The 70863-nt window shown below is 51.7% G+C and overlaps 1 protein-coding gene across 1 annotated transcript; it reads left to right on the top strand.

The window, feature by feature from the left end:
* The first annotated feature begins 45479 nt into the window (after positions 1-45479).
* Laptm5 (lysosomal protein transmembrane 5) lies at positions 45480-68084 on the top strand. Its single transcript, XM_021160248.2, has 8 exons — positions 45480-45627; positions 58759-58852; positions 59425-59501; positions 61307-61432; positions 61708-61830; positions 63127-63222; positions 64374-64466; positions 66379-68084. The coding sequence occupies exons 1-8, from the start codon at positions 45535-45537 to the stop codon at positions 66466-66468; spliced, it is 792 nt and encodes a 263-aa protein (XP_021015907.1). The 5' UTR covers positions 45480-45534; the 3' UTR covers positions 66469-68084.
* Positions 68085-70863: the final 2779 nt, after the last annotated feature.

Here is a 70863-nt window from a genome sequence, read left to right as displayed (position 1 = left end):
AGCTCATCGTCTCTCCCACACCCGGTGCTCATTTTGTCTCCAGGGCAGCTAAGAGACTGCTTTAGTAGTGAGGTGTGGGGACCTTGAACATGCCACCCACCCTTCCTGAGCCACAGGCTCACTCATTCTCTCTCCTCCTCCTCCTTTGCCTCTAAGACAAGATCTTTTCATGGAGCCCAGACTGGCTTCAAATTGGAGATCCTCCTGGCTTAGTCTTCCGAGCGCTGGGACTACAGGCGTGTGCCACCATGCTAGGTCCTGTATATCGGAAGCATCTCTTGCAGGGCTGCTGCTTATCCAGTGTACGTGAGCTAGGCAATCGCTGCCTTTAATGAACACTTATTGATGTCCTTGCATCTGGTGCATTCTTTGTGCTATACACTGCTCTTACACCATCTTATGCTCATTATGCTGCTATGAGACAGAGTTCTCACTCATGCTGGGCATGTGCCCTACCACCAGCTACACATGTTTACGCACATGCCACAACCCACAAATGGAGGTCAGAGGACAGTTGGCAGGAGGTGGCTCTCCTTTCACCAGGTGGGACCTTGGGATCAAACTCAGGTTGTCAGGCCTGGCTGCGGGTGCCTTTACCTGCCGATGAGCCATCTGGAGCCCGAGACAATTTTCACCCTGCTTGTCTTTGCACTGGGGTGTGGAAGGAGGTTGGTTCTGTCACAAAGCCACCAGGGAAGCAAAAGAAGGACATTGCCAGTCTGATGGCTGAGAGTCACTCTTAAACACTTCATTTCGTGGTCTGTCAGCTTTTATTGAGCACCAACTACGCCCTGACCTCCTAGCTTCTGCCTTGCCGGAGCTGCCTCTTGGGGGAATGGAGCTGCTGCAGGGCATGAGACAGGACGGTGGATGCAGGCAATGCTTGTTTCAGTTTTATTCCCTTTTTGGTTGATACACACTAATCATTGCAGGTTCGTGGGTTACAGTGTGAGGTGCTGACGTGTGTACACATCGCATGATGAAAGTTTGAGGTAATTAGCATATCCCTCACTTCAAATAGTTATCATTTTGTTGCAGAGAAGTGCCAGACCTCTCCTGGCAACATCGGAGTCAATGCCACTCCATTGCTGACTGAGGAGTCGGTTCGTAAGGAGGATGATGACGGCATCTCGAAGGAGCCGACATGCAAGGATGAGATCTGAAGGATAACAAGAGCCAGTCCCAGAGAAAGAGATCCAGGCAGGGCCAGCATGGGTGGGTCTTGACAGGAGTGGGGCCTGGTGTGTTCTCAAGTAGGAAGGGACAAGGAGCTTGGAGGTCTGAATGTGTGTGTGTGTGTGGGGGGGAGAGTTGGGGAAAGTGGGACACTCAATCTTATAAGTGCTAGAGACGCGGGTGTGTGCTGTGGTTGGTTCTGCAAGCAGTAGAAGCCATTAGATGGTTCAGTATGGAAACAGGTAGGAGATTGGGCCAGGAGGCCAGGAGGCTTCTGAGGGCGGAGGTTTAGAGTGTGTACTGGGTTTGGAGAAGGGCATCTGGGGAGATGTTGAGGACTGAGGTTTGGGGTGAGTCTTGGGTGGCAGAGGAAAACTTGGGAAATGTGGGTGCTCTAGACTGCTATTTGAAGTCATGGGCTTGAGAGAAAAGACAAGAGAAAGAGACAGAGGGATAAGAGGGGACAAAGAGGACAGAGACAGAAATGAGAGGAGAGGTGACAGAGAGGTAGAGAGGAAAGGGAGGACAGGAAGAGGGGAGAGGGACGGGACACACTTGCTCATCACGTGACGGGCATGTGTCCATGAGCCCTGTCCTGGTGTGCACCGTGTGCCTGGCACCAACGAGCAGAGGGAGGATTCCACAGGTGTGGCGAGTCGCAGACAGGCTCTGAGTCCAGAGGCTCAGCCTGGGCTTGTCCACTGTGGTTTGGAACATTCTGTGTAATGCTGGGTTTCAAGGGGAGCACGTTGCAGCAAGGGGAGAGCAAAAGTGGAGGCAGGCAGATGTTTGCTAAGGGAGGGGGGTGGGAAGGTAGCCAGGTAGAGGCAGCAGGAGTGACCGACCTGTGGAGACCTGCAGGCACTCACGGTTGCTGGAGTAGAGGAGCTCCTAGCGGTTCCTTTCCCATCCTCATCCCGAGGAGGGCACCAGCTTCCTGGATTTCCATGTTTTGGTGTCTGCCTGACCTATTAACACACATACCCCTGAGGCAGACAGCACATGTTGATGCATATGTGTGCATCAGAGAGCACATGTCAGGTTGCAGAATCTGACTGAGACAGCTTGGAGTCTTAACATTTCTGAACCTGGGAACAGCTATGAGCCGTGAGTTTTGGACGAGGGATGCCCAGCAGCTGCTAGACTAGGGTGTCACCCTGAAGAGTGAGCCATGGATGGCCTGGGATAGTGGTCTGCCTGCTCCACTACTCTGTCAGAATGTGACTGATGCTCACAGCTGCCTGACTGTGAAACCCTGCAGGAGGGTCATTCCAAGAGAGGGACAGAGACAGTGACAATTGGGACAGAGGGCGAGAGAATGAGCATGGGATTACAGGTGTGAGAACCGAAGAGACAGCTTAGAGGTTGAAGTGTTGGCTGCTCCCAGCACGCATAAGACAGCTCACACCATCTGTAACTCTAGTTGGATCTGATGCCCTCTCCTGGTCTCTGTGGACACCAGGCACACATGTGTTACATAGATGTACATGCAGACAAAACACCATACGTGTAAAAAAAAAAAAGGACGATAAGTGTTCATGAGAACTCAATAGAGACATGGAGATTGAAAGTAGTGAGACAAAGAGACAAAGTCAGAAAGAGATAGATAGGAGAAAGATTTTCTCTCCCCCTCTCTCCCCTCTCTCTGTCTCTCTCTGTCTCTTACTCACTGTGTGTGTGTGTTTGTTAAGCAAGGGTGGAGGTTATGGAAGTCAAGGGAAGAAAGAGAAAGAGAGGAGTGGAAGAAGGAGAGAGAGAGAGGAAGGGAGGGAGGGAGGGAGGGAGGGAGGGAGGGAGAAAGGGAGGGAGGGATACTGATTTGTATCTTAGCTGTGTGTGACTTTGATTTTACACTTCTGTTCATATTAGTTTCTGGGTTTTCCTTATGTATACCTAAAAAATGACCTTTTTGAGAGAAACGAAGGCTGGTGAATGGCTGAGCAGGTGAAGTTGCCTGCCATGCCCTGAGCCAAATCCCTAGCTCCATTTGGCGGAAGGAGAGACCGGACTTCCAGAAGCTGTCTGCCCTAACCTCCATGTTGCAGTAAGGCTCCAACCCCCTTAAGCCCGTGCAAAAACCCCACACAACTCAGTTATAATGTTTATAAGCTGCATGCCTAGATTGAGGAGATCCACATTACACGACCCTATTCCCCAGCTATGAGACCCCTTGCTACTTGCGGCTTCTCCAGGCCATGTGCTTCTGCTCCACCTTCCTCCCACCTCTTCTTTCTTCATCTTCCTCTCTCTCCTCATCTCCTCCTCCCTCTCCCTTTCTTCCCCCACTCTCTAAAACCTCCAGCCCCATCTTTCCCTTCCACTGCTCAATCACAGGCTCTCGCCTTTATTTGGCCAGTTAAAACGGGGAGAAGTTTCATGAAATCACTTAGTACGTGATCCACTCCTGGGGAGGGCAGCCCCTCTTCAGGAAGCAGAATTAACATCAGAATACAAACAGTACCAGGGCAACCCACAACACCTCCATATACTGAACTGTGGTATACATGCATACACACACATGCACTCATGTACACACACATGCATACATACCCATGCACTCATGTACACACACATGCATACATACATATGCACTCATGCATAACACACATGCATGCATACCCATGCACTCATATATACACACATGCATACATACACATGCATACATACATATGCACTCATGCATAACACACATGCATGCATACCCATGCACTCATATATACACACATGCATACATACACATGCATACATACACATGCACTCATGCACACACATGCAACACACTCATGCATAACACACATGCATGCATACCCATGCACTCATGTACACACACATGAATACATACATATGCACTCATGCATAACACACATGCATACATACCCATGCACTCATATATACACACATGCATACATACACATGCATACATACACATGCACTCATGCACACACATGCAACACACTCATGCATAACACACATGCATGCATACCAATGCATTCATGTACACACAAATGATACTACACATGCACATATATACTTTAATGCTCACACATGTACTCATGTACACACATGCATATATACATGTGCACACATACATGCACTTATGCACACATGCACACATACACACACCTACTCATAGATGCATGCAAACACATCATGCACATATACACTTAAATACCTACATGTGCACTCATGTACACACATGCATATATACACACAATAAATAAATTTGCAATAAAAGTATAAAAAATGGTTTCTAGATGTTTAAGTTGGGTCTTTTAACTTTCTGCAATTTGGAAATATCTGAGGAAGGCTTAGCGATTTGCATGCAAATTGACCTGGAAATTTAACTTCATAGAATTTATTCAAAGGAGATAATCACGGACATGCTGATGATTTAATTGCAAGGATGGTTTTGAAGTGTCAGTTGGTAATAGCAAAAACTTCCCAAGAAACAAGAAAAGAAATAAAAACTCACGATCTGAATGTACAAAAATGGGCAAATGGGCAAAGAAGAGATGGACCCGTTTGCAGAATGGAGCTTTTTCTTACGTTTTATCCGTACGGGGAATCTCCAAGTGGCCTTTAAAACAATGGAGAAGGCCAGATGCAGAAGGGTGCGCTACACTCCAATCTTACCAAAAATGAAAACAAAAGCAAAAACAAAACCAAAAAACATTTGCCTGTAGAATGACCTGGAATTTAAAAACTTAAACATTTTTGTCTATTTTTATTATGTGTATGGTCTGCGTGCACACACACACACACACAGAGCGGATTTCTGTCATGTGGAAGTCAAAGGCCAGCTCTGTGACGTTGGTGCTCTTCATCCATCTCTCCGTAGGTTCTCGGGATCCAACCCAGGTTGTTAGGCCCTGTGGCAAGCGCTTTGCTGGCTGTGCCCTCTTGCCAGACCAACTGTCAGGAAGTTTTATCAACCAGGTAATAACTTCATTGTGCAGCAGTTAGGAACACTAGAAGTGGGTTACATCACTGCCCTGTGGTAAATGCTCCACACTGGGCTGCTATGGGCTGCCCTCCTGTCTCGGTGAGTCCTCGGCCGGGGCACAGAGATGGCGGCTATTGTCCAAGTGTGATCTCGATGGTCACCATTAAATCCCACCTCATCCATGACAATTCACACAGATATATGCCACCTCTCCTCTGTTAACTGTCCCACAGGGGCTGAAGCCAGCTGCTACCCATTCCGAAAAACAATCGCTTGCATCCTAATAGGCACCGAGGCAGTCTGCTCCCCTGACAGTTGCAAATGTCTGTCTTTTAAGGTGGGCGCTTTGGCGGTCTGCTTGCTTCATGGAAGTGAACCTAACTCAGGTGGGTGGAGAAAGCTCACACACACTTCAGGGCTTTGTCCCTTCCTCTCCTTCCCTTCCCTGAGGAAATAAAAAGAAAACGAACAGGGGCTGGAGAGTTAGTTCAGTGGTTAAGAGAAATGGCTGCTCTTCCAGAGGACCCAGATTTAATTCCCAGCACCCACATAGCAGCTCACAACTATCTGTTAACTCCAGTTCAGAGGAAGCCCTCTTCTGGCTGCAGAGGGTACACACACACACACACACACACACACACACACACACACAAAACGCCCATATACATAAAATAAATTGGAAAAAAAAGATAAGTGGTGAAGTTAGAAACACTTCAAGGAACTGAGAGACTTGCTAACAAAGATACTGGGTTTGCCTTCATCTTCCTCCTCAGCCACTCCCAGTTGTGTTGAGGATTTAACCCAGGGTCTCACATTCATCAGACTACTGGATGCAGAGTCTATCTCCCTGACATCTGCTTTCTGCATTCAACCTGACCTGGAGCAAAGGTAGAGAAACATAAAGCCTAAACCCCCATTTGACTTCTCTCCAGAGCTCCAATATCATCTGTGTCTATGCAAATAAGGTGTTTCTTCTTCCTCGTCATGGGAGAAGGATTCTTCCTCCCGCATCCATGCTTTCCAGCCAGGAGAGAGCTGATGGCCTGTCCAGGGGCCACAGCAGGTTTCTCTCTGGCTTTCAGCATAGATGAATCCACAGAGAGGGTGCCCAGCCTCGAGCTCAGTGGCTTCCTGTCTGACTGGCCCCCCTTCTGCAGCCCCTGGCCATAGTTTGATGTTCAGACTCTTGATCCTCAGACAGGAGTCATTCCGTCACATCCCCAGTCCCTGCGCTGATCCCGGGTGTGCCCACTGGGGTGATGATTAGATTTCAAGTGAGATGTTACCTTGGCAACCAAGTTACCGGCTCACTCAATTAACCTGCTTTCCCCTTGTAATCAATACTCATTAGCTTCCAATCGCTTCTTTTTTGTGTCTTGCAGCTCTAACTGCATTCAGGCCCAGCCCGTTTCTTACAGGTAACAGCCAGCTCACTCTCAAAATCAAGGAAATGTTTGAATCCTGCAGAAGGCCTCTCCTGGACACCTCGAGGCTGTGGCCTTCATTCAGGCTCCTTGGAGAACTTGCTAGCTGGTCGTCTAGGTAGCACTCCAAGGGAGCCTCCATCTTGCTTCTGGCATTCCATCAGACCGCCGGGAAGGCGGCTAGGAGGATGATGGCATGTTGGCCTTCAGAACTGGAAAGAGGGGTTTTATTTTGTCCCCTTGGAGATTCTTGGATATTCCAAGTGAGAACCACTACGTTGTGGGTATGGTAGGCAACCCAGGTTGAAGATAGAGAGAAAAACGTAGGTGCTCAGAAATCTTTTCCCTCCTCACTCTGCTTCTAAAGGATGGCGGTGGCATTCATGGGGAGAGAAGGTTCTATCTTCCTTCATTGCACAGAGGTGGGACTGTGACAACGGACATTCCAGAGCTTCTGTCCCATCTCAGAGCTGGTGCCTTACAGGGACCCGGCCTAGCCTTATTTGTGGAAGAAGGATGTCACTGGGGCTGGTCAGAGGGGACAGTGGGATTGTTCTAATAAATCCAGAGTCATGGACATCTAACTACTGCATTTGAGCATAGTACATGTGAATACCACCTCCCATGTGTACACATGCATGCAGAATAAACAAAAATATAATGAAAATTAAAAGGAAAAAAGAAAAGGGCTACTTCTGCCTTAAGCAACGTGTTGCTGGCAGAGTGTCCTGTTGGGTGGTCAGCTGACCAAGTCAAGCGCTCTCTCTCTCTCTCTAATCCCTCCCCTCCTTCCTCTTTTTTCTTACTATTTCTTTTTTTTAGAAAATTCTTTAAAATTATTAAAATTATATGTAGGTGTTCTGCCTTCATGATTGTCTATGCAGCATGCAGTACCCTGGGAGGCCAAAAGGGGGCGCCAGATCCATTGGAACTGGAGTTACTGAAGGACACAATGTGCGCCTCTGTGTGGTTGCTGGGAATTGAACCTGGGTCCTCTGGAAGAGCATCAGGCTCTTAACCACTGAGACATCCTCCAGCCCTTGTTTGTTTGTTTATAAATAAGGAGTTTCCATGTAGCCCGAGCTGGCTTCAAACTCACTCTGTAGCCAAGGATGGCTTTGATCCTGCTTCTGCCTGCCCAGTGCTGGGACTGCAGTGTACTCACCCTGGTTTGCTCATTTCAGTACGCAGCAGAGGAGGACCTTGGGCTCCCATCCTCCTGCTTCCATGCTTAAGGGCCAGGCTAATAGATGTATGTAAACAATGCTGTTTATTTGACCCTGGGGACTGAGCTCAGTCCCATCCACTCAGCAGAGTCCCATCCACTCAGCAGGTATTGAGCCCCCTGCCTCCCCCAGAGACAGGCTACCATGCAGTTTTGAATCTCACTCGGTCCTCACAAGCTCAGGACTCCTGATCCCATTTTACAGATGAAGAAACCAAGGCACAGAGATAAACTTGGAAGGACTCACCTGCAATTGAGAGGGACAATCAGAACTTGTCCTTTGTGTTCCTGATTTTTGCACATGCTATTGTCCTTTTCCCTCAACTCTTTGAACTTCTATTCACCCTTCAAGACCCAACTTAAACATAACCCAATACTACCTCTTCCAAGGAGCCTCTCCTATACTCTGGGCTGAGCACAGACTTCTAGGGAGTCACACACTGAGACGAGGATGGGGCACTGGTAACCATCTCAGCTCTGGATTTGAAGCCCAGCTCCCTGACCCCCAGGAAGGGTGGGCAACCTCCCACCTCCACACACACTGGGAGGTAGGCAGGCAAGAGGGATTTGACTTGTGTTGTTCCCAAGTGAGTGCTCCGAGGTTTAAAATGGAATAGGTGCATCTGCTTCCTTTCTCATGGAAGACTCTGGAACTGTCCACTGCCTCAGTTTCCCTGCCTGTCAAGTGGGGACACAGTAGTGCTCCCTCCAAAGGCTGGGGGAGGGCAGGATGACTGAAATCTGTGAAGCGTCCCCGCAGGTGACTGCTGGAGGCCAGCTCCACTCGCTCAGAACTATTATTTTCATTAATCTCATTACCGAAGGGCGCGTGGTAGCGGGCTGCTCGCCAGAGCCTCCTCCCCGGGCTGGGCTGTGTCTTCAGGCCAGGCAGGGCCTGGCTCTGTGCCCAGCTCCAGGGAGCAGCTTTTCAAGGGAAGGAGAAGTGAGCCTGTGGCTCAGGGAGGGTTCACTGGAGAGAGAGGATGAGTGTGGGGCAGGGTCAGCCTTCTTGGGGGTGGCCCACCTCTGTGGGAGCAGATCCAGGGCAGGAGCCAGCAGGAAAGTCACCACCCTGACCTCACCATCCACTTGATAGTTACCTGTAACTGGATCTCATTCCCGGCCTCAGCTAAGACACTGGATCCACACTCAGCCTGGACCCTGGGGAGGGAGGGTTCTTACAGTCTTTGTACCTCAGCTGTCCCCTCTGGGGACTGGGACCCACCCCACTGGGCTGGGCTATTTGGCCCTTGGGAGAGGCTTGTGGGAAGGTCCTGGGTTTGCTCTGGGCAGTGGTTTGAGCTCTGGCCTGTCACCATCACCACCTGTGTGATCTCAGGTCTCAGTTCATCTGAGGGAGTCGTGGGGTCTTTGTCTATAAATACGTGTAATGTCTATCTCAGGCTACGACAATCCAGTCAGACATTGACTTCCACTTGACACCATTTTGATGGGGAAGGAGAGAGAGGGGAGGGAGGAAGGGAATGAGGGAGGAGGAGCAGAGGAGGAGGAGAGGAGAAGAGCCATCTTGCCAGCTCTTCTGGTTGGGGTGTGTGTGTCAAAGATGAGGCTGAGGGGTGAGGTCGGACTCTGGATTGGTACTTAGCTCCACTCCCAACACTCACTGTCAAGTTCATCTCCCCAGGGAACTTGTGTCAGGCTGCGCACTAGATACGCTTTATTTAATAACCCACAACATCACTCTGTCTCAGGGCTCCATGTAAGGCTCAGAGAAGGCAAGGAGGTACCTCCAGACCACACAGCTCCTTGGCCAGTTCTATCAACTACCTCCAACCCCCCAGACCTCCCCTTTGTGGTCAGCCCTGAGCCCCAGCCCTTCCAGAGCTGGCCCTGAGAATTCTCAGGGCCACTGGGCTGTCCCTGCCATGGTCTTTCAGATCATGTATAATACCTGGGCTCTCAGACAGCTCAGCTCTGAAGAGTGGCCTTGGCTGCCGAGGGCATGGGGGAGGGGCGCGACTTCTCAGAAATCCAATAAGTCAAGTGACTCAGTGTGTGGACATCCCCTCCCCACCCCAGCCTCACTCTAGTCCCAGCTGACCGACCGACTCACCGTGGTCACAGTCACCTCCACCACTGCCCTGCCTCAGCCCCTCTTCCCCGGGGACAGAAGTGTTTGCAATTAATCCCTCTCTGCTCCCTCCTCCATCCTGGCTCCCATCTCAGGCACAGCCTCTTCAGTCTCCACCTCTGGTCCATCCACTGCACAGTTTCTCGAGACTCTGTCCCAGCCCCTGTCTTTCTAAACTTTGCCCACGCAGTGTTTTCTCACAGGCAGATTGGATTCTGTCCCTCTTCTGCCCGTGGCTTCACAATAGTAAAACTTGCCTTCCCACCTGTGTGTCCTCAAACTGACGCAGACACAGCCCAGGGCATCATCGAGTGTGCCCAGAGGCCCCTGAGGTTCTGAACTCCTTTGCCAGGAGTGACTCCCACCTCTAAACTCATGTCCCTTCCCATTTAGCCTCCCCTTGGCACCATTTCTGGGAATTTCCCCCCGATTCCCATGGAGGGTTGATGGTCCTTCCCCGAATCAGCAAGAGTCTCCTTGGGTGACAGTTACTTAAATAACTCTCTTCTTCGCATCTTCCTTGAGAACCTGTAATGATACCCAGATGGGCTCTGTTCTGTGCTGGGGGCTGCCGCGGGCTTTACCTGCCTGATCTCCATTTTCCATACAATCCCTGATCCCATTTACACAATGAACAGGAGTGCAGACAGGCTTGGTCCAGCAGGCTAGCAGTCTGGAAGTCTCCTAAATGGATGGATGAGCAGGAGAATGAACGAATACATGAGGGATCTCCCTTGGCTAAATGACAGCCTTAGGAGATTGACGGGAGAGAAACCTATAGTTGATCTGTGACCCCAGCACTATCATCCCACTTTACAGATGTTAACACTGAGGTTTGACTCTATGAAGCCCAGAGAAAGGTGGTGGCAAGGACAGGGTTTCTGTTAGTCAGGGCTTGTTTTAAGACAAAGATCTGGGCTGGTGAGATGGCTCAGTGGGTAAGAGCACCCGACTGCTCCTCCAAAGGTCCAGAGTTCAAATCCCAGCAACCACATGGTGGCTCACAACCATCCGCAATGAGACCTGGTGCCCTCTTCTGGAGTGTCTGAAGACAGCTACAGTGTACTTACATATAATAAATAAATCTTTAAAAAAAAAAAAGACAAAGATCTGAGGATCAGTTATTTCTGGGGTGAAGAGGAATCCCTTTTACTCAGCAAAGCTGCCTTCTGGTGCCTGGAGCTGTGGCCTTGACTCTGTTGGGAGCCTGTCAGGTCAGCAGCTTTTGGGGGTGAACCTAGCTGAGGTTCAGCCCAGAGAGCCTCTTCAGAACATACTAAATTGGTGGTCCTTACCCTTCCCAATGCTGCTACCCTTTAAAACAGTTCTTCCTGTTGTGGACTCCCAACCATAAAATTATTTCATTGCTCTTCCATGACTGTAATCTTGCTGGTGTTATGAATAGTAATGTACACATGGCTGGAATCTCAGCCTTTGCAAATGTGTGCTTCTGGGTTTGAATTCTGCTTCTGCGGCCTGCTGGCTGAGTGGCACTGGGCAGCAGTTTGATTTCTTAGGACCTCCTGCAAGTGGGAACAGGGGGCTTCTTAGCAGGTCTGTGGGAGGGTCTCTCTCTCTCTGTCTCTGTCACACACACACACACACACACACACACACACACACATGAGTGTCTTACCAGCATTCACGTATGGGACTTGGGTTAGGTTAAGAATTAGGCCAGAACTTGTGAGTAACTAGGAGGACACTCCCAGCCAAGCACCAGAACTTTGCCACATTTCTCCACTTCTTGGGGTCACCCAGAGACTCACCGGTGGGGCCTGGTGCATAGCTAAATGAAGGGGGAAGGCGACTGGATTTGGAACCCTGCTGCACCTACCCATAGCCTCCAACCTTGGGCCCCCTTAAAATCCTAGTGTCCCCTTCTGTACTTTGGGTAATACTACCAAGCCCAACAGACCTAAAAGAGTCAAGTCTGATCATGAGGCGGCCGGTCCTTAGACTCAACGAGTGCTTTATATTTTTCAAATTGCACTGAACTTGCTGGCTAAGCCTATTTTTCCAACTACTAGGGTGGCCAAGCTGGGATGATCCTAAGTTCAAAGCTTGCCTGAACTTTAAGTAAGACCCTGTCTCAAAATAAAACAATGTAAAAAAGGGAGGCCTGAGGCTATAACTCGGTGTTAGAATGCTTGCCTGGCCATTAAAAAAAAAATTGTCTTCTCCTGGGATGTCTGCATTGAATTATTTGTTTCTGAACGGTGTGGGTGGCTGGTAGCTGGGTTTCTCTACCCATCAGTCACTCATCCACCCAGGCATTTCTCCCTGTAGAGGAGCAGGCTGGCTTTGAAAAGGCATGGAGTTCTGGGTAAGGCAGCTAGTGAAGAATGTGCAGGAGAGGCCCGACCAGAAGTGAGCCGGTTCGCTCCGTTTGCAGCCTGACAGGGCTCCAGTGTATGCGAAGGTGCAGAAGCCTGGTCTGTGCGTGGCGGAGACGGGGCGGGGAGGGGGGGCGGGGGGAGCGGGGGGGGGGGCGGGAGGGGCGGGAGCTGTGTCTTAAAGGGAGGCTGCTGGAGGAAGGGTTGTTTCCAGCCGCCTCCTGAACCCACCGCTAGCTCTCTGGCAAATGAAGCATGCCCGCCCCCTGCTGGACATCAGGCTAACCGCACGTTTGCCTTCAAAGACGCCAAGCCGCTAGGTCTGGGAAATGACATATCCGGAAAGGTGGATTTAACAATGGCTATAGGAAGCTCTGTGTGGGTCTGGGGACTTGTACAGGGCAGGAATTTGCAGCTGTGACTCCACGACTGAGCCCTGGCAGTGCCTGGGGAGGGGGAACCTCTTCCTCTGGGAGAATCCTGGCAGCTAGCCCCAGCTTGCAGGAGGCAGGGTCGGGTAGGAGGCTGTAGAGAGCAGAAGGGGTTTCAAATTCCCAGCCCCTTGCCTCATCTGGCAGGCTTGGTTCTGGGATTTCCTGTTTTGTCCCAGATCAGCCCCAGGGGGTAACCTGATAGCCATGAAAAAGAACTCAAAAATATATTCACCAGTCAGTGTGTGTGTGTGTGTGTGTGTACTGTATGTAACCATGTGTGTGTGTGTCTGTCTTGACATCCATCAGCAGCTGCCCTGGGCTGGTGACATCACCTAGCTAACACTTTGCTGTTTCTTTAAAGCAGTGTCCCTGCCCCCACATCCCCAGGATTGCCACTGTGAACTTGTTCTGCGTTCCCCGGCATCAGGTTGTGGTAGTGGTGGAGTGGGGCCACAAAACGCAGGTCAATGGGTGGAAGGAGAGGTGGGTGGATTCTGACAGAGTTCCGTAAGGCTGGAGCAGGACGGTGGAAAAGCTGTTTGGTGAGGGGGGTACCTGAGCCTTTAGCTAAGGGGGGTGGCACCCCTCAGTGCCCGGAGGATCCTGGGAGACCACAGCTGTGTGATGCTGGGCACTTGTGGCTCTTGTCAGTCTGACCTCCTCTTTCCCTCTGTCTTTCTTCCTGGCTGAGCTGCAGTGTGCAGGCATGTGCACATGTGTGCATAGCCACCCAGCTCCACGTGCTCTGCATGTTCATGCCTGCGAGCTTGAAGCCAGGATTGCTAGAGAGAGGGACCCTGTTGGCTTGTCTCTCCCAGAAAGGGGTTTATCAGCACTGGGAATTGACATGGGGGCTTTGCTCTTCTTGTATCCTCTTCTCGCTCTGGCCATGCTGGCCTTAGGTGGCCTTCCATGTTCAAAGGTCACCAGACTTCTCCCTGTGGTGGAGGCTCCTTCCTGTGACGGTGCCTTCTCTGCTTGGAATATCTCGTCCAGGTGCTGACAGGTGGGACCCTGCTGTGTGATGTCATCTTCCAGGGGCTCCTCCCCTGGTTACTTCCACCAATGCCTCCAGGTCCTGGCTAACTCGCAATGTAGCCCTCTTCCTGGGCCTGCTCCTTTTAGAGTCCTACCTCTCTCTCAGACTAAGCTCTGGAGTGGAGACTTCATCTCTTGTATTCCCTACTGTGCCTCTGGGACTACAACAGTAGTTGTAGTGCACACAGTAGGCTGTCAATAGCTACGTGTGGGCTTGGCAGAGGCTTCTGCTATGGGACAGTTTGAGGTTAGACCATTCTGACTTGAACTTGGGTTGGAATCCCAAATCCCAGCTATATCACTCATGGCTCCCCATTTTTGAGTCTCTGTTTGATGCACCTGCCCTGGGGGGTGGGGCTGGGGGTGGGGTTTGGGGGCTGGGACCTGGGGGCTAAGTAGATTGATACCCAGCTGACTTGGAGGGCTAAGTGAGGTCCTGCATATGCATGGGCATGTGGGAGGTAGCATCTGGCATCCCCAAGTGGTAACAGAAGGGCAGGCCATGTGTTCGGATCCTCACTTCTTTAAGCTAATTTTACCATTACTACCATCAAGGCATGGTACAGGTGGGGTAGGGATTGGGGGTAGGGCTGGGATTATCGTCCCACTTGACAGATGGAAACACTGAGAAATAAGACAAATGTCCAGTATTACCCTCATCTTTCCAGCCAGGGTTGTAGGGTCAAGAGACTTGGGTTCTGGCCAGCTTCCTGGGCACTGCTCAGGATGATGAGCTGAGAGCCCTAGGTCCCAGCTCTATCCTGGCTCACTGTGGTCCTGAAGATCCATGACCCCTGAGAAGCTCATTTTTCAAGGATGTCCAAGTGCAGGCCCCAGGGAGATAAAACAGCACCACATGGACCAGACATGGTGGCACAAGCTTGCAATCCCAGTAGTATGTGGGCCAAGGCAGGAAGATATGAAGTTCAAGATTGTCCTTGGTTAATAGTAAGTTTAAGGTCAGCCTAGGCTGCAAGAGACTGTATCTCAAAATCAACCAACCAACCAGCCAAACAGCCAACCAACCAACCAGCCAGTCAACCAACCAGCCAACCAACCAATCAACCAACCAACCAACCAACCAACCAACCAACCAGCCAGTCAACCAAACAGCCAACCAACCAACCAACCAACCAACCAGCCAGCCAGGCACCCAAGCAGCCAGCCAGCCAGCCAGCCAGCCAGCCAACCAACCAACCAACCAACTAATCAACCAACCAATTAGCCAGCCAACCTACCAACCAACCAACCAACCAACCAACCAATTAGCCAGCCAACCAACCAACCAACCAACCAACCAGCCAGCCAGCCAGCCAGCCAGCCAGCATGAGGTCCAGGTGCAGGGAGGGCTGGTAGGAGGACCAGATGTGTCTGGAAGGAACCATGAGCTATGGACACTGAGTCTTCAGGGCCTTGGCTACTCAGCTCTGGCTGGAAGTTGCCAGGCCAGAAGGTAGCCTGGTCCTGCCAAATCTTTGAACTTTTCAAAGAGAAGCAGATAATTTGGATTTTGATGTGAAATCTGATTTTTAAAGTGTTGGCAACAATTTAAAAAGAAAAAAGAAACAAAGAAGTCAGTGTGGGCAAACAGAGGCCATTTGTGGCCTCGTGGGCAGTAGCTTTGCAGTCCATGGCATGCTCAGTTGCTACAGACCCCTTCCTGTCCAAAATGCTTCTTAGAAATAACTCTCATAGCTGAGTGATTGCTCTGTGTGTGAAGTCATTTAACCTCCCTGCGCTCCTTCCCCCCAAGCCCTCCTACTGTGTCATAGCCCAGTACGACATGCCATCTCCTCTGGGCAGCTGAGTAAGGAGAGACTCAGAGAGGTGACTTAACTTCTCCAGCGTCACACAGCACATAAATAGTAGACTAGGTAAAAGGGGGACTCCCTGCTTTGAAGGTCATCTGTAGCAACATTTTACCAAGCTGCTACAAGACACATTTTGTTCAGTTTTCTGTCCTTCAGAACCCTGATCCTGGCTTTCTGGGGGAATTCATGCATTCCCTGGCTGACTCATGACCATCTTTTTAAAAATATGAAAGATTTATTTTTAATCGTGTGTAGGTGTGTGTGTGTTTTGGGAATATGCACCCAGATGCCCCTTTCTTGGGGGCTGGAGTTACAGGTGGTTGGGAGCCACCTAATGTGGGTGCTGGGAACCGAACTCCTATCTTTTGCACGAGCAGTACTATTCTCTCAACCTCAGAGCTCTCTCTCCAGCCCTGGGCACAGTCTTGACCTGGAAGGATGAGGAGTCAGGCTAGCCACCACCCCTGCTCCTCCCAGCAGCCCTCGGGGCTCCAGGCTGTGTGGAAACCTGGGGTCTGATGAGCAGTGGCTTGAGGAGGAGCCCATCATGGCTGGAAGAGGATGCCCCTCCCCTCTGAGCTTCTGCTGACTGATTGGTCATGAGTGGTCATGAGGTCTGGAGCCTGCTTGAGGTCATGAGTGTTCAGAGAGACCCCAGGTTAGCAGAGCCGCTGTCAACCTGTTATTTCCAGCGATGTGGAGAATTTCTCCAAAATGCGTGTCTCTGAGGGCACCCCTGCCTGGCTCAGGTGTCTTACTCCATGTGTCTGCCCAGTCCCCTGCATCTGAGTCCAGGAAGCTGCAATGTGCACATCCTCTTGCTGGTTCAGGTGTCTGCCATGTGCACCACTGATGGGGTAGGTAAGCCAGAGACCACACGGGGATGCGTGTGTTTGGTGCTTGGACATTGAAAAAGCTTAAGGGTTAGTTTACTCACAGAAATCGTGGATGCTTCAGATGCAGTGTGATAAGATTCTAGATTTGTAACAATGTGACTATTACCAGGTTCAGGGGCTCCCCCTGTCCCCGCAGCTGATATCTCCAGGCTGGCTTCTATTCCAGCCTCTATCACTGTGGGGCTTCAGTTTTCCTTGGTTCTGACCTTGATCCTGCACCGGGTGTTTATTTCGTGTTCAAGCAGCAGTCGCAGCAGGGAGATATTTGGAAGGACTTCCAGGTGGATGTTAGGAGAGTCTGGGACTCACGCCCTCGGGGAAGCTGCAATGACATTGCTTTTGATGGGGAAGGCAGCACACAGTAATTAAAGCGGCCACTGCTTTTGTTGTCCTGAGAAGCGACTTTATCGAAGTGCCACCCATCCGTGTACAGATGACACACTGGTCCCCATCTTGTGGATAAATAGACTGAGACTCAGAGAAGGCAAGAAAGTCTCCAGGCTCACAGAGTGGTCAGGGTTTGAACCCGGGTCTACCATCTTCTTCCCATCTCTCCACTGTCCCTTTGCATCCACGGATACCTCTTGCTGGGGCTGGGACCCCACTCCTGGAAGCTGTCCTTGAGTCACTCTTCTCTGTCCCTTTAGGGACTCTAGTCTACCTGCAGGTGAGTGTCACTGGTACCCCAGGCATTCTCCAAGTGGAGGAACGAAGGTGACCTCTCCTGAATGCGCCCCTGGAACCTACCTGACCCACCCCTAAGCTGAGGCTCTCAATTAATGCACACTCACTGACCTGATGCTTCAGCCCTACTGGCTGAAGCCCGGTCAATCTCAGGGATGTGGCCATGGTACTATTGTCTGTGCCATCCACGGTTTCAAAATGGTGGACCCAGTGTCTAAAGAGGGGACATTGGGCATGCTGTTCTATCTTAGAGACCCCAGTACACCTGTCACTGTGGCCCAGTAGGGAGGTACTACGGTGCTGCAGGGACAGGTTTTCAGGCACACAGAAGTGTCAGGTCAGATCCATCTCTGACATACGTTTGCTGTGTGATCTCAGGCAAGCCATTCTGCCTCTTGCAGCCTCAGTTTCTGCATCTGTGAAATAAGAACATGGGCCGTATTAAATAACCAAATCGTGGGAACTCAGAGAATAAAGACACCAAGAGCTGTGACCAGGTCAGAAGCGATGGCATTGGCCAGGGGCTTCAGAAGATTATGGAGGGTGGGGCACTGTGCACCCCCATTTTATAGAAGAGAAGACTGAGGCTCAGAGGGACTCAGCATCCTGCTCAGGGGCTTTCCTTAGTGCCCGGTCTCTCCCAACCTGTGACTCCACATCTAGAATGCTCGACCAGGTGGGTTGTCTACCTGCTTAAGGATCAGCCTGGCCTGGGCCCCACGCCAGCAAGCTAGATGCCAGTCGGAAATAAACTAGCCAAGTGCTCTCCTAGGCCTGCATATCTGTTACACACTTGACTGTGTTAAATGGGATTAGTTCAGGAAATGAGATTACAGATGTCAGGCATCTCGGGGAACCATGGAATACTCTGGAAGCCTCGAGTTTTAGATCACTTCCACACAGTGGGGAAGGAGAACTGACCCGTGAGTCAGGAGATCAGGGCTTGAATCCTGCCTCCGTCAGGAGCCTCTGCCAACTCTTCCCAGAGCCTCTAGTGATGAGACCCACTCAAGCCCGCTGAGCAGCTGGTGTCCATTAGCACCCGTCAGGTTGTGTCCTAATTACAAACGGCTGGGCTTGGAGGCCTTCAGTGTGGCTACTGTTTGCTCTGTCCCTCAATGAAGGGATTCTGCACTCTTCATCCAGAGAGCCCTATAGACATTCCCTCCTAGAAGGAAGGGGTGGGAGGGGCCTCAGACCCTCACCTGACACTCTGGCCACACCCCTGCTCCGCCCAGCCAGCTGTCTATGATTCAGACTAAACTGTAGAGGCTCAGTTTGCAATGCAGGAGGGTTTTGGACATATCTGCACCTCAGGAGTGCCCACTGTGAAGAGGATAAGCCAGCATGGCTGCCTCCCCTAAAGGTTTCCGGATCCTTTCAGACTCCAGACTTTTTTTTTTTTTTTAATTTTGTCCGCTGGCAAACCCTGATCTGTGTTCTGCCATGCTAGATCATTCTCTTTTCCTAGGTGTGTAATAAATGAAGCCACACAACACATAGGCTGTGTCCCCTTTCCTTCCTGCAGCGTGCGTGGCGTTTGAGGTGAACCCCACTGTGTATATTCTTTCTGTTGTGAATGTCTGTTGCAGGGATCAGTGACCCTTTTCCATCCGTCACGGAGGGATGGATGTGTGCGTTGTTCTCTGTTCTGGCTGTAAGGCAGTTAGCCGCTGTGGGCAGAGGGGTAGCTCTCGTGATGGTTCTGTAAAATGCTTGCCATCCAGACCTGGAGGCCTATGTTTGATCCTCATGTAAAAAGGCTGGGTGTGGTGGTGCACAGCTCTAAGCCCAGTACTGGGGATGAGACAGTGGGCTCTCTGGGGCTTACTGGATGGACGATGGCCTGGCTGAATCAATAAACTCCAGGTCCTGGTGAGAGACTTGGTCTCAAAAATCAAGAGGACTGGCTCCAGAGGAAGGCCGACTGAAGTGGACTTCTGGCCTTCACGTGCCACCTGCATGTAAGTGTGTCCCTGACCCCACGTGACCACCCCCTTCCCCAAACATTAACGCTGCTGGGAACATCCCTGTGTGATATTTTGGGTGGTCAGGTGTCCCACTATTTACCAGATAATTCTGCCCACTTAGTTCTGCTCCACAGGACTTGTGCTGGGGTAGGAACTTCTGGCTCCTTTTCCCGTTTATTTATTTATTTATTTATTTACTTATTTTGGTTTTTCGAGACAGGGTTTCTCTGTATAGCCTTGGCTGTCCTGGAACTCACTTTGTAGACCAGGCTGGCCTTGAACTCAGAAATCCGCCTGCCTCTGCTTCCTGAGTGCTGGGATTAAAGGCGTGCACCACCACGCCTGGCTTCCCTTTTTTTTTTTTTTTTAATTGCTTTTTAGACAGGCTCTCAATATACAGCCCAGGTTGGCTCCAAACTCAATATCCTCATGTCTCAGCCACCCAAGTATGGTGGTCACAGGTGTGTGACATCATGCTTGACTAGACCATGTGGTTTTTCACCGTCTAAGGTGGATGGGGAAAGGCAAAGTAAGGAGAGGCTGACCACTAGGCTTCACTGCCTGCACGCTCACTGTCTTATGAGGTAGCAGAACAAGGGCCAGTCAGAGAGGCCTTCAGAGAAACAAGTTTGTTTAATGTTACAGAGAGAACTTGCTGTCAGCCAATGTAACCTAAGGGTGGGGTAGCTTTCCTCACGAAACAATCACTCCTGGTTGCTAGGGCAGTGGCGCACAGCGGTGCACCAGGCAGAGGCTTTACCGATCAATCGATTGATTCGTCGCTCTGCCTCCAAAGACCCCTGGCTGTTGCTGGGTGACGGTGGCACTTGCCTTTAATCCCAGCACTCAGGAAGCAGAGGCAGGTGGATCTCTGTGAGTTCAAGGCCAGCCTGGTCTATAGAGCAAATTCCTGAACAGCCAAGGCTACCCAGAAGAGAAACCTTGTCTCCAAAAACAATCCCAAACAAAACAAACAAACAAACAAACAAAACAAACAAACAAACAAGACTCATGGCTGTTGAATACTGGGAAATCCTTTGCATCAGAACAATTGTCCCTGCAAACATTATGTCCAGACAGATACAGGGTACCCCACAGACCATGTCTGCCCTAGTCTCTGCTCTTGTTCCCCTCTGGCTGGACATTTAGGCCATGCTTTGTTCTACGACACAAAATGTGTCAGTGAGCACCTTTGGCACTCACAGCTGCACGGTATATATCCAGTCTTTGGGGTATATATCCAGTCTTTGGGGCATATATCCAGTCTTTGGGGCATATATCCAGTCTTTGGGGTATATATCCAGTCTTTGGGGCATATATCCAGTCTTTGGGGTATATATCCAGTCTTTGGGGTATATATCCAGTCTTTGGGGTATATACCCAGTCTTTGGGGTATATATCCAGTCTTTGGGGCATATATCCAGTTGTGTGTCTACTTATAGGAGGAGAGGGGACAAAGGCTGCAGACCTCAGGTACTCAGCCCCTGCAATGTGGCTTTCTAGCACACTCATGCAGAAGCTTCCATCCCTGATGTGTGTGACTGCAGCCTCCCTCTCTGTGATGGTTTGGATATGTGTGGCCCAGGGAGTGACACTATTAGGAGGTATGGCCTTGTTGGAGTAGCTGTGTCATTGTGGGTGTAGGCTTTAAGACCCTCATCCTAGCTGCCTGGAAGCCAGTATTCTGCTAGCAGCCTTCAGATGAAGATGTAGAACTCTCAGCTCCTCCTGTACCATGCCTGCCTAGATGCTGCCATGTTCCTGCCTTGATGATAATGGACTGGACCTCTGAACCCAGCCCCAATTAAATGTTGTCCTTATAAGAGCTGCCTTGGTCATGGTGTCTGTTCACAGCAGTAAATCCTAACTAAGATTCCCTCCTCGATCTCTGGTGCTGGGTTTGCTTGCTCTGTCACATTCTCCCACCATTTGGCAGGCACCTGTGACCTTGGCTCTGTGCATACATGTGGGAACAGTACCCGGGAGTCACACTGCTGACACAGCAGCCATGTTGTACCAGGCCTCTTGGGCACTAAGCAGTCAGGAGAGAGCCATGTCGCTTTATTTAAAATGAAGTGGATTATAAACACCACTTAAAAACACATTAATAATGGTGTTGGTGTGTTATTCATCTTGGAAAAGTGACAGATGTTTCCCTCAGCAAATCGCTGATGGGGGAGTGTGAGGTAGGGAGCCAGGAGATTGATTAGCTCCTGTCAAGGGGCCCATTATGGTTGCCTGGTCACCTCCTCGCTCTGCCTGCCCCCGTCTGCCCCTGCTACCCTCTAGGGGGTGTTTATTTACACAGTCTTCCTCCAGGATTTGGGGGCTGTGTGCTGGTGTGGCTGCTGTTCCCTTATTTTGGGGTGAATACTCTGACTTTCCTTTGGGGTCACATCTGTTCCTTTCTCCAGCCCCATCCCAGTAGGCACAGGGTTAGTCTTTGAGACTTCCCCAGAGGGCCAACTGCTCCAGGCTGAGCTGGCGTTTGCAGCAGGATCTGAGGCTGATCCTTCAACATCCTGGTGACTGAAACCCAAACTCTCCCCTTAAAAAGCAAAGCAAAGCAAAACAAAACAAAACAAAAACCAAACCAAAAAAGCAAAAAAAAAAAAAACAAAAACAAAACCAAAAAACCAAAAAACCAAAAACCCAAAACAAACCCCACCAAATTCTCCCTTTAAAAAACAAAAGAAAACAAAAAACAAACCAAAACAAAAAAGCAAAAAACAAAACTTACCAAACTCTCAAGTCAGTCCATGCAAATCGCCAGCTATCAACAAGAATTACAAATGATACATAGTGTGTCTTGACTAGGTAAGTTTCTCTGTGGAGGCCTCAGTGTCCCCTCTGGGCTCTTCCTGGGAGGGCTGTAGAACCCAAACTTGGAGAGGGTCGCACAGAGACAGGCGGTGGCTCAGCAACCTTTCCCGGAGCTCCAGGGCACACCGGGTGTACCCACGACCACTCTGGTATGAGGGAAGGGACAGAGGGACACTACAGTCAGGAGGAACACACCTTCATTCTGCTCTTTGTCTCTCAGTGGCTCCCGGTCCCTCCAGGATTAAGTTTGAATGAGGAGCTAGAGGGTAGATCAGTTCGTTAGGCGGCTCACAAAGGCAGTGCGCACTAAACCCAGAGTGGGTCCCTGGCACTGCTGGAGCCAGGGCGGTTGGTTGTGCGTGCCTAGAAACCCAGCACTTGGGAGGTGGAGGCAGGGGGATTCAAGGTCGTTCTTGGCAACATAGCAGGTTTCTAAGGATACCCGAGACTCTGTCTTATAAAACAACAATGAAGGGAAGGAAGGAATGGGCGCGCTACACTGCCAACCCTGTGCTGAACTCCCCGGCCCTAAGCTCAGGGCGTGTCCCCGGGGCCTCACTTGCAGGTGAGCTCTGATCCCTCTCCCCCTCCCTTCCCATCCCACCCCACCTGCCAGGCCTCACTGCTCTGAGTCAGGACTCTGCCCAGAGCCATCCTTCACTGCTTTGTTGTTATTGTTGTTCTTTTGTTTTGTTTTGTTTTGTTTTGGCTCTGTTGTCTGCTGGGGCCTGCTCCATGAGCTAGTATTGGTCAGAGAGGGAAGGGAGGTACCAGTATCAGGGCCAGCCAGTGCCGAAGGTTGTGGAGAAAAATCAAGCTGGGAGGAGGGAGGGTGTGCTATGTATATGGATCTCTCTCTCTCTCTCTCTCTCTCTCTCTCTCTCTCTCTCTCTCATGGTTTACAGGGGAGAGGTTATGAGAAAGAGAGACTTTTAAGCCAATACCCGATAGGTGAGTGGAAACTATACATACCATTGAGAAAGGCAGGACTGCAGATGCAAAGGCCCTGTGGTGGGCGTGAGTTCAGAATGAGATATCATGGACAGAGTGCCGGGGAGAGTGGGGAGGCAGAGGAGGAGGGGAGGACACCTATACAGCCTCATGGGCTGCTCACTGGCTTTTACACCGAAGGAGATAGGTCCAGGGGATTGGATTCCAGGGGACAAGGGTTAAGGAGAGAGACTGGAGGAGACAAGAGAGGCATGACAAGATAGGTTAGAAATCCAGGGTGGGGCAGCAAGAATGGCAGAGAGATCTGCAAAAGGCAAGGTGTGGGGAGCTGCAGGTGAGGGCTTTGCCTGTGGGGTGGCAAGAGGGCAGGTAAAGCCAGAGACAGAAACCTTCCCTGGCAGAGAGTCAAAGGCCAGGGGTTGGGGTGGTGGTGGCGGGGGGGGGGGGGGAACACAGAGGCACAGCAGGTTGTCAAAGAGGGCCAGGAAGCTGGAGCAAGACCCAGGGTAACTGCGCAGTCATCAGGACAGTTGTCCCCAGTGCCACCTGCTGCCAGGCAGCCGCCCATCCCAGGTCAGGGCTTGGCTATGCACCCTGGAACAGCAGGACATGATAACTCTGACAAGAGCATCAGAGACAGGGTCTGAAGCCTCCAAACGGAGACAGAGGCCCTCTGGGCACCAGAGTCAGGGGCCAGGCTTTAGGGAGGTCTCTAGAGCAAAGGTTCAGGGAGCAAGGGAAAGTGGCAGCCATGGGTTGGGGAGTGGCATGGGTGGGGTCATGCATGCATGCATTTGTGTGTGCATGTGTGCGTGTGTGTGCACGTGTGCGTGCCTAGAGCAAACTAGAGCTGAGCCTGTCAACAGCTGACCGGAAGCTGCTGGGAACTGTGAGTACTCTTTATTTTCAAATGCCTTCTGGCTTCTGCAGAGTGGCCTTTGGGGGCCTTTGATCTGTGTACACCCCCTCCCACACCCCTTCCTGTTGCCCCTTATCTTGTCTCCTCTGGCCTCTAATAGGGTCATGGCCTCTGTCTCTGCTGTCTCTGATCTTTGCCAGGCTGTGTGGGCCCCCAGGGCTACCCCAGCAGGAGGCTGGGTCAGTGGGCACATCCCCAACCACCAAGCTTCTCTGGCCTGTGAGGCTCTTTGTTTGGGACAGTCTCTACAATTTGATCTGGCTCAAGTGGGACAGGAAGTGATCTCTGGTGCTCATCAGACAAAGGGCCTCTTGGAGGCCAGGAAGCAACCACTGGGGTTATCTGTCCATGGACTCATGGACCATCTGAGAGACAGATGGAGCCTGGGCTCCGGGGACATTATTGCTTCATGGATGTTGCTACTATTACAGAAGGCTTCTCCCCCCAACTCCTGCTGGGTCCTCCATGAGCCTTGTCAGCTCATCCCCTACCCTGCCCCCAGCAAGCCCTGGGACCCCTTTTGGAGGAGGTTTCTCTTTCTGAGCCCTTCTGCTAGTTTCTTGTGGGTGTGGGGATGGGGGTTGTGGGGTGGGGTATGTATGTGTGTGTATGCGTGTGTGTGTGTATGTGTATATGTGTGTGCACGTGTGCATGTATGTGTGTGTATGTGTGTACATGTGTGTGTATGTGTGGGTATGTATGTATGTGTGTATGTATATGCATTCATGTGTGTGTGTGTATGTGTATATGTGTATATATGTATGTGTGTGTGTGTATGTGTGTGTGCACACATGCTCATCATCATTCTTCCCCTCCCCGCTCCCAGGAGCCAGAGCTGACCACAGCTCAGGTGATGTCACCCTCCAAGACACTTAGCCATTTATGATGGCTTTAGGAGCTTCTCGGAGAGATGGCCCATTACCTGGAGAGTTTCTTCAATCCACATATAAAGGAAGGGGTCCACAATGGTGGAATGTCCATCTGTGCAGGTGGGAGGAGGGGAGACGTGAAATGTTGGGGTGTGTGTGGGTCAGCTCCCGTGTGCTCAGTAAGCCAGCTGCTGGAATCCCCAGGCTTTGCTCTCCATTAAAGGGCTGGCAGTCAGTGACTCTTAGCTTCACCTCTGTTCAGAGTCTCCATCCCATTTTCCTTTCCAGGCGGGAGGAGAGAGCCAGGTCAGGGTGTCTCCTTCCCTAAGACCAGTTGAGTAAGCCCTGTGTGTGTTCTTAGTCCTGGATGGGAACCCCGGGGTCTTCGGTACCTTCCCAGCCTCCTTCAAGGTGGGTCTGTGTTTTAATCTTTTTAATCTTCTCTACCACACTTTAGAAGCAGAGACCTGCTGCCCTCTGGTGGCCATTACTTAGTATTGCCTGGCCCCGGTGGCCAAATCCTCTCGCCTGGACAAATCCTGTTTTCTTTCCTTGCTTGGGGGAAGGTAGGTAGAAGTAAACTCCTGAAAGCCTGCTATCGCTCCTGCACCTTCCAAGCCAAGGCCCCGGTTGGGACTTCCTTTCTTGTTTGGTGGGAACCTTTGTTCCTCGGAACTCAGCATGGTCATCCCTGTACCCTGCATGAGAGCCCACACTGATGGGTGTGATCTGCTCAGCTTCCACCTGTTCTGATATTGTCAACTTGACAGAATCTGGAATTGTCTGAGAGATGGACTTCTGGGTCTCTCCGTGTGGAGAGCTATCTTGATTATGTTAATTAATGAGGTAAGACACATCTTAATTATGATGGGACCACTGGAAGGGCAGGGGACCCTGAACTGTATAAGATGGAGAAAGCAAGCTAAGATCTGGCATCCATTTTGTCTCTGTGGTGAGATGCTTCTTGGCTGAGGATGCAATGTGATGTCTTGCCTCCATGGGCTGTAAGCTGGGACTTCAAGCTAAATAACACCTTTGTCCCTCAGTTTACATTTGTCAGAGTATTTTTATCATAGCAACAGGGAAAGTGTCTAGAGACACTGCCCTTCTACAGACGTCCAAAGCCAGGTGTGGGGGCTCATGCATTTAATCTCAGAACTCAGAAGGCAGAGGCAGGCAGATCTCTGTGAGTTTGAGGCCAGCCTGGTTTACAAAGCTAGACCAGGACTCCAAGACAGCCAGGGTTGCTTTCTGAAAATCCCTGTCTGAGAAAACAAAACCAACCAACCAACCAACCAACCAACCAACCAAACAAACAAACAAACAAACAAACAAATGAAGGACTCCCAGGGTCTCTGGTTCCAAGGGAAAGTATATAACAGTTCAACTCCAAAGATCCTTTGTTTCCTTAGAAGAATGCTACTAGCCTGAGTTCAATACTTCCCCCACCCTCTTCAGTCAGGGTCTCATGTAGTCCAGGCTGCCTTTAAACTCAATATGTAGCAGAGGTTAACCTCTTGCTTTCTTCTCCTGAGTGCTGTGGACACCATGCCCAGTTAATGTAGTGCTGGGGATTGGACACTGAGCTTGGTGTGCTGTGTGTCCTGTTCCTGTGGTGAAGCCTCTACCCAAAGCAGCATGGGCAAGAAAGGGGTTATTTGGTTTACAAGTCACCGTCCATCAGTGAAGGAAGCCAAGGCAGGAGCTCAAGGGAGGACCCTGGAGGCAGGAACTGAAGCAGACCATGGAGGAGTGCAGCTCACTGGCTTGCTCTTCATGGATCACTCTGCTACTTTCCTTACACACTGCCTAGGTGTGGTGCCGCCCACGGTGGGCTAGGTTCTCCTATATCTATCAACAATCAGGAAAATGCCTCCCAGACTTGCCTGTAGGCAATTTCTCAGTTGACGGTTTCCTTTCCCCTGGTGTGTAGGTCTGTGTCAGGCTGACAAAAAATGTGACACTAGGTGGCACTCTTTCAACTGAGTCAGGCCCCTAGACCTAAATAACAGGCTCTAGATTACCAGGGTCCCAGGCCCTCAGGCCCCCAGGTCCCCAGGCCTCCAGGCCCCCAGCTCTCCAGGTCCCCAGGTCCCCAAGTCTTCAGGTCCCCAGGTGTCTAGGTCCCCAGGCTCCCAGGTCCCAAGCCCCACAGGTCCCCAGAACTGTTTTACTGATTTTTAGTTAAAAAATGTTAGTAACAAGATGTATAACCCGAGATTAACCATTTATCTGTCGTTCACGCATAGTTGAGCAGCATCCAGCACGCTCTCATCGTTGGGAGACTGTCACCAGTCTGCATCCCCAGAACACCTCACATGCCTACCCACTTCCTGGCAGCCGTCTCTTCTGCTCTGTCTCTATGAGTGTCCACTCTGGGGACTTCATGACTGGAGTCACGTAGTGCATTTAATTTGCTTAAACCTCAAGGCTTATCTGTGTTGTAAGTGGATGCCAGAATCTCCTGTATGTTTACTTGTGTGTGTGTGTGTGTATGCGTGTGTGCGTGCAGAAACCAGAGGAGAGGAGATGTTGGACACCTTTGTCTGTAGTTCTCCATCTTCTTATGTTTTATGACTTTGCAGTGCTCGTGCATTTTACCTTTTTCTTAATAAACATTTAAAATGTTTAGTTAAAATATTATTATTAATATTTATTTATTTATTCATTTTTTTTCCGAGACAGGGTTTCTCTGTGTAACCCTGGCTGTCCTGGAACTCACTCTGTAGACCAGGCTGGCCTCGAACTCAGAAATCCACCTGCCTCTGCCTCACAAGTGCTTATTTATTTATTTTATGTGAGTACACTGTCACTGTCTTCAGATACACCAGATGAGGGAGGGCATCGGATCCCATTACTGTGAGCCACCCCGTGGTTGCTGGGAATTGAACTCAGGACCTCTGGAAGAGGAGTCAGTGCTCTTAACCACTGAGCCATCTCTCCAGCCCTAGCTAAAATGTCATTACATCATTTCTCTCTTCTCTTTCCTCCCTCCAACTCCTCCTACATCCACTTGCTCCAACCTCTCCTATGGCCCCGCCCCACTCTCTCAGATTCATGGCTTTCCCCCCTTTGATGATTATTGTTACACACACACACACACACACACACACACACACACACACACACACACACATGATTTCAGGGATGAGCACCTGGGATTGTATGGTTATTGTGGGCTCGTCCTTGGGGAGGAGTGATTTCCCCATCTCAGCAACTGTTCATCATTCTTCGTCTGGGGGAGGAGCCCTGTGAGATGTCCCTTCCACGTCAGCGTGCTTGCTGGTGTTGTCATTGTTCCGGTCTTGCTTAGGCAGCCATGTTGGTAAGGTACCTTGGGTGTAACTGCCGTGCTATTTCTAGGAGACACAATCTCACAGCAGACTTCCCGGTCCTCTGGCTCTTCCAGTCTTTCTGCCATCTTCTGAGATGTCCTCTGAGCCATAGGTGCAGACATTGTGTTGTTCTCTATCATTTGGCCACTTGGTTTTCTGTTCCGGTCTCTACTTGCTCCCAAGAGTATCTTTGATGAGGGTAGAGCACAGCTGCCAGGGGAAGATGGCTCAGAGCCTCTGTCGTTGTCGTAGATTCAGAGATAGAGATGCTCGCTGCACCCAGAGCTCACTGATTGGCTAGGAGAGCTGGCCAAGGAGCCCCTGGGATCTTCTTGGTCCCACTCTTCAGAGCCAGGATTATAGGAGCCTCTATTTTGGGCTTTAATATGTGGATGCCAGGGATCCAAGCACCTTACCGACCAAGCCACCTCTCCGTTCCTGCTTTCTTGATCTTATGATCAAATAACCACCCCATGAGCATGTCTGTACCCATCCTGTTAGTTTGCCTGTTAGTTTGTCTGTCGCTCAGTGGAGACTGGGTGACTCCCATTCCTGGAACTATTGTGAATAATGCTTCTGTAAACCCCAGGCTTGAACAAAACCAGTTGAGCTCCTGTTTCTGCTTCCCCTGGGTGTGTCCTGGGAAAGGGCCTTGCTGGGTTGTTCTGTGTTAGTGTTTCTGAGGCTCACCAGCTGCTGTGCCCACTAACGTTCCTGCCAGCAACATGCACGTCACCAACTGCTCCTGTCTCCTTTTTCTTTTTCTCTCTTTTCTGCTTCTTTAAAAAAGATCACAACACAGTAGCCATTCTAATGGATGGGAAGTAGTGTCGTATTCTGGTTTTGTTCACATTTCTCAGTGATTAACGAGGGTGTGTGTTTTCTCAAGAGCATATTGATCTTTGTTACTGTTTTAGAATTAACACCTATTCTTCCCTGCTAACATCACCATCAGCACCACCACCATTATCACCACCACCATCACCATCATCACCACCATTATCACCACCACCATCATCATCATCACCACCATCATCACCAGAACCACCACTACCATCATCATCATCACCACCATCATCACCAGAACCACCAGCACCACCAGCACCACTGTCACCATCACCATAACCATAACCACCACCATCACCATGACCACCTTGCCTTTCCCTAGGATTTATCAGGTGCCTGGGTGAGGTTCTGTATATGGCCAGCAGGGGGAGAACTTGATCTAGGATCAGCATCTGAGCTGGGCTTGGAAGGCCAACATACTCTGTCCCAGGGATGTGGAGATGGAGAAGGGTCCTGTGAGGGGTGTGGGGATGGAGAGGGTCCCTGTGGGAGGCTGGGAGTGAGGGGGGCCCCTGTGAGGGTTGTGGGAATGAACCCCCCTATCCACACTGTGCTCTTGGCTGATGTTATCTTTGGAGCTGGGCTCCAGGGTTCATCTCTCAGAGCCTGAGATGGGCAGGGTCTGGGTACACAAACACCAGGCACACTCAGGCTAGGAACAAGGCTTCCCCTTAGCAGTTTCTACAAGGCTTCCAAAAACAAGAGAGTGAATTCCTGCCTCCTGCTGTAGCTGTTAATTTATGTTAATCAGATGCTTAAAACCCCAAGTTCCCTGGATACCTGGGTCTAGGGAGGATGGAGCCGGCTGGAGAGAGGATGAAGTGGCCTTGTGTTTCTGAGGTAGCTCTGCTGGCCTTTACCTGGGCCCCACGGCATGGGTTCTGTTTCCCATGAACCTTAGCTGTGTGAGGCCATGAGAAGGGGGCTCTTTCCTGGTGCCTAGATACTGAGGAAGAGTGAGGGGCTGCTCTGTTGTCTGGTAGGAAAGATGACCAACTAAAGGCCAGGTCATAAGTCATGGGCCCTCATGAGTCCACAGACTCCCCTCCCTGGCCACCTCAGGGGTACAGAAAAGAAAAGGAAGCCCTTGTGGGCAGCTTCCATGACAGGTAGCTGGGGCTCAGCGCCTGCACTCGCCTCTTAGCTGCTGGGGAACAAAGTGTCTTAACCTTTGTGCCTCAGTCCCCTCACAGGATCTGGGGACACGGAGTGCTTCCTGCCACAGGATTCGGGACACTGAAGGATGTGCCCCATGTGGGGAAGGAACACTTTGGAAGTAGCTGTAACCCATCAGCAGCCATGAGGCGCATCTAGAGTCTGGACTAGAACTTCTTCTCTGGCTCCTTCCAACCTGATGAGATTCTCCATGCCCCCTCCCTCTGCAGGTGAGACCTCAGCTCTTTCCAGACTCTTCCATCTATGTGTCTGGATTGTGTCTGTATGTCTGTGTGTGTGCATGTGTGTTTGTGTCTGTGTGTGCATGTGTGTCTGTGTGTGTGTCTGTGTGTGCATGTGTGTCTGTGTCTGTGTGTGTGTCTGTGTGTGCATGTGTGTGTGTGTCTGTGTGTGCGTGCATGGGTCTGTGTGTGTGTCTCTGTGTGTGTGTGACTCTATTTGCACAGAGGATGGCAGCCTGGTTCCTACTTCCTCAATTTGTTTGGGTGGGCTCTGTTACCAGAAGGCTCATTTCTGTTCTGCATGTTCAAAGCCCTGGGGCCCGGGCCACATTCCGGTTTCTTATCACTCAGGTTAGTCCTTGAACCTTCTTAGCAGCCTCTACTCATTCATTCAGGAACTGGCTTACTTTCTTTTCTCTTTTGAGGTCAGGAGCAATTCTCCTCCCTGTTGCCTGGAGCACTCTCCCTCATCTGGAGCACTCACCCGACTCTCCTGGAGCACTCTCCCTCATCTGGAGCATTCACCCGACTCTCCTGGAGCACTCTCCCTCATCTCCTGGATCACATTTCCTCCCTGATTCCCTAGAGCACCCTCCCTCCTCACTCCCTGGAGCACTTTCCCTTCTACATCCCCTGGAGCACTCTCGCTCCTATCCTGGAGCACTCTCGCTCCTATCCTGGAGCACTCTCACTCCTATCTCCCAGAGTACTCTTCCTTATCCCTTGGAACATTCAGTCTCTCTACTGTCCCCTTGTCCACTGTCCCTTCCTTACTCCCTGGGGTACTTTTCCTCCCCATCCTTGGAGCACTTCTTTCTCTTAACCCCACATCACTCTCTCTTCCTCATCCCCCAGGCACTGCCCCTCTGTCTGCTGCCCTCTTTACCACTGACTTGCAACCTTGCCCGGTCAGAGGCCATTCAGGTGGCCGCTGGAGAGGACAGCCTGGTGTTCTGTCATAATAGTTGCCACAGGTGTGAGTCCTTGTATAGGAAAATGACCATGGAGTCCCCTCCCTTCTCAGACAACCCAGGAGAAGGACAATAAAGACCAGCTGTGCCAGGGGCGGTCGTGGCGCATGCCTTTAATCCCAGCACTTGGGAGGCGGAGGCAGGCAGATTTCTGAGTTCGAGGCCAGCCTGGTCTACAAAGTGAGTTCCAGGACAGCTAGGGCTACACAGAGAAACCCTGTCTCGAAAAAAAAAAAAAAAAAAAACCAAACCAAAAACCAAAAACAACAACAACAAAAGCAGCTGTGAGGAACTGAGGCACTCAGAAAGGTCAAGGAACAGTGTCACCCTCCAGGGTCTGTGCCTGCCCTTATAGAACTAAAGCCTGAGGTCTGAGGTCACGATGGCCTTCCTCTTTCTGCTTGTTACAAGTACTGGCTGCATGAGAAATCCCATAAACGGGGGCCTGGCTCCCTTGGGCTTCTGGTCACATCAGAGATGGCTTTGGGACTAGATCTCACACTCAGGAAGAATTAATTTAAATTTTCCATGGAGGGTTGCTGTCAGGTCTGGTCCCTGAGTTATTTTAGGACACCCTGGCAAGGGCACTGTGCCCTCCTCTAAATAAATCAACCCCAACAAGTCATTTCAGAGTCCCCCTCCTCCTTACAGCCCCCGTGGCTGGCAGGGTCCCGGCCTAGCATAAGGCCTGCATTCCCTGGGCCCTGTGGGTGGAGCACAAGTATCTTGGCTGGCTAGTGGCACTGTGGTCTCTAGGCTGAGCTGGGGCATTTGTAGTCAACAAAAATAGTCATGTCACATTTAAGGCCTCCAGAGCAGCGCTCAACAGGACCGGTGACACAGCCTGAGACCAGGAAGAAAACCACTTTCCTGTCACCTGCTCACTCACACACAGCCCCATGTGACCTGGCAAACCAACTCTGAATTTTCCACTGAGCTGTATGTACTTCAGCCCGTGTAGACCTAGGCTGTAGGGTTGGCGGCAGGGCAGGGTCCAGGGTCCTGACCACTCTTCCTGTATCCTACCCAAGTGCTCCGTGTCTCCCTCCCATTCGGAGGCTCAAGTCCGAATGCCAGTTCCCTGGGAGTCATATTACCCGTGGCCAGCTATTCCTGTCTCCACAGCAGACTTGATCTAAGAGTGAAGCTCCCTCCTGATAAGTTCCCTGGGTTTAGGGGGTGTGTGTGTGTGTGTGTGATACACAGTGGTTCTAATGGCACACAAGGCTAAAAGCCCCCCACCGCCCCCGGCACACACAGCAAGAATTGGTCAGGAAGAGAAAGGATGTAAACTCTGTTCACATAGGTTATGTGTACCACCCCATGGGATGCTGCTTTTGGCTTCATCCCTTTTGCGGCACACCCATCAGTCAACTCCATTTGCAAACCTGCTGTGGTAGGGGAGGCTCTTTATTTTCTGTTTCCTTTCTGGGTTTGACACTACAGCTTGAACTCAGGGTCTCATGAGTGCTAAGCAAATGCTTTACCACTGAGCTATATCCTAGTCTAGCTTTTAAAAATATTATTTAATTTAATTTAATTTAATTTATTTCTCTCTCTCTCTTTCTTTCTCTCTGTGAAATTTTGGGGCTCAGTTCTTTCCTTTTACCATGGGATCTGGGCTTCACACTTGGGTCACCATGTCACCACAGCAAGTGTTTTGTCCACTGGGTTGTCCCCTGCTTCCAGCCCCTTTAATTTTGAGACAGGGTCTCAGTAAGGTGCCCAATCTTTTCCTGAGTTTGTAATGCTTGGGCCTCAGTCTCTGGAGTAGCCGGAATCACAGGCTCGAGGTCTGGCTAAGGAAGGGCTCTGTCCCCTTAGCGTGTTCTCTGCCATCTTTGTCTAGATGCCTGGTTTGATGATGTCTGGACTGGGGCCAGCAGCCAGGTGGGGAGAGAGGAGAAACCAGAAATCCAGAAGGAAGCAGCGTTGGTGAGCGTTTTACCATATTGTTTTGATAAAGAGCAGATGTAACAGAGTGGCGTGCCCGTGTTCTCCACACTGAGGCAGGGGCATCAGGGCTAAGGGTCATTCTCTGATATGCAGTGCGTTTTAGGCCAGCTGGAGCTATATAGTCAGGCCCTGTCACAAAACAGGACATAAAGCAAGTGTTAAAGGCGGTCTCAGGCAAGGTGAGCCCACCTCCAACCTCCCACACTGCAGCGCTGGAGAAAGTGAAAGCAATTATCTAGACCTTTGGGCTGGGCACAGTGGCACACACCCTTAATCTCAGCATCCAGAAGGCAGGGGCAAGAGGATCTCTGTGTGCTCAAGGCAAGCCTGGTCTACATAGTGAGTGGTAGGACAGCCAGGGCCATGTAGAGAGGCCCTGTCACAAACAAACAAACATGAATGAATGAAGGAAAATAAAGAAATAAAAATAAAAAGGCCTTTGGACTAAGCTTCTTGCCATCTTTGTTCAGGTGTGGACAGAGACCCAGAGACACAGCCTGACAGTGTGGATGCAGTGAGTCTGGGCGGAGCAAAGACTGGCAGAGCTGTGGGTTCCGTGGAGGGTGGCTGTGCAGAGCTTCTGAGGAGGGCCTCGGTGAGAGGGATTCGGGAAGGAACTGCCACCGCCTCTCTGCTTCAAGTGCTGTGTGGCTGCAGGCAGGGCTTTTCCATCTCTGGTCCTCCACTCCTCATCTTGCCAACTGGAATGCTTTGGATGCAAAGGGGCTGAAGGGTGCAGAGGAGCCTTCTGGGGGCCTCCTCCCTCCCTCCCTCCCTCCCTCCCTCCCTCCCTCCCTCCCTCCCTCCCTCCCAGCCTCAAGCTTCCAAGAGAGCAGGTAAACACAGTGGGAAATGTCCCTTGATCCTTTGGGGATGAATTGTGGGCGTATGTTCCACGCACACACTGGGAATGTAAGTGTCGATGCCAATGAAGGCATTGCTTCCTACAAGAACAGGGCAGCAGGAGCCAGCAGCTCGGTGCCTGTCCTCAGACTCTACCCAGGTCCATCTCCTTAGTCCCCTGCAGCCTGGAGCTGTCCCTCAGCCTCCTGCATGAGGGTTACACTATGGACCCTCCTAGGGTCCCTAACATGTGTTCCTTGCCTCGGGTGCAGGACCTTCAGCTGGCTCTGCTTAGCAGGCACGGATCTCTCCTAGGAGGCTCGGATCTCTGCTCTAATACCGATGGCAGTCAATTGAGCTCTTTGTGGTCGAGGCTGTCCCCAGACCCTTTCCCTTCTGAAACGATAAAGGACTCTTGGAGATAGTGACAGGTCCTCCTTCTAAACCCTTAGCCTCTTGCTTGTTCTCTCACAGAAGCTCCGACTGTGACTTCTGGCTTGTTCAGGGCACGGTCATGACCTGCTGGCAGTATTTACTCTCATCCCCCTCCCCCGAGGAGCTGGAGGGAGCCTCGCCTGGGCCTCTGGCCACAGGGCCATCTTCATGCTCTCTATCTTCTTCCTCATTTTCTAGTCCACGAAGCTGGTCTGTCTGTCTTTATCTCGTTTCCCCTAGCCAGCCCCAGATCCAGCTCTTACTCCAAATGAGGCCTGACACACAACTTACACATGCACGCTGGGTGCAAGCTACCAGAGTTGACTTAGAAAATACAGCAGTTAAGGAAGACGGAAGAGAGAGAGAGAGAGAGAGAGAGAGAGAGAGAGAGAGAGAGAGAGAGAGAGAGAGAGAGAGAGAGAGAGAGAGAACCGGAAGTTTTACGAATATGGTTGGATAGTTCTTTCTGTTTGAAAATAAAAACTAGATGCGTTCAGAGTAGTGGTGACACAGGACAGTGCGCAGACACCCTCTGTGGCTTCTGCCTCCTTCCTAACCTATGAGGCACTGTCTGCCACTGATCCTGTTACCCACTTTGGCCACACAGCCCAGGGCACACAGGCTGGGAATCCATGGAGCAAATAGCAGAGTCAATGTTAGGTCATGAGGAATCCACTCCAGGAGCTGTGGTTCACCCCAGAGCTCTGCAGGGAGAGAGCTCGGGTGTTCATAGAGTGGAGTGGATGGGGCCTGACTTGGTCATAGCTCAGAGGCTGTCTCTCTCTCTCACACACACACACACACACACACACACACACACACACACACACACACATGGAGAGAGACACACAGAGACACATACACAGAAACATACACAGACTCATTGAGACACACATAGACAGACAGACACATATAGACAGACAGACACATATAGACAGACAGATAGTCACGCTCAAGCCGTGTGACACACACACACACACACACACACACACACACACACGTTTCTTGAGTTCACTGGCTCAAGGGTACTAAACTGTGACACCGGCACAAATTGAGGGAACAATTTGCAGCAAGAACGAAGGGTGGCTTTGTGTGTTTTCATTGCTGATGACAAAATGCTTGAGGGAGTCAAATTCCAGAAGACATTTAGGCAGAGAACGTCTGGGAGATAAGGGCCGGGACAAGGGTTAGGGGCCACAGTGCCCTGCTCCCTGTAGTGAGCCCCTCCTGAGTTCCCAATACTTCTCAGGAGCCCGAAAAATTCAGAATCCAGCCTGGATGAGCCACTGATGAAGAAGATCCCTTCCCACAGCCCAGACCCCTCAGGACAGGGCCTTTGGGGACATTTAGGTCCAAACCATAAAAGATACTTAATAGTTCCTTACCTTTTAAATATTTACTTATTGATTTATGTGTGTGTGTGTGTGTGTGTGTGTGCATGTAAGCGCCCACACACGGGTACCCACATGAGTGCCACAATGATACATGGAGCTCACAGGACAATTTGTGGGAGTCAGTCGCCTTCCATCATCATGAACTCATGGGGATTGAGCTCAGGTTGTAAGACCTGGTGCCAAAGGGCTTTTACCTGCAGAGTTTTCTCTCAGGCCCAAAGTCACTTAGCCCTCACTCACCCCATGCTCTGAGCCTCTCACATGCTAGCTAAGGCTTGCTTTATTTTTCTAGGGCTGTGATAAAACACCATGACCCAAAGCAACTTGGGAAGGAGAGGGTTTATTCAGCTTACACTTCCACATCACAGTTCGTCATTGAAGGAAGTCAGGGTAGGGCCTCAAGTGGGAGGAACCTGGAAACTGAAGCAGAAGCCATGGAGGGATGCTGCTCACTGCTTACTCAGCCTGCATCCTTACAGCACACAGGACCACCAGTCCAGGGGTGATACTGCCCACAGGGATGGAGCCCTGTGGCCCTCCCACATGCCAGAGGCCAGTCTGGAGGGGGAATTTTCTGACTTGAGGATCCCTCTTCCAAAATGTCTCTGGTTCCTGTCAGAGAGAGTTCTCACAAAACTAGCCAGGAGAGTGCCTTACCGTTGGACTTACATTCCCAGATCTTTTTGCATTCTTTATCCTGAGACAGGGTCTTACTGAATTGCCTAGGCTAACCTTGAGTTCACTCTATATCTATAGTCTAGGCTAGCCTCCTGCTCCAGCTTCCTGAGGGCTTGTGCCACTAGGCCTGGCTTAGCCCCATTCTTAATGTGGTTAAATGAAGCAATGCGCCAAGTCCTATGTGTGACGCTCCCTGCCGTGTCTGATCGTGGTGTTGACGTGAACACACTTGTCCATAGAACTCTCTAGAAAGAAGCGCAAGAGCTCACTCCAGGGTGTTGCCCCAGAGAAGAATATCATCACCAAGGGGCCAGAGTGGGACACTACCTTTGTGGTGCTTGAATAACCTGTTCTCACATTCATAACTCACATATATTTCTTCTACAATTCTGTCTGTCACTGTCTGTGATGTAAAGACAGCAGCCATCTCACAGGGGGACTGTAGGTGACAGATGTGAAAGGCCAGCTGTCCCAGAGGCTCTTTGGTGTGGTCTCTCCCCATGGCCAGGCAGCACAGGCATGGCTCTCCCTGTATAGAGACACTATTTAGTGCAGGACCTGTGCCCTCCACCCCCTTTTCCTGGGCGGAATGTCAGGCCACAAATGCCCTAAGGCAGCTAGGGAGTGTGGAAAATGGCGGCCTCAGAAAGGCTGTCAGGGAAATGGTGTGCCTCTCCAACCACAACCACCCCCACATTTCCCTCCAGCGTGAGGAGGCTTTGGGGGGGGCGGGTAGCAATACCAATGTCTTTTAAGACCTGTACCCTGGGTCCTCTGAGACAAGATACCCTTGGGGTGGAGACTTTGTCCAGGGAGAGACTTGCTCTTCTGCCTGTGCTGAATGGAGCCTGAAGGCCATTGGGAGCCACTGCACGCTCTTCAGCCAGGCAGGGCTTGTTCAGAACCAGCTTTCGGAAGCACAACTGGCTGAGGGGGGTGGTGACAGGTTGGGGGAGGAGTGGGTCCTCGGAGGCCACCTGCCCAGTCCAATTTCCCCAGCGTTCTCTTATCTTCGTCCTCACAGTAATTCTGTAAGCAGGATGGGCTATTGTTACCTCCTTTCTTACCACTGAGAAAACAGGCCCCAGGGAGGTGGTGACATCAGCCTTTGTCACCCAGCTTGCCACAGCAGAGTGAGGATGGGAAGCCAGGCTGTGCCCTCCCCAGGATCTGCACCTGATTCTTCTCCAGGGAGGTATTTTTAGCCGGCTGACGTCATTTTGATGGCACCTTTTACTAAGTGGGGGTCTTAGGAATGGTGACTAATGTGGAGACTGCGGTCCCCACCTGCCCCTGCAGAGGTTCTGCTGGGTCCTAGGGTCTGAAACCTGGGCCTTGCTGAAGCCCTGCTTGACTTCTGGGGGGTGGGGATGGGAGATGGGATCTTCGGGAAGCCTCCCAACAGAACCTTGTGCGAGTCACTGTCATGTCTCTGGAGCCCAGCCCTGGGCACAGAGTAGGTGCTCAGTAATGAACCAGTGAGCATCCAGCCATCCAGTGATGGCAACACAGACTGGGATAGCACATTCATGATGCTATCCTGGGTGAGGGTGAGATCCAGGACCAAGTTCCCTGTTAGGATCTAGGTAGATGCTTGTGGGTGGGGCAAGGCTGATCTGGGGTGGGGGTGGGGTGGCCCTCCAGTAGGACAAGGGTTCCTGGTCTGTTTGTTATAAGCTCCTAATTGATCATTTATATGGTTGTGACATGGTGGCCCAGTTACTTGCTCTTTAGATACAGTGGTCCCCGGGTCTAAGAATAAATCCAGCCCCTTACCTCCCTGTGCCTGGCTCCTTCCTGGTCTAGAAAGCTGTATGTGGTGGCCAGGAGGCTGCCCAGGGTGGGGTCTTTTCTCCATCAGCCCTCAGCTTCACTTCCTATTGAGGTACAGGGATATTTGGTGTGGCACGTGAGAGACTGAAGCCCCGGGGCTGGGGTGAATCGAGAGAGGAAGTTGGAGTTGAAGACAGAGAAGGCCAAGTCTGCCACCTTAACCTGGCCAGCAATAGAAGCAATAGGCTGTCACCCCTAAAAGGGTCAGTGTGAGATGTACCAAGTGCGTTACGGTTACAAGGCAGTATATACGTGTGCACACATGTGTGTATGAACAAACATCCTGTAGAGAGGCAGAGGCCCAGCCACGGCCTAGCAGGAGCTTGCTGTATATGAGTACGCAGACTAGAGCTGGCTCCCTCACAGAGTGGCCTTACAACCTGTCCAGAGGCTGAGCCAGGCCCTGCCAGAAGGAGGCCTAGCCACAATGGGGCTCTTTAGCCCGTGGCTTGCTGGCAGGAGCCGGCTCTTTTCATCACCTGCTGAGATTTATTGGCAACTCCAGAAGTTGCGGGCCAGAGGCCTGGCAGGCAGCAGAGCCTCCTGGCTCTTTATCCAAAGTCAAGAAATCAGAGAACAGCCTTAGCTCCGTCCTGCTGGAGGGTGGCCAGCTGCTGGGCACAGACCTCAGAGTGTGCGGTGTTGGGCACGCTTGGACCTTCCCAGATGTTACAGATGTGGAAACAGAGGCTGGAGTGGGGAATTGAATATCCCACAGTCACACATCTCTTCAGGGCCTGGCTTGGGGACGGTGCACTCAGACTACTAAGGCCTCTTTGATGGACATCTTCTTTGCTGGCTGTCTCATTGAGAGTAGCGACCTTGTGAATTACTTTTTTCATGGCTTAGGCAAAAGCAAACACCCTGCAAAGCAACTTATGGGAAGAGGGGTTCCTGGCTTGAGGGTACTGTCTGTCATGACAGGGAAGTTGTGGGGGCAGGCAACAGGCTGTGGGACCTCTGGTCACACTGTGTCTGCGGTCCAGAAGCGGAGAGAGCGGAATGGTCAGTGCTCAGCTAGTGCACTGTCCTTTGTATCTGGTCCAGGACTCCAGCCCACACCCCACCCTGATTAACTGAGTGTAGCTAGCCCCTCACACCAGTGCATATCCAGGAGCGTATCTCTAAGCTCCTAGGTGGTTCTAGGTTCCGTCAAGCTAACGAACCTAGCCATACACCGTGTGTCTTGTGGATGGCTCTGATCCAAGCTGCTAAAGTAGGCTTTGGTGTGCATGTGGCAGTCAGAGGACAACTGGCCAGAGCAGTTCTCTCCCTCATTTCACGGGCCCTGGGATTGAACTCAGGTTATCAGGTTTAGCAGCAAGCGCCTTTACCCGCTGAGCCATCGCGGTGGCTCTAGAACAAGCCATTAGTTGAACCCACACAGGAATTTAGAATACTTGGGCATGTTTCTTTTTTCTTTTTTTCCACAGTATAAAATATTCAGGGAAGGAAACTCCAGACCTGAGGCAGGCTCTGTGGTGTCACTGGGGACCTGGGCTCTTTCTGTCTCTTCCCTCCGGTTGGCATTTATAGCTTTTGTCCTCATGATTCCAAAAAGGCTGCTCCTCCATCACTGTGGCTGCCTCTCTGCGGGGTAGGGGATCAGCCAACGGTTAGTGTTTTTTAAATCAGAAAAACAGTTTAGGGTTCCTAGAAGGGCTGGACAGCAGGTAGTTCAAAGCATAAATAGCACAAATGGCTCTCTGCCTTGCTTTTTATTTTTAGCTTTTCTCAGGGGCAGGGCCTATTATTTTTGTTTGGTGGCCTGGCCGTTGTTGTTTTATTTGATGAAATAGAAATCCCCTATGTGAGGGAAAGGCCCTGTGAAGTAATTCTTCCTGTAGTGTGAGGTACAGGTGCTGCCTTAGGCACTTCCTAGGTTAACAATGTGTGTGTGTCTGTACATGTATGTGTGTCTGTGTGTGTACATGTATGTGTGTGTGCATGTATGTTTGTGTGTGTATGTACGAGTGTCTGTTTGTATGCTCATGTGTGTGTGTCCATGTGTTCGTGTGTGTGTTTGTGTGTGTGTATGCGTAAGTATGTGCATGTGTATGTGTATATGTGTGCTCGTGTGTAGGTGCTCATGTGTGTGTGTGCACTAGTAAGTGTGTGCGCACGTGTACATTGGGACACAGTGTGACAATTTCACTTCCCTCCCAAAGCACTGGTCACACCTATGCCCCTGCCCCCATCCTCCCCTGTGTTTGGTCCTGGTGGGCGCTCAGTGCTGATCTTCAACCAAGGGCACCTGCCGGGCTGTTCAGACTATTAACAACAGAGTCTCTGCCGACCATGGGGTGGTGATCCTGAGGCCTTCTGTCTGCGGGGCCCATGGAGGTCTCAATATAAGAGTGTGTGTTATACCTGAGCCTCCTGGGCAGCCATGTCCTCTACACTGCCTGCTGATGACCTGGGAGGACAGAGGGATCAGCACATGGCCTGCTGATGACCTGGGAGGACAGAGGGATCAGCACATGGCCTCAGAGTGGGATTCCCTGAAAACCTGGAGCTCACTGGAGCTTGGGATCTTCCCGGTCCAGGCCCAAGACTGTGTTTGCCAGGGTGACCCTCACAGGGTTGTGTCCTTTCAGCAGAATAGGAGAGCAATCAGGTCAGGGCCAGCACAGTGGGTGGGACCGAAAGGGACAGAATGCTGTGTGGCTTCTCACATTTCCTGTGACTCTATCCTTGGGCCTATAGGTCTCATTTTCAAGCCCCAAAAGGCAGAGGAGGGGGTGGGGTCACAGGGTCCCAAAAGCATAATACTTCTGAGCAGGCAGAAGGTCTCATAGTGGTCACCCTAGGGTTAGAAGAGGCCCCCTCTGAAGCTTCCCAAAGCTGCCCCATTCACAGCCTCCCATACCTTCGAGAAGGCTCTGCTGCTGGGTTGTTGTGTATCCTGTTTCAAGCCCAGGTCAGCTAGGTGTACAGACACCCAACTTGCTTTCCTTTCAAGCTGGAGCAGGGGTTTGTGGGGTGTGGGGGAGGGCTCGAACAAGGACAGGACAGGTAACAGCAACAATGGAGGTCAGAGGTTCCCACCCCCCCTACCCCCTTCCCCCACCCCCGCCTGGTGGAGATTCGATAGCAGCCTCTCCTAGGAAGGCATCTGGGTTGGCTGAAAGGACAGCGACTCCCACGTTCATTGTTTAACTGTGAAGCTTGGTGAAACCTGGGAGGGTTATTTTTACCTCCCAGCATGTGGGTGGAGAGGGATGTTCTGAGCCAGCTCTGGCCTCACAGAAACTGGTGAGCACTCTGAGGAGCACTGCTCAGAGGAGGAGGAGGAAGCAGAGGTCTGTTTAGATGGGAGTAGGCTGTGGCAGGCCACAGAGCCAGGCCCCCCACCAGGAGCGTGGGTCTCCTCGGGATGGCTGATGTGCTACACTCTTTGAAGTCCTACCAGACAGCTCCTTTTCAAAGATGCTTTTATGTTACTGATTTATTGTGTTTTGCAGCACCGGGCCAGGACTCAGAGCCTCACATGCTACCAACCCACACACTTGGCCACTTATCTGCACTCCCAGACCTCTCTATTTGAGACAGTGTCTCACTAAGTTGCCCAGGCTAGCCCTGAACTCACTCCTGAGCAGCTGGGATCCCAGATTTGCTCTTATCAGACACGGCACAAAGACAGTTTTGTGACGAGATTGGAGCCTTCTGTTACTCCTAACTTGGGTGACTTCGGAGGGTCTGAGCTATCTGGGGCTCTATTGGCCAGCAGGGAGAGTGCAAGTTTGGTGGGAAGGAACTCGGGCCTGCCATTTCTATCAGGAAAAGACAGAACGCTCAGGAGAAGTCTCTGTTGCCGGTCTCTGTATGTTCTTAATTCTCACCTAGGAAGTGGGGGTTGTCCTGGGCCATCTTGGTCCAACCACAGTCACCACCAGGAAGTTGAGGGCTCCATGCGTATCGATATGGAGTATGGTTCTGTGGAGCCTGTGCAGGGACTGTGGGTTCTGATATTAGCATCTGAAGAGCAAGTCACAAGAATAACAGGAGTTTGTTGTTTTACAGTCTGAAGGCTGGGAATCCAGATGGGTCCTGACAGCTAAGCTCAGAGATCAGGAGCCCCCAGGGGTGGATCTCCTCTTCTGCCTCTTCCAGCTCCCAAAAGTAGCCAACAATCCTGGGCTCCTGGACCCATCCTCGACCTTCAGAGTCAGCCCTGTGGTACCTTCCTGTCTTACTGTCTCCTGTTCCCTCCCTTCACTTACAGAGCGGAGTGTGTGTGTGTATGTGTGTGTGTGTGTGTGTGTGTGTGTGGCAACATCTAGTCTGTAGCCCAATCTCTCTAGAATTCACTTTACCATGTAAAATAATCAAGTGTGGATTTCAGGGTTACCAGGTGGGTGTTGTGGGGTGCTCTGTCCTGCCAACAATGGTGGCCTTCGGTAGAGTCTGGTGTTAAGGATAACGGTCACCTGCTCCTCAGGACAATTGCAGGGGGAAAAGAACTAGTCAGGTTCATTCCCAAGGGGATTGTGGCCTCCACAGGGAGTCACTAGCCTGTGGAGTCAGGTGACCCGGCCAGGAGCAAGGAACTCAACCTCTTGGCAGGTAGACAGTGTAAGGAGGGTGTGTGTGTGTGTGTGTGTGTGTGTGTGTCTGTGGGGTACTTGGGTTCAAATCTCACCTCTGTCTCCTCACAGCCCTCCAGCAGGGTGTAGATGAAGTGGTGGGCAGGATTGCCAGAGCGGAAGCCAACAGACACTTCCTGTGACCCCCACTTCGTCTGCCCCGCAGCCTCTGCAGTGTGGAAACAGCAGCTCAGAGAGGCCAAGTTCTGTTCTTGAGATAACGCAGCAACTGAGAGGGGCTGGGCTTTCCCAGGGGCCCAAGATTTCAAGCTGGGTTGTAGCTGCCATGTCTCTACACGCAGGCAAGACCTCCTTACTATTTCCTTTAAATCCGCCGACTGCCTTTTAATTTAATGTGTCTGTTTTAAACTGGAGCTTTATAAGGTCTTGTAAAGGAGGAATCACAGAATTCATGGGCTGGCTATCATGTATTTTTATAAGGCACATTAAAATAAATTTATCACTATAAAAGCAAAATTGTCTGTCTGCAGATTGTATAAACCGATGTCACACAGGGTAGGTATGCCTTATCCCTCTCCTCGGAACCGGCTCTGCACCTGGCTCTCCAGACCACTGTAGTATTACCTCAGGCTGTCTGTCATGATTTGTGTCTGTCCATCACCTTTCCAGCCATCAGATCCCAGGGGCCTTGGGGTCTCCCAGAAGTGCTCAGTTCTACTCCAGGGCATCCACCCTGGTCCCTCTGCTGCTCTCCTTACCCAGCTGGAAGTTGTCAGGATTCGAACCCAGGCTACGAGTCCTTTTATGTCAGGGCTCAGCAAGACTTTTGAAGAAGAAAGTGACTTTCAAATGAAGAATTGAAGGGATGACAAGGTCTGCCAGGAGTGTGTGTGTTTGTGTGTGTGTGTGTGTATGTGTGTGTATATGTGTGTGTGTAAGCCAGGTGTTGATTCTGAGTGTCTTTCTCAATGGCTCTCCATATTAGTTTTGGAGACAGGTTCTCTCACTCAACCCGGAGTTCACCTACTGGATTGCAGATGGGCCACCTTACTAAGCCAGCACACGTGTGCTGGGAACCTGAACTCAGGACCTCAGGTCCTCAAGCTTGCTTGGCAAATACTCTATCGATTAAGCTATCCCCCCACAGCTCAACCTGCTTGATTTTGTTGCCCTGACAGGACAACTCTTTTCAAGATGAGGATGCTGGGGGCCATTTCTAATCTCTCCTGGGGCAAAAAATGCTGTGGTGTCCAATCCAAACTCCACAGTGTCACAGGACACCTGCTCGGGGCTTCCCACAGGTCTGAGCAAGGGTTTCTTGTTCCTTCCTTTATTGCAGCGTGGGTCATTTATCCCCTGAGACATCAGGGAAGAGTCTCAAGTCAGGGAAGACTCTCAACCTTACTAATTCCAACGTTTCTTAGAGAGTGGGGAAGAACACACAAGCCCAGGTTTTTGTCTCAAGGGACCCTGCAAAGCGGGTTCGGCCAGGGGTCTCCCAGATCACCTCCAGGGGTTACAGACCACAAGAGAAAGAGCCTATTACAGGGGCCTGGTACACACTCATGCCTATGGCTTCTCATGGTGACAATTCTTCAGAGCCCAGAGTGAGGTGGAGATGGAGATGTGTGAGAAGCCCAGCTTCAGGGAGGGCCTCTAGGGCAGCGGTTCTCAACCTTCCCCGTGCTGTGGTCCTTTAATACAGTTAGTTCCTCACGCTGTGGTGATCCCCACCCATAAAATTATTTTTGGTTGCTACCTCATAACTGTATTTTTACTTCTGCTATGAGTTGTAATGTAAATATGTGATACCCAGGATATCTGATATGTGACTCCCTTGAAAGGGGTCGGCCGACCCCTAACAGGTTATGATCCACAGGTTGAGAATTGCTACTCTAGAGGCAGTTGGCCTCCGTTCCAGTCCCCACTCCTTTTTAGACTAACTTGGTGACTGCAAGGGAGGAATGGCTTCATCCTGTGCCTCAGGTTTTTTTCATCTGTACAATGGGGATAAGAATAGCACCTCCTCCTGGGAAGTGACAGTATATGCCTTTAATCCCAACACTTGGTAGGGAGAAGCAGGCAGATCTCTATAAGTTTGAGGCCAGCCTGCTCTACAGAGTGAGTTCTAGGACAGCCAGGGCTATACAAAGAAACCCTGCCCCCTGGCAAACCAATCAGACCAAACCAAACCAAACCAAACCAAACCAAACCAAACCAAACCAAACCAAACCAAACCAAACCAACAGTCCCTCCCTGGAACAGCCCAGGTAAGGAGCTAAGCTTCACAGGATCTCGAAGGAGCAGTTTACTGACAGCTACTGTTTTTACAACCAGACACATTTGAGTTTGAATCCTTCCATTCGAACTACTGTTTGATTTGGGACAGATTTCCATATCTGATTCTTTTTCTAGAAAAGGGCTTCTAAGGGCGGTGTTCAGCATCCAGGAAGCAGAGTGCATATAAATGCGGAGCCCAGCTCTGGTGAAGCCTTGGAGCCCCTGGGAGTGGTAGATGCCTCAGTCGGGCTCCCTGTGGCCCCCCCCTTCTCTCCCCTGCAGCTGCTACACCCCAGACTTACAGACCTGGCCCCTACCGTCTGAGGGCAAGGCGGAAGTGAGGCGGGCAGCCTGTGGCTTCCTCTTTTTTGTTCTGCTGTGGGCCCAAGACTCCTTACTCAGAGCCTGGGAAGAGGGGACTGCGCACCATGGCCTCCCGTGCAGCGCCGGTCAGACAGACACAGACATGCTGTTGTTTCAACGTCCGAGTCGCCACCATAGCCCTGGCCATTTACCACATAGTGAGTATTGGGGAGTCTGGGGTGTTTGGTATGTGTGTGTGTGTGTGTGTGTGTGTGTGTGTGTGTGTGTGAGTGTGCGTGAGGACACACTGAGACCTTCCAACTGGGGGATTGCTACCTATTACTTGTCTGTGGGACCCTGGACAATCCCTGTGCTACTCTGGGCCTTAGTAGTTCCCTGTGGAGTTGAACAGAATAGTGAGTGCCCTTTAGGTTGTGGCTGTGCAAAGAGAAAGGCAGGCTGGCAACGGGGAGGAGTGCAGGTTGGGATTGCTCCAGGATGCCAAGCTCCACACAGGCCCGGGTGTAGGGCTTTCTGGGCCCTTTCCTAGTCTGGGGTCTGGGGTTACCTTTGGACTTCTAGTGGGAACCAGGGACTGCTTCCTCTCAGCTCACAGCTCAGTCAAGCCTCCACCTTCTCCCTTCAAGGATGGCTTAAGCTTTGTGCCTGGGGAACTGCTTGGGGAGGGGGAGCCAGCATGTCACAGTGGCTGTCATTGTCACAGTGTGACCCCAGGTCCAGTCTTAGTGCCCAGGGATAAGGCTCTCCCTTTGGAGTGGCCTAAAGTTGGAGTCTCTGTTCTCTTCTGCTGGGATTTACCCCTCACCCCCTGGCCCTGGCCACACTTAGCTCTCTGAGGCCCAAACATTTCTTGGCTTCAGTGACTCAGACAGAACCTGTGGCTAACAGCTCTCCTGGGCCTGGAAGAGCTTCCTCAAAATCAACCTAAATCCGTAGGCTGCTGCGCAGAGCCTGGTGACATCTGCTTCCGGCCACAGGCAGTGTGGCACCAGGCAGTGGTACAAACCAGTTCTGTCCTTAAGCTCTTGTGTGCGCCTCCCTGCCCCCCTCCCCCATTCCCAGCCTTTGCTGTGCAGTCTCGGATGACTTGTTGAACCTCTCTGAGCCTGTTTCTTTAGATCAAAACAGAAGATGAGGATGATAAGAGCTGTGTGTTGGGTGGCTGTGTGGGTGAAGTTGATATCTATAAAGCATGAGGGACATGTGCAACATGGTCCCCCGCCTTTCCATGAGTGGTGTCCTGACCTACCTGTCCACCGAAAGCAGGGGTTCCCAACCTTCCTAACGCTGTGACTCTTAAATACAGTCCCTCACGTTGTGGTGACCCCCCCTCCCCACCCGTAACATTATTTTCATTGCTACTCCATAATCATAATTTTACTACTGTTATGAATCATAATGTAAATTTATTTTTAGAGATAGAGAGTTGTCAAAAAGGTCTCAACCCATAGGTTGAGAACCACTGTTCTAGGGCCTGGCATGGGGAGTGAGGGGACTCAGAGTCTGTCCTGTACAGCCTCAGCCAGCACAGGAGCTGAGAGGGGCGGTGGCACTCTTGTCTCGGCATCAATTCTTTCAGATTGTCATCGCTGAGATAGCACAGCATTCTGGGAAGGACGTGACAAGGGTCCTTATGCCAGCTCTGCCGGACTCAGCTGTTTGAGCTCCTGGGAAAACCTGGTTTGGGGCTTTCTTCCCTATCTAAAGTGGGGACCAGGGGCCGTGAATGGGATCTTTGAACTCAGACGTTTGCAGTGTGCTGGGGGTGGGGGTGGGTCACTAAGTGGCTTCAGTGGGGTGGAGGGGCTTGCCGTCTCTGGAACCCTTGCTCCATCTGCTCTGGAGGCTCTGCTCCTGTCTTTCAGAGAAGTGTTTCCTGTCTGATTGGCTGGCATCTCAGAATATCATAAACATATTAAAAAGTAAATAAACCCGGCAGGCCGCATCGTGCAACCATTGAGTTTTCTTTTTATTCATGCGGTCCAAGCACCTCAGTTGTGGGTGCATGAGTGATGTCCTGTTTCCATAGAGATCAGGACACTGTGGGTCAAGCGATCAGGGAAGGCTTCCTGGAAAGAGTGTCACAGGTGGGGATACTGTAGTGTGGGAGGGGGAGTGTGGATAAGGAGCTAGTGTGCCCGAGGCAAGGTATGCCAGGTTCCAGACCCTACTGAGACAGTTGGTGGGGGGAGGAAGTGACTTTGCGTAAAGTTGAGCCTTTGAGCCTTTCCTCTGGTGTTCCAGTGTTATTTGGGGCTTGGTCATTCTTGGCATTGTGTAAGAAGGTCACCTCCTAGCCACCGTTCCAGGTCCCTAGATGTGAGCCATGATTGTGCAGCCTGCAAAACCACTGCGTGGTATGTGAGTCATTTAGAGCCATGGAATGTTCTAGAGCCGCGGGGTGGGGGTATAAGAAAGAGCAGAGAAGCCTGGAAGTCAGATACCCATCCCAGGGACTGGGTTAGAACACACAGATGATCTTCCTACCTCCTTGGCCAGAGGCGCTTTTCCCTTCCACCAGGAAAAGGGCTGGGGGTTGTGGGGGGGCTTTCCTTTGGCGCAGCAGGTGGGTGCCAGGTGTGCCAACAGGACGTCAAACATCTGGGTAGAAAAAAGAGAAGCCACCACCAGATGTACCAGTCACTCATGCTGCCGTCATCTGGAGCCAGCCATGGGTGACTTCTCTGTACGTTGAGAGCTATTTGTGCACTTGGTCCCTGTGGGGAGGATTAAATTGGGCCATTGACGACCGAGATGGGGCCACGCTTTGTGGAACTGTAGGGTGCAGTTACAGGAAGATCCTACCTGGCCAACGGGTTTGTGCTCAGATGTTCCAGGCCCCCGGTTTGCCTTGGGCACAGGGGAATGAGAGCAGGGTCCCTGGATGGCCTCTGAGTTCTTCCTTGTGTCCTAAGTTGGTGGCAGGAAGGGAGAGGGGGCACTGGCTGGCCTTTTAGTAGAGAAATCCCTGGGCTCTCTCTTGCTGGGTTCCTGCTTCTCTTCCTGATATTGGGGTGGGGGTGGGGTGGGGCTGGTACTTGCAGTGACCAGAGAAATCTACACAGACTCTTAGGTGGAAGGAGCAAGCTAACACCAGAGAGAGTGGGGATGAATGGGCAGTCACTAGCCCGGAACTGTGAAAGGTCTATTTTCCCCTTGCTTTTCTGAATTTGCCTTCTTTTCTTTCATGTCTTTGAGGCCAGGTCTTGCTACGCAGCCCAAGCCGGCTTAGAACTCACTCTCCTGCTTCAGCCTCCCCAGGTCTGTGTTTACAGGTGCGCACCACTGAGATATTTCTCTCCCCTCTCTTCTTCTTCTTCTTTCCTTTATTGTGATACTAGGAAGGGTGGGACCCAGGGCCTCAGGAGTACCAGGGAAACCCACCAACACACTCCCACTCCTCTTTCTATTTTGACACAGCGTCAGCTAAGTTGCTCGGGCTGGCCTAGAACTTGTGTGCATCCTGCTTCAGCCTTCAGAACCTCTGCATCACAGGCCAGCCCCACGAGGCTCAGCACAAAGACTGCTTTTTAAAACAAGCATTTTGTTTTCAGGACAGTTTCGGATTTAGAGGAAGCGGCAGATTCAGTGCAGAGAACTCCCCAGTGTCCCTCTCCTGTCTCACATCAGTGGGACACGCCTGTGACAACTGCCTGTCAGGACCTACAGACTGCTTTCTCTTTCTGTCCATATCCTTTTTCTGTTTCAGAGTCTGGGTTCCTGTCACACCGGGTGCCATCCTTCTTGCCGCCCCCCCCCCGGGCAGCAGTGGGCTCTCTGGTCTGCTGGAGTCTCTGGGATTGCAGACTGGGATGGCGCTGAGGAATTCTGCCGGGTATTTGGTGGACTGTGTCTCACTGGGGTGTGCCTGGTGGCCTGCGTGACAATCAGCCTGCTTAAGGCATTGCTTAGAAGTGTGGTGCACCTTGCAGGCATCTTCTCTGTGAAATTTTCTTTCTCCTCTTTCAGTGGATCTGGGAATGAGGTTTCTCTTCTGGAGGGTGGAATGGACAAAGTATGGGAGAGCTGTCTATCCCCACGTGCTGGGTAACGGGCTTATTGGTGCATGGATTGGCCAGCAACTCGCAGATAAACATCGTGTGTGGTTTAAAGCAGGGCAACTGTGTCATGTTGACAGAGCACTGCATTGTACACAGAAAACCAGGATGGTGACTTTCTGTGTACCAAAGTGTTCAAATCGTGTAGACAGGCAGAGAAGGGGCAATGGGACTCCTAGGCCCTGGCTGGGGTAGCTTGCCTGTCTGAGAGGCCCCTCATCTTTCTCAGTGCTCTGGGATTCATTTCTCTTTCTTGGGATCTTCAAGGAAGCTTCTTCCAGGAAGTCCTCCTGACTTGCTTGCCTCGGAACTCCAAGTCTCCCTCCTTAACTTTGTGTTGTGGGCAGTGACTGGATGTGTGTCACTCACTGGGGACCTGACCCTGAGCACACAGGTGTCTATCGTTGCTGTCTGAGCCTCACGTCTTCCAGCTGTTAGTGGAGGCCAATGGTCTCTGTGCTAAGGGTGATTCTTCCGAGGTTCTGAGCTTGGCAGTCCTTGGTGACATGGGCGGGAGGAGGGTGTTAGCTGGCCATGTGACCAACCGCAGAGGTCAGTCTCCTTTTGAAAGCTCAAGTGCTCAACAGGGATCTAAAAATCAGCCCCACTGGTCTCTTGGGAAAGTCTCAGCTAAGGCCTGACAATCTAGCACCTTCCTCTTTAATACCCTGGCTGGACAGAGGCAGGATCTGGCCACCTCTGTGTGTCTTTCCTGCTGTGGGGAGGCCAGCAGAGTTAGGCCGGGGTTCTGGTCTCTCCTCAGTACCATTTAGGACATCTTGCTGGAGGGTCTCCCTGTTGTGGGAGAGGCATAACCAGGGAGGCATCCAAAACTTCTGTGCCAGGGGGTAGAAGCTGCACTGAGTTAGGACTGGTTTATGCCAGGCCAAGGCTTCTCTGCCAGGACGAGGGCACAGTGACCCAAGAAGCAAGGCTTTCATTCTCAGCCCAGAGCAGTGGTTCAGTACAAAGGATTGGTTCTGAGCTTGGGTCTCCTAGGAGACCCATCTGCCTTAGACTGGGGGTGAGGGTGGGGTGCTCAGAACTCCAGGAAAGCACCTGGTGATACCTGGCTCTAATCCTATCCTCAGAACAGAGCCTCGGGTTCCTCCAGGTGCCTGGGGAGTCAGCGTGTCAAGTGAGAGCCCCACCCTACCCCCACAGCAGCTGCCTCTACATTCTCAATTCTGTAGAAGAGGAAACTAGGGCACAGGGAAGCCAAGTGGGGCTGCCAAGGGGATAGGCCAACTGGTTTGTGATAAGGAACAAAAAGCCTGGGTTCCTGATCCAGACAGAAGCTGGGGCACAGTGGTGGTCCTGGTAACCAGCCTGGAGCTGTTGCACCCAGCAGCCATATTCTTAGATGTAGGGCACACATGTCAAGATTCAATTTCAGCATCATCTGCACCATGGGGAAAGTGAGGCTCCTGATAGAGCCTGCCTCAGAGGGCTGAGGCTCAGGAGGGTGTGAGAGAGGGCATGTCAGCATTCAGGGGAGGACTTAACATGCAGTAGGTGCCTAATAATTACAGCTATCATAACACCCAGTGCTATTATTGTGGGTTTCTGCTCTGAAAATGGTTGTTGAAGAGCAAACAGCCCCTGCCTCCGAAGGTCTTAACGCGCTGTCAGGTCCCTGACATCTTTTATTTTACAGAAACGGAACAAAGAAAGACTCAAGCCAACAGATTTTTAAAACGTGCTGGTGGAAACACCACATTACAGCCAAACAGACAAGTCTCTGCCATGTGGCCTCGGATGCTTATCTGGGACATTTTTAGTCTTTGGGTTGGTGGAGGCTTGGGTCAGTTAGCACATTCTGGAAGGGTTTATCCAATGGTCACAAAGCTGTTAGGTTAAAGATGTGCTCCCGTGTCTTTGATAAATGTCCGTTTAGGGGCTGAAAACAGCCTCCCATAAGCTGACTTTGGACCTGTAACATTCCAACCCTCCACAATCATCGACTCTAACCCATCTGACTTGTAGTTTGATGCGTCGTGTTTAGTGTTTTAAGGAGGTATAGGTTTTTATTTTATTTTATTTTTCTGGTAACATCAGTTAACAAGATAAATAGGAAGTGGTGGGTGTGAGGGATTGCTCGGGGTGGATTTACAGGAAGTTGATGATGAGCAACCAGGCCATGGGTTGAGCCTAGAGAACAGTTTCTCATGATTGCCAAGGCAGGGAGATTCCTTGGTGAACCTCCCCAGAACAGCTCTGTTATTCTGTCCGTCCTGTGACCTGGCCTTTCCCTTCCTGGCTCCTGGGTCTTGGGGCAGACCTGCCTCCGGTCTTCTCTTCTGGTGGGCAGCCTTGCTGGGGAGGGGATCTCCAGATGGCTAGAACTGGCTGCCAGTGCTCTGGGGACAGCATGTCCTGAGGCGCTGGTGGCAAACCGTGTCAAGTGTCATCAGTGATGCTCAGCTCTGCTGCTCTGTGAGGGAGGGGTGGGGGAGGGGTGGGGGAGGGGTGGGGGAGGGGTGTGTGTATATGTGAGGGGGGCTTTGTGTGTGCTCTGACTGCTCCTGGGGGGCCGTTGTCAGCCATACCCACCTCGGTGTTCCCAGCCTGTCCCACAGGTTCTCCAGCCACATACTGCTGTCACTAACAGGGGACTTGGGGTGGGGTGGGGTGGGGAGGAGCTTACTGTGTGATTGGATGACTTCCAATCCTGTTTATAAGAGGGATGCCTCCATTTCCTCCGTGAGGGCTTACACTGTCTTTCTCTTGCGGAATCTGCTACGACTGAGCACCTTTCCAGGGACATTCCCTTCCCCTAAGAATTCTTCCCTGAGCACCCCCACACCCCCGCTGCCCCAGTGTCCCTGAGCTTCCCTAGGGTCCTTAGATCCTGCATGCTGCGTCTCTACACTCTCGGCCTTACAGGCCGGAGCAGCAGTTGACTTGGCCCAAGTTATCTTTGATAAGAGCTGAGCCCTGGCACACAATAGGTGTCAGCTGATTGCTAATGGCTTCAATTTTTATAAACCGTTAACTCATAAGTCACCCATACAGACATACAGATAGCCCACTCCCAAATTAAGTCCAACTCTCACCAAGTCACTGTCCCCTGAGATCTCCTGACAGCCACTGCCCTGCTCGGTGACTGTCCTGACTGCCCTGGATCTCGGAGCTCCCCAGGGCAGTGTCTTTGTGGCCTCACACTCCTGAGTTTCACCCCTAGGCCCTGTCCCCCAGGCTCCACTTTGCTGCACAGGGTCTCACAGTGGGAGCCTCCCCTGTTTCCCCGAGAGGAAAGATGGTGCTTGGGTGGCTTTAGGTCTGGGGCTCTGGCTGCAGCTTCTGGTAGCTTGTGCTTCTTGTTCATACACATGTGCTCCATGGGGACCAGCCCACCTTTCTGGGCCATCATTCTTTGCGGTAGATAGATGTCTCCTCATTTTCTTCTCACAGTGATACTCTGAGGTGGGAAGATTCTGATCTTTCTTCTATATTGGGGAAACTGAGGCACAGAGCTGTTTAGGTGGACTGATGCGGGCCACACAGGGCTCTTGCAGGTATACTGGGGTTCTCTCTTTTCTCTTTTCCTTTTCAGTTTTTCTTCATTTCTCTTCTTTGTCCCTCCCTCCCCTCCTTCCTCCCTCCTTTCCTTCCCTCCCTCCTTCTACTCCACCTCCCTCCCTCCTTTTTTCCCCTTTTTTTCTGTTCTTATCTTGGAGACAGGGTCTCATGTAGCATAGGCTGGCCTTGGATTCTCTATGTTCCCAAGGATAATTCCCAAGGATCCTCCTGCTTACATCCCCATGTGCTGGGATTCCAGGTGTGCACCTCGACATGGGGGGGGGCTCTGAGCCCCCACAGAGAGTCCAGGCAGTGGGGAGGGACCAGCAAATGGGAAAAAGCCAGCTCAGGTGACTCTGGCACAGGGAGGGAGCCAGCTGGGTGCAGTGGAGCGTGCAGGCAGGATGAGGGTGTTGTGGTGGCATATAGAAGCTGGGGGTATGCTGAAGAGATAGTGCTCTGGGGGAGTGACCCCACCCAATCACCCCGATAAACTGTGACAGGAAGCAGGGGCTGGGGGAGGAGAGAGCTTCCCCTGGCTGATGACATTTCTGTCTCTCTCTGTGACCTCCCAGATGAGTTGAACTGGGTTCCCCAGGGTGGCCAGCTGGTCACAGGGAGGGATTAATAGCTATCCTAAAGGCCTAGAGTTTTGCAAATTCTCAAGGTCCCAGGTCACCCAGTGGGACACAGGGCAGGGCTGATCTGCCCTTTGGGTCAATGATGGAAGGGTGTGGGTGACACCGAGGACCCGCTGTTGGTGAGGACAGGCCGGGGCATGACTCTCAAGCTCATCTTGACGGGTTGCTAAGAAACACCCCCCCCCCCGTTTCCTTTTTCTCCTTTTGATGAGTAGCTTATAGGGTGGATCCTGCAGTACCTCGGTGGGATTAAATTGCTGAGGCAGAATCAGGAAGTGCCAGGGTTGCGATTGCACAAGGGGCTTAGAACATGGCTTTGCCTGTAATGGGGGCTCCTGGGAGAGCCCCAGAAAATGGATTTACAGCCAGAAAGGGAGGATGGCTTTAAGCAGTTGTTCTCAATTGTTTAGAAATAACTTTTTTTTTAACTAGTTTTTTTCTGTGTACGGGGGTGTTTCATCTACGTGTGTGTCTGTGCACCTGCAGAGGTCAGAAGAGGGTACTGGGTCCCCTGGAACTGGGGTGATATATGCAGTTGTGAGCATCCATGAGGATGCTGGGAATTGGGCTCTGAATCGCTGAGCCATCTCTCCAGCCCCACTGTTTGGTAACTCTTGGTGCTTTCTTGGTGAGAAGCTCCAAGAAGACTCTGAAGCGAGGGACTCCTGTCCTTCTCAGGACCCCATCCTTCCCCCTTCCTCTCCTGCCTTTGCACCCAGAGCGGGGCCAGCGACTCGGCCCTCTGTGATCACCCTCATGGGATCACCATTGCATCTGAACGTCGTCGTCACCCCGACGTTCCCACATGTGCCGTCAGTGTCGGCCGCAGTGTCAACACAGAGACCACAGCTGTTACTTCCTGCCTCCCAGCATGCCACTGGTGTTTCCTCCAATCACCCGCCACTGTCCCTGTCACCTACGCCAGGCCTACTTCAGGAAAATGGTGTGGCCCCTTTCCATCACCATGGTTGTCGCTGGCAGCCTGATACCTCCTCTTCACATCACTATGTCTGTCCCTAGCCAGTCTTCCTCACACTCTTTTACATTTGTGCTCAGTCCTGCTCAAGCTGTACACCAGCCAGCTCTGTGTCCCGTGAGTCCTGGGACCCTGAAGGAACCTTGGAGGAGGTGTTCATCTTCATTCCAAAACCCAGAGAGGTCAACAGTTAACTCAGGGTGCAGAGCTCACAACCACAAAATGTGGCCCATATGGAGAGAGGATGCTGGGGTGGGGACAGTAGGCTCAACAGCATCTGCCTCCACTGTAGAGAGGATAGCACAGTCCCAGAGACACGGCCGGCCACACACCTGCAGCCTGGGAGAGTCTCAGGACTGCAGCCAGGTGGAGCCCAGCATCAGTGATGGGGGAGGCTAGGCCTGGAAATCCCCCTTTCTGTCCCTCTGTCTTTTCATGGCTGCCCTGAAAGAGCTGATTGCTTCTCTGGAGCTAGGATGCTTACTGAGGTATGGGGCCATGGCTGAGCACTGTGTCCTCTGATAGCTGTGCAGCTGGAGGCTTTGTGGGTAGAAGGCCATTGATTGGGGCAGGGGCAGGGGGGACCTGCTCTGCCCTCACACTCAACAGCGCTCTTCTTTTGGTGAAAACTGAGGTATGGGAGGGGCCAGGGTGAAGCCAGCATCTCAGGTGACACAGACAGGAAGAAAGCCTGTGGGTTTCCAGAGTCTGCTGTTCTGAGGGCCAGGGGCTCTGTGTAGTTCCTAGGGAGGAGGCAGGTGGCTGTGATCAGGGTCACCAGCCCTGAGAGGAGCCTTGAGGGGTGGGGACAGAGATTTGAGGTTCCATCCAATGGAGCAGGGCAGCCTTCTTCCTCTCTGTCCCCATTGCTGGATTCTAGACAGCCTCATTATGTCCTTTTTGCTGAGCTATGGGTAACTGTAGGCCAGACTTGTGTTCAGGTCTCTGCACACAGTGGGGCTAGTAATCTCAGGAGTTGCCCTTCTTTCTCTTGGGGACACAAGGTGGTAGTCTCCGAGGATGCCTCCTTCCTGCTGAGCTAACTCTTAGGTTGCATTTCTGTGTGTACCGGCTGGTTTTGGGTATCAAGTTCACCCAGGCTGGAGTTATCACAAAGAAAGGAGCTTCATTTGGTGAAGTGCCTCCATGAGATCCAGCTGTGGGGCATTTTCTCAATTAGTGATGGGGGGGGGGAGGTCCCCTTGTGGGTGGTGCCATCTCTGGGCTGGTAGTCTTGGTTCTATAAGAGAGCAGGCTGAGCAAGCCAGTAAGTAACATCCCTCCATGTCCTCTGCATCAGCTCCTGCTTCTTGACCTGTTTGAGTTCCAGTCCTGACTTCCTTTGGTGATGAACAGCAATGTGGAAGTGTAAGCTGAATAAACCCTTTCCTCCCCAACTTGCTTCTTGGTCATGATGTTTTGTCCAGGAATAGAAACCCTGGCTAAGACACTGTGTGACCTCGGGCTGGTACCTACACTCTCTGAGCTCCAGACTTCCATTTGGCAAATGAGGACAGATTCACCCAACCCTTCAGCAACGTCTTGAATAGAGATCCAAGCTGCTTGGCAGAAACCTCCTCTCTGCTCCCTCGCTGCGGGGAAACACTTCGGGCCTAACAAACACTGCTCACTCCTGCTACCTGGATCAGGGAGGCCCCTTGGCCGGCCCTCTCGAGGATTTTATAAGGGAGGATGCAGGAGCAGCCTCAGCAGGGCCAGGAGGCCAGAGACCCAGGGAGAAGGCACGTCCTGGGTCATTGGCCACTTGCTATGGTTGTTGCTGGTTTGTGAATGGCAGTGTCCCTCAGAGTACAGGGCCAGGGTGAGGAGTCTGTGGGGTTAGGGATTATGAGGAGCCTTGGTCTCCAAAGTGGAGTAACAGTTAGGGTGACCCTCATTGGGTCACCCTCCTGGATGCAGTATTGGAATATTTGTTTATTCATTTTGAGTTAGGGCTTCATGTAGCTCAGGCTGGACACAAACTTACTATATATCTTAGCGTCAATGACCTGCTTCTACCTCTCAGGAAGTTGGATGACAATATCCTGTGCCATGCATAGTGTGTGGGAGGCTGGAGATCAAGCCAGGATGTTTTGCATGCTGGGCAAGCACTGTCCCTGTGCCCCAGCCCCAATGCCAGGGTTCCTAACGTCTGTGCCGCTTCTTAAATTAACCTCTGGAAGGTCTTGGTGTGAGTTTACAGCGTCTTTAGTACACTGCACAGAGCATAGGGATGTAGACATATTCCAAAGTTTTCCAGATGTTGGTGTGTGGCCACGGTGACTACTCCTTCCCGGGTCTGGACCAGCGGACATGGCTCAGGGTGTTTGGAGGTGGCACAGTGCAAGGACAGCACTGAAGACTTGGGTGTTGCCTTACTCTTGCCTTGGTGTGAGACCTCAGACAAGCCTCCTCTCTCTCTGAACTTCTGAAAAGAACAGAGAGAGCTCACAATATACAAGTACACCCAGGGCTCACCTGGCAGCTGGAAGTTGAGATTGTCTCATTTGAGTCACCTGGCAGGCACAGGCTCAGGCGTGGGGGATAGGCCTGCAGTCTTTTCTCAGCACCTCTCCCCCACCCTTACCCCACCCCCACATACCAATCCTGCTGCCCCTTCGGGCAGCGGCCACCATTTTGGATGAAGCAGAGCCTTCGAATCACTTCACATTAGGCAAAGGAGAAGCTCCAGGAGGAGCCAGACAGAGACAGTGTCCAGCCCAAGGCAGGCTCTGGCCTCAGCTCCTGCCAGGCCCAACCTAGAGCTTTTCCAACTCATGCAGTCTGTGCCTCCTGCATCCTGCAATTGCCTTTTTATAGATGGGCAAATTCAGAGAGGAAAAGCGACTTCTCAAGGACACACAGCCATCTGGATCCAAATCCCATAGCCGTCTCTCCATCCATTTCCTGCTTCGCCCTTCTTTCGGACTCCTGAACTTGGGGTTCCAAATGACAGATCGAGATCCATTTATGAGCTAGATACCAAAACTAATGAGCCAATCACCCAGAGTTTGGAAAGGGAAACAGATAAAGGTCTGGCTGCCTGTCCACTCAGTGTGACCTGCCACTTGGTAAGCCAACATGAACTTAGGCTGATAAAGTGTATCCACACAATTCGGGGTGGATCCTGATCTCAGTGTGGGTAGATTGTTCCCGGAGAACTGAGTGTGCTGTAGTGGGGAGGAGGCACAGAGCTTCGGGACGACACAGACACATGGAAGGGTGTGAGGTCCACGTGGTTGCGTGGCATGGGGGCTCTTCTGTTAGACGGCTGTGGTGTAGACAAAATGCAGTCCCCAACAGCGTTTGTAGCTTTAGAAGCTGGGATACCCAATACTTAGGCCTGTCAGAATCATCTCTTCTCTGTCTTGCATGGTAAGGGTCCCCCAGGAACAGGCTTCATTCATTCATTCATTCATTCATTTGTTCATTCAATGCAACAGCTACATCAGTAAGCGAGACCCAGGCATCCTTGCTGGGGGCCAACAGACCAAGTCACACCTGCGCCTCGTTGTACAGATGGAGTTTTCATATCTGCTGTGTGCTTTGGCCAGGCATCCTGGCTGGTTCCCCACAGCTCTAAGAGGCTGTCGTTATTGGCTCCTTTATAGCTGGGAACGTAGGTACTCTGGGTCTGTGGTGACTGGGACTGGCTTACCCAGGACCTGGGGCTCTACAGTGTGTCCTAGACCTCTGCTAGGGACTGGGGACTCTACAGTGCATCCTAGACCTTTGTTGATGGTTCATGGACTTGGAGCTCCATGATGCTTGAGTATGATGACCAAAATCCTGTGTCAGCCACAGCCTGTTCTGCGGGTACAGGGAAGGGGTGCAGTCAGGGTGCAGTGAGAGCCAGGGTGTCCTTCTGAGTCTCTCCTGTGCCTTCTTGGGTACAGGGGGGTGCCTAAGATAGCTTCTGTATAAACCCTATTTACAGATGAGGAAACTGAGGCATGGAGAGGTCAAGCCAGTTGTCCGCAGCCACAGAGCAGGGAAGAGGAAGGGTTGGGATGATGCAGTTGAACATCATGTAATTTACCCAGAATGCCCGCTGACTAGGCAAGCGGTCACTCCAGCCCCTCGACAGCATCTTGCTTGGATGGTAGCTCAGTGGTGTCCTTTCTCTCCTAGGTCATGAGTGTCCTGCTGTTCATTGAGCATGTGGTGGAGGTGGCCCGCGGTAAAGTGTCCTGCAGGTTCTTCAAGATGCCGTACCTCAGAATAGGTATGTCTGGGCGCAGTGGTGGATGGAAGGGGACCTGCGGGTAGTGTATGACTAGGACACATGCACGGGTATCTGTGGGCCTGCCCTTTCCATTGGACTGCAGTGCACCCCTGAATCTTTGGGAGCTGGGGGTATTTCACATGCAAATGAGGCTCTCCTGTTTGCACCAGGGGCTTTCTCAGGTTCTGAGGCTCAGACGGAAGTTCCTGCCATATTGGCCACTTCACGCTGCCCTGACCACCAGTCTTTCCCCGGCCAGCCACCACCTTCACCCCTCCCAGCCTGGGGACTGCTTCCCCGGGTGGCCACTTTCTGCAACAGTAGCCGCAGGGAGGAGGGGCCCAGACATAACTAGCACAGCTGAGTGCCAGCAGCCCCTCAGCAAGGCCCCTTGGGCCCTGTCCCACTGCCCCTGTCCACACCAGCCCAGAAATGCCCTCTGCCAATCATAGCCCTCACCTGGGTGAGGAGGGCCAGCCTACCTCCCAGGTCTGGTCTCAGGCTTCACTGCTCACACTGCTGGTCCCCGGAACCCATTCAAACTTTGCCTCAGTCTCTGCCCTGCCTTGCAGCTGACCTGCTCTCCAGCTTCCTGCTCATTGGCGTGCTCTTCATCATCAGCATTAGCCTGCTGTTCGGCGTGGTCAAGGTGAGGCCCGTGCAGGGATGGAGCGGCCAGGGGCATACACCTTCCTGTTGTCCTGAGCACCCCGTGGATCTTCACCTGTCCCCTCATGGGACTCCATAATCAGCTGCGCTATGAGGGGAGCTTTGGGGGTGGCGGGATGCTCACAGGAGATCTGCATTCTGTGGCCTGTGAGTAGGGCTGGAGCTTTAAGGATGAAAAAAAAAAGGGGGGCACAGTAGTATGGGATCCAGAGAAAGGGACAGTATTGGGCTTGTCCTCAGGAACAAAGATCTCCCGTTGCCCTGCCCCTACTGTAGAGGGACACTCGCTCATGAAACTCTGGGAGTGTGGGGCTGTACTAAAAAAGGCAGACAGACCCAGAGAGAGTTGGGTGATGGGGAATCGGGGAGATTGAGTCATCCTGTGGCTCTACTTCCTACAGAAGAACAGCCATTTGTCCCATGGCCCCCAGGGAGGTAGGAAGTTGGCCTTGTCGCTTGGCCACTTGGAGAGAGTCCTGCCCTGAAGATGGTGGGGACGCTGGTTAGGTAGAGAAGTGGAGGCTTAATGCTGGCCTGGAGTGTCTCACTCCCTGGTCACCCTTGTGGAATCTGGGAGCCTCACCTGCCGGGGTATGTCCTCACTGTGTGGTTGGCTGTGGAGGCTGCTGCAGAAATTTGGTGTCCAGCTAGAGAGGCAGAGCAGGGAGTCCCTAAAGATTCAGACAGGGTGTCTTGGCTACCTCTGATGGCTTAGATAACCACGAGACACCATCTTTTCTGTGACTTTGCCCCCAGTAGGGACATCTATGCATGGGTGCTGGGTTCCCACCGAGGGAGAGAGACCCTGCTGACCTCCTGAGGCCTCTTGCTGTGTCCTCTCATATCTGACTTTGACCACCTGGAGGGAGGACAGGCTCCTGTCCCTGGGACTTTCCTTGCCGGTGCCTCCACTTCTGGCCCTGTGGCCAGTCCCCTCGCCTGTCAAATTCTGGATCTAGCTAGGTGTCCTGGCTAGGATGTCCTGTTCGGTTCCCTTCTCCATAGAGTAGACATCATACACTACCTCTTGTGTTCCACCCTCAGAGTCTGTCATTCAGCTTCCATTGCTGGGATGAAAATCCTCAAGAGAATAGGGAGGGTTCGCTTTGGCTCTTGTTTCCAGCCCACAATGTGCCAGCTTTCTCTCGCCGGGTGTGAGATGAGGCGGAATGAGGAGAAAGCAGGGGGTGGCTGGCAAAGCTGCTCACTTTGTGGTAGCCAAGGAGGAGAGGAAGGAGAGGGAGGAGAAAAGGGGTCACAGATAGATCCTGAGGGCACTCTGAGGGACCTGTAACCATGCCCCCTAGTTGACATCATCTTGTGACTCTTGCCGAGCTCAATTGGCAGAGGACTTGCCCAGAGTACACAAGGTTCAATCCTCAGAACTGCACAAATGGGGCGGGGTGGTGCACACCTGCAACCTAAGCAGTCTGGAGGTAGAGCCAGGAGACGTGGCAGTTCGGGGTCATACCTGGCTACACAGGGAGTTTGAAGCCAGCCTAGGCCACATGAGACTTTGTCTGGAAAAAACAAAAGACAGACAGACACAAAACATAACAGAACCCCTGTATATGGAGCCTGTTCCCTGGTGTCTTCTGAGACACCTGAATGTTCCTCTCCCCAGGATGCCCCTCATGGGAGTTGGATGGATCTGGGCAGGCCCTAAGCACTGATCTGGTAGCATCAGTGATAGCCAGGGTGGTAACAGGACGAATAGGAACAGGGACAGCCCTGTGGAGTGCTGGTGAATCAGGGGCACCCTGACAGGGTGGACTTGCCTTCTAGAACCGGGAGAAGTACCTGATACCCTTCCTGTCCCTTCAAATCATGGACTTCATGCTCTGCCTGCTCACACTGCTGGGCTCCTACATCGAATTGCCAGCGTACTTGAAGCTTGCCCGGCCCCGGCCTGTGAGTACCCGTGTGCATGGCTTGACCTAGGGAGGCTGGCTAGGGCAGGTCCTTGAAGGGCTGGGCTGATGGAAGGTGGTGGGGCTGGGGAGTTAGAAGCCCCCTGTTGTGGTCCCAGTTCTGCAGACACACCAATGTGAGCATCCATCCCATGTCCCTTTCACTGAGCAAAGTCCATGAAGGAATGGCTGGTGGCTTGGGTGGAGAGCCTTCCAAGGGAGGGCCACTTGGTACCCTGCTCGTGGGTCTTCATGCTTCCTCTTGGCCCTCCTTAGGGTCCTTCTAAGGTCCCCTTGATGACACTGCAGCTGCTGGACTTCTGTTTGAGTATCCTGACCCTGTGCAGCTCCTACATGGAAGTACCCACCTACCTCAACTTCAAGTCCATGAACCACATGGTGAGTCTTAGTGGAGGCCCAGGTCACACCCTGGCTGTGTGGCCTGGGGCAAGGTGTCCCCCATGCCGGGTGGGTCATGGTTGGAGGCTGGGTTTCTGGGGATGGACACTCAGGGGTGGATGATGAATTGGGGGAGTAACTATCAGAGAGAAGCTTGTAGGGTCAAAGAAGGTCTGGCCATTATGAGCTTCACAGCATCCTGCCCTGGGAAGTACATTATAGGAATGACATCAGGTGTCCACTGCTGTCTAACTCACTACGGCCAAGCACAGTGGCTTAAAATGACCAGGTCTTGTCACAGTTCTGAGGGCCAGGAACTTTGGGGTGGCTTGTTAGGTAGTTCAGTTGCTGTCTCAGCATGGCAGCTAGGAAGGGGGTGAGTGACCTGTTCTACCAGGGGTCCTTACATCAGTGTTTGTACCTTCCTTACCCAGTTCCTCATAGTGGGGGCATTTCACAGGGCAGCTTGAGTGTCCTCAGGGCACAGATGCTGGCTTTCCTTAGCGAAGGGATTGGGAGGGAGAAAAGGAGACACCAAGAATGAAATCTTCATTCTGGCTTCTGGCTGGTTGCTCCCGAAAGCTCACACCAGTCCCTGAATGAGTCTGGCCCGTCCTCCAGGGAAGTGCCGGTGCTTCTTATTTCAGAAGAAGGGGAGCCAGGTGTGGTGGTGGTTGCCTGTTATCCCAGCACTTGCAAGGCCGAGGCAAGAGGGTTGCTGTGAATCTGGGACCAGTCTGGGCTAGCAAGACTCTTTCGACAAATAGGCAGACAGAATGTGTGGGCATATCTGCTCCTTGCCCAGAGGTGGTGCCTCTCATACCAGGTGCCCCAAAAGTTGGCCCCAGCTGGAGCTACCCTGATGGTGGTGGGTGTAACCTGCCAGGTGTTAGAGGACTACATGGCTCCTAGCAGCCAAAGCCTTCCCAGACTAGGAGGCACCAGCTACACTCTTCTTCCTTCCCCTGGGGCTCCTGAGTTGGCAGTTGCCAAGGTAGTGCATGAGTGTGTGTGCATATGTGGTCATTTGTGTGAGTGTGTGTATGTATATATGTGTGTGTGTGCATGAGTGTGTGTGCATATGTGGTCATTTGTGTGAATGTATGTGTGTATGTATGAGTGTGTGTGCATATGTGGTCATTTGTGTGAGTGTGTGTATGCATAATGTGTTCATGTGTACATGTGTGTGTACATGCATATGCGTGTGTGTGTGTGTGTGTGTGTGTGAGAGAGAGAGAGAGAGATCTGTGATGCTGCGCAGGGCTGCGGCATTGATATGGCTCTATATCATTGCAGAATTACCTCCCAAGCCAGGAAGGCGTGCCACACAGCCAGTTCATCAACATGATGCTCATCTTCTCAGTGGCCTTTATCACCGTGCTCATCCTGAAGGTGAGAGGGCCCTGCACACCCATGGTTCTGTGACCATGGTTAAGGCTGGGCAGTAGCTCAGACTTCCCCACACTGGACCATGAGGAGGCAGGATGAAGTGTGCTTGTGGTCCCCTCCTGCTTCTAACCTCCCTAGCTCTCCTGCCTCAGCTCCTCTGATGTGGTCTGGCATCCTCGGGGACTTTCTTCTTAGAGGCCGTGGGTCTGTGAAGCCATGAGTACTCAGCTGCCTGGGCCCAGCATGAGGCTTCTTGTGACACTGGCCTCATGTGCTGTCTGGGGATAGATGTCAGCCCCGTGTGTTCTGTAATCTTAAAGAATAACAATGTGTCAGAGGCTTTTGTTTTGTTTTTGAGACAAGGTCTCACTTAGTCCAGGCTGGCCTCAAACTCACTATGTAGCCCAGGGTGACTTTGAACTCCTAATTCTCCTGCCTCTACTTCCTAAGTGCTGGAGTGTCTTAGTTAGGAACGGCTCTTCTAAGGACAACATTTAATTGGGGCTCCCTTACAGATTCAGAGGTTCAGGCCATTATCATCAAGGTGGGAGCATGGCAGCATCCAGGCAGGCATGGTTTGGGAAGAGCTGAGAGTTCTACATCTTCATCTGGAGGCTGCTAGGAGAAGACTGGCTCCCACACAGTTAGGAGGAGTACCTCATTGCCCACCGCCACAGTGACACACTTCCTCCAACAAAGCCATACCTACTCCCCAGGCCAAGCATATTCAAACCACCACACGGGGTCACAGGGGTGTACCCTCACGCTCAGCTGAAAGGCAGTTTTGAAGAGGACTTTCCCACCATTGAGCTTGGTCTCAAGATGGATGGGGTCCCTTTGATAGTGAGTTCCCCATCGCTCAGGATGGCTGAGCAGGGTGTGCCTCGCTGTGTCCAGAGATGCTACAGGCCAGATCTGAAGTTGCAAGAGCGTTTGCTGCATGGTGGCTGTGGGTATCAGTAAAGACAGTCTCCGGAGCGTGTCAAGCTGGCATGTGTGGAAGCCCAAAGTCCGAATAGGGGTGGCATGGGGTCTGAGTTGCTGCTGGGTGCTGCCTTTTGGGAATGAGTGAGTGTTGGTTCCCTGGAGGCCAGCGCCTCTCAGGCGAGGGCAGCAGGGTTGTCAGAGTGTAGTCTAAACAGGCTCTCCTCTAGGTCTACATGTTCAAGTGTGTGTACACATGCTACAAATTCTTGAAGCACATGAATTCGGCCATGGAGGACAGCAGCTCCAAGATGTTCCTCAAGGTGAGCCTGACGGAGGGTCCAAAGCCTGGGATAGCACTCTCCTGCTGTGCTGCTTAGGGCTAGTTCCTTTCCTTCTCTGAGCCTCAGCACTTTTTTTTTCAACATATTATTTTTATTGTTTGGGAATATTGCATGAGATTGGGAATCTTATACAATGCACCCTGATCACTCCCATTTCCCAGTCCTCTCAGGTCCACTCTCCCACCATTGTGCCCCTGCCCCCCAAATACACTAAGTTTAATTTGTGCTGCTCAAACACTCATTGGAGCACAGTCAAACTCCCAGCAGGTCTCAGTACTTGTAAGAAGACTGTCGAACCAGAAACGTGAACAACATCAGTTATGATAGTCTAAGATTCCATCTACCCGCCCACACACCTACCCCATCCATCCATCTACCTCTTATCCATTTATACATCTATCCACCTACTCATTCATCATTCATCCACCCACCTACACATTCATAACCCATCGCCCAACCATTATCCATCCATGCATCATCCATCTATCCATCAATTCACTTATCCATTCACCTACCAACCACCATCTATCCATCATCCATCCATCCATCCATCATCCATCCATCCATCAATTCACTTATCCATTCACCTACCCACCACCATTTATCCATCATCCATCTATCTATCTATCTATCTATCTATCTATCTATCTATCTATCATCCATCCATCTATTCATCCATCTATTCATCCATCCATCCATCATCCATCCATCCATCCATTCATCCATCCATCCATCATCCATCATCCATCCATCTATCTATCATCCATCCATCTATTCATCCGTCTATTCATCCATCCATCCATCATCCATCATCCATCCATCCATTCATCCATCCATCCATCCATCCATCATCCATCCATCATCCATCCATCCATCCACCCATCCATCATCCATCCATCATCCATCCATCCAATCATCATCCATCCATCATCCATCCATCCACCCATCCATTATCCATCCATCATCTATCTACTCACCATCCTTCCATCCCTCCTTCTTCCTTACTGCCTCTTGGTCCTTTGGTGTTGTACCCAATCTTGGAGGGTAGAGGACATTGAGATGCCACTTTTTGTCTTAGAGGTGTGCACAGTCTACAGTGAACCCAGTTGCTGAGATGCGTTTACACTTCTGTATGAAACACAGGGACCTTGAACATGGAGCTGTACACAAGTGATTCTGGGAATGCTTCCTGTGGGAGAGGACAGGAAAGAGAGAGTGTGTCTGGAAGCAGCTGACTGTAAAGTGATGGGAACATTGCAGCTGGGCCAAGTGTTGGGAGCACACTTTGAATTGTGGGAAATGTCATTTCTGGTAGCAAGTAGCAGAGACTTAACCTTGTTGATATAAGTCCCAAGGGGAAGTTAGTAGCCCACAGCACGTAAAAGTCTATCGTAGGTATGACTGTGTCCTGATCTTGGATTTAACCTCTATCTCTTGACTCTCCTCTCCTCAGTCCTGGCTCCCATTTCAGGTAGACCTTCCCTATGGTCACAAAATAGCTTCGGGAGCCCTAAGGCCAACATCCTATCTTTTTAGTAATACCTGCAGAAAGAGTATCTCTGATTGGACTATCTATAGTCTGAGGACTATACCAGGGGGACAGAATTTGATTTTGAGTGGCTCATCTCAGGTTATGTTTCTACCCCCTGGATAGGAGGGATGGGAGCCAGTTCTTTTGAGAACATTTGGATGGAGGATGTTCATCAAAAGCCTTGGACACTGAGGTTAACTGGCTGGGGTAGGGGCATCCCCTGTGGGGAATGAAAAGTGAAACCAAGTCACACAAGCATGGACATCATTTTCATGGATGTGGGGGGAGGCTCCTTGTATCTCAGGTTAGACCAATGGGTTCTTCTTGATGGTGCTCAGTAATCCTTTCTGTCTCTCCCAGGTGGCTCTGCCGTCCTACGAGGAAGCCTTGTCTCTGCCCCCTAAGACTCCAGAGGGGGACCCTGCACCACCCCCATACTCAGAAGTGTGATCCCCACCAGGCCTTTAGCCCTTGGGCTGGGAGAGGTAGAACTTCCTCCTTCTGCTTCTTCACTTTGGTGGTTGCTGTGGCCTGCCTGCTACAGGACAATCTGCTTGTGCCCCCCCTCACTGTCCTCTCCTCTCGGGGACCCCTCACTCACAACTGAGTCACCCTGGGCTCAGTGACCCTTTGCGGCTCAGGATACTCAGCCTAGCAGCCCGTCTCATCTCCATCAGCAGTGACACTTGTTCAGAGCACAGCCATGGCAAGTTAGGGTGCGTTTGGTTAACAGCTACCGGCTTGATCTGTTTGGCCAGGCGGCAGCAGGAAGAGAATCTGGCCAAGCAACAGTTCCTGGTGTCAGTTTATACTCAGCCGTCAGGTGACAGGATGGGTCATGGTCGTGGTGCCCGTTTGCCACCCCCAGTACCCCAAAGGGTACGAACAAAATAATTCCTTCAAATAGCTTGCTTAAATAGTGATTCAGCCAACTACCGTCATTAGGAATTATGATAAAATCTAGTAAGAAACAGAGGAGGAAAAGAAATAGAAACGGAGTCCCTCCCACCACTCACTGCAGTGCTCATCATGGAGCCCCTCCCACCACTCACTGCAGTGCTCACTATGGAGCCCCTCCCACCACTCACTGCAGTGCTCATCATGGAGCCCCTCCCACCACTCACTGCAGTGCTCACCATGGAGCCCCTCCCACCACTCACAGTGCTCACCATGGAGCCCCTCCCACCACTCACTGCAGTGCTCACCACGGAGCCCCTCCCACCACTCACTGCAGTGCTCACCACGGAGCCCCTCCCACCACTCACAGTGCTCACCACAGAGCCCCTCCCACCACTCACAGTGCTCATCATGGAGCCCCTCCCACCACTCACTGCAGTGCTCACCACAGAGCCCCTCCCACCACTCACAGTGCTCACCACAGAGCCCCTCCCACCACTCACTGCAGTGCTCACCACGGAGCCCCTCCCACCACTCACAGTGCTCACCACAGAGCCCAGCCTCTGCTTGAGTTTCTCCAGCACCTGGAGGCTGGGAAGTCCAACAGTCTCGCCGCTGCCCTGACCATCCTGTTCAGCGTGGAAAAAAAATGTTGCTTCTGTTTTAAATAATCCCTTCCCATGAGCCACTGCTCTGATGGCAAGCTGTCCTTATCCTCAGTCAAGTGTTCCCTAGGGCCACACAGTGGTGAGAGTTCAGTCAAGTGTTCCCTGCAAGAGTCACTTTAGCCACCGGCAGATTTAGGGTCTGGTGATCACACATCAGCTTGCTTCAGCTTGCTTGCTCTGGGCTATGCTCAGGGGATGGCAGGTTTGGAGTTGGCTGCCCTGGGGGTAGCTGTCTGTCACTATGGCTGCCCAGTTGGGGTGAGCACACCCCAGGCTAGCCTATGGGGTGTGAAGAGTCGGCCAGAGTCATGCGTCCTATGGTGGCAGCAAGGAGGGTCAGTTCATATGCCTCTGCTGGCTTTTCCATCGCTAGAGGTTGCTAGGGATCTACACCCTGTCTGTGGTGTAGATGGGGCTGCAGGGCTGAGAAGTTCCCACTGTACCTGTGTCATTGCTTGTGTGTGACTTGGAAGAAGGGCCAATAAAGCAACTGCAAGCTTTGCTCTGTCTCATGTGGTTCTTGAAGGGTGATATAGGGACAGAGGACCTGCCTCTGTCCTCCAGTCTTCATTACTCTAGCACACATGTGCACAGCACGTCTGCCCTATCCCCCAGGGCCTGGCCAGCTTGCCAGTGTCACCTCCTGAAGCTATGTGATCATCCTCACATCTCCCAGTGCAGGGGGAACTCTGTTGACAAGGGGAAAGATGGCCTCCAGCCAGGGCCTGCTCTGGATCCTGGGGACACACAGGCTCGGGCTGGGAGACAGATCCATACACTGTGGACATCAGCCAGTGTTGTGGGGAAAGTCCGTGACCTCAGGGTCCTGAGGGTGAAATGTCTTAGGGGGGCATCTCACCAAGAGGAGCGAAGGACAGGTTGTGCTAAGTAACGGCTGGTCCAGGCTACAGTTGTAGAATGTACAGGACTACCATGGGTGGAGGAGGGGATGGGCTCAGTGTTCTGTCAGCTGAGACCAGTGGAGGCAGGCAGGGCCCCCTGCACAGCAGGACTCTGCTTGCTCACCTGGCCAATGTCATCCTGAAGAGCATACCTTGAATGAAGATGGATGTGAGCCACAGAAATCATAGTGAACCCATCATGCCCGGTCTTCCCAAAGGTGGCACTGATGCTTCTCAGCTCTCAGCCCAGAGGGAAAGTCCAGGGAGTTTAGACTGCAGATCTGGCGGAACCCAAGGCTGATGTTCTCCAAATCTTGTGTCTTTCTGCCTTGGTCTATCTGCTGCCTGCCTCTCTAGAACTGCTGAGTAGCTGAGGACCTATCTGGAGGGGACTTCATGAGACAGCTAAGGTAGTTTGAGCCAGGATCTGTCACCAAGAGAGACCAATGGCCTGGCATGGTGACACACTTAGGGGCTGAGGCCAGAGGGTCTCAAGTTATTTAGGTTAGCCACAGCGGCGTAGTGAGACCTTGCCTCAAAAGACCAAGTGCTGAGTGTAACCCTCAGAGTGCTTTCCTGGTGTGCACAAGGTTCTGAGTTCAACTCCCAGCATCACCTAAAAGCAAAAACAAAGGCTAAAAATCCTTCAGGGTTCCCTGGGGATGGAAGATCTCACTGCGTATTCTGTTTGCTGTTTGGTTACTTGTTTGTTTGAAACAGGGTCTCTTTGTGTAGCTCTGGCTGTCCTGGAACTCACTCTGTAGACCAGGTTGGCCTCAAACTCAGAAATCCGCCTGCCACTGCCTCCAAGTGCTGGGGTTAAAGGCATGTGCCACCTTGCTTCTATTTGCTTTTTCAGTCAGATCTCAAGGAAATGATAACATGTGACTCCAACACCTATTGGAAAAGGAGCTTCAGAGAGGTCCAGAGACACCAAGTGACTTTCCTAAGGCCCCACAGCACTCTGGGTAGATGAAGACCTTTTGTTTCTCGTCTCAAGTGAGGGTTGTTGGGATGAGCTAGGGCCTCAGCCTGTGTGAGCTTGTGTCTTGTGAAGATCCTCTTACTCTGATCCTAGGCAGCCACAGAATAGAGGATAGAGCCACAGATGTAGAGGATGGGGCAAGAGCAGCGGTCACAGAAGAGAGGACTGATTTTGCATCCTATCACTGTAGGACCAACGGGCTAGACTGTGGATCCCAAGGACCAGGAGGTGTCTGGGTGTACTGCCTGCCTCCCCACTCCCTGCCCCCGGCACTGGCCTGGAGCCTTGGTGCTGAGCTGTGTAGTGGGATTGTGCCCTGTGGTCAGGCAGCGGGGAGGGGGCAGCCTAGGGACAGGAAATAGCTGGGTTTTGGGGGGAAGTCCATGTGGCCAGCCAAGCCAAGCGCGTTGTGGTCTCCTGGGCAGCCCGTGTGGGGGCCTCTCAATGCTTTACTTGAGGTTCAGACAGGAGCTCTTTGATGGGGAATGGGGACCCCCAAGGGCTGCCTGAGCAGGAGCCAGGAGGAAGCCAACTGGGACAGTGCTGTTCCAAGGCAGGCAAGATGGCAGCCGCTGGAGTGCTCAGAATCACACTGAGAGAGCATGGGTTTCTTGAGGACTGTAACACTGGCAAAATCATCAGTCCACTTCCGTGTTCCATCTCTGAACACACTGGGGACCAGCACAGATATGGCCTGGCCCCAGCCTTGCCCATGACACACAGGTGACTTCCGGCTGCTGTGCGCCCTACCCTGGACCTCAGGGGTGGGTGACTATAGCACAGCACTTGCTATGTAAGTCCACAAGGTGGAGAAGTGTGTGTCCTCTGGACATGTGGATAGGATGGTCACTAAGGGGTGAGAGTGTCACCCAGGTAGACAGGGATGCATGTTTTAGTGGAGCATAGTGGTGGCTGCTGGCCTCTCTGACACCTTCTATATTATCTAGTATTTGGCTTCCAGCTGGTGTGACCCCTTACGGAGCACATGTGACATCACATATGGCTCTTCATCCCACAGAGGCAATGTTCCAGCTGCTGGCATGGCAAGGAATCCACTTGCTTTTTTTTTTTTTTTGTAGAACCTCGATGTCAAATAGTTCTACAAGTGAGTGGGACTGTGTGTGTGATGGGAGCCCAGCTGCCTCCTTTTCCTGGCCTCTGCTTTACTTTGGGGTGACTAAGGGTCCCCATTCAGTTGGATCGCTTTTGGCAACAACTCCAGTTTAATAGAGTGGAGGCAGGCAAGCATAGGGAATGGCTTGAAACCTGAAACTTCACTTGGCTTGCACTATATGCTTGCAGTATATACTCAACCCTCTTCCAAAAATTGTACTTGGTAATCGGAGACCATATCTGCCTTGAGTTGCATATTCACCCCACTCCAAACAATCGA

This window comes from Mus caroli, unplaced genomic scaffold, assembly GCF_978045245.1.
Source record: "Mus caroli unplaced genomic scaffold, Mus_caroli_1 scaffold_6, whole genome shotgun sequence".
Classification (NCBI taxonomy): domain Eukaryota; kingdom Metazoa; phylum Chordata; class Mammalia; order Rodentia; family Muridae; genus Mus; species Mus caroli.
Note: the sequence above shows the minus strand (reverse complement) of the source record. Positions and strands in the feature narration are given on the sequence as shown.

Bases quoted from the DNA above. Each gene is read 5' to 3' on its own strand.
- Laptm5 (XM_021160248.2), top strand. From the start codon at position 45,535: ATGGCCTCCCGTGCAGCGCCGGTCAGACAGACACAGACATGCTGTTGT. The intron at 61,831-63,126 runs GTGAGTCTTAGT...ATATCATTGCAG, and splicing joins TCAAGTCCATGAACCACATG to AATTACCTCCCAAGCCAGGA. The intron at 64,467-66,378 runs GTGAGCCTGACG...TGTCTCTCCCAG, and splicing joins GCTCCAAGATGTTCCTCAAG to GTGGCTCTGCCGTCCTACGA.